At 44.6% G+C, this 72089-nt stretch overlaps 1 protein-coding gene across 4 annotated transcripts; it reads right to left on the reverse strand.

The window, feature by feature from the left end:
* Nucleotides 1–12509: 12509 nt before the first annotated feature.
* Nucleotides 12510–57664, reverse strand: MUSK (muscle associated receptor tyrosine kinase). Of its 4 annotated transcripts, XM_048932454.1 has the most exons (17): nucleotides 57586–57664; nucleotides 54069–54195; nucleotides 51174–51325; nucleotides 50265–50392; nucleotides 49619–49760; nucleotides 35792–35916; nucleotides 32604–32763; nucleotides 32002–32008; nucleotides 30166–30432; nucleotides 25423–25598; nucleotides 25182–25205; nucleotides 22594–22682; nucleotides 22119–22278; nucleotides 20699–20888; nucleotides 20206–20397; nucleotides 15392–15540; nucleotides 12510–13542 (listed from the first exon to the last, which is right to left on the reverse strand). In XM_048932454.1, the coding sequence occupies exons 1-17, from the start codon at nucleotides 57662–57664 to the stop codon at nucleotides 12872–12874; spliced, it is 2838 nt and encodes a 945-aa protein (XP_048788411.1). In that variant the 3' UTR covers nucleotides 12510–12871. The 4 variants fall into 4 exon arrangements, with proteins under 4 accessions (XP_048788411.1, XP_048788408.1, XP_048788409.1 ...); XM_048932451.1 differs by lacking the exons at nucleotides 22119–22278; nucleotides 22594–22682; nucleotides 25182–25205; nucleotides 30166–30432 and adding an exon at nucleotides 37013–37021 and having other exon boundaries at nucleotides 35792–35937; XM_048932452.1 differs by lacking the exons at nucleotides 22119–22278; nucleotides 22594–22682; nucleotides 25182–25205; nucleotides 30166–30432.
* Between the last annotated feature and the right edge of the window lie 14425 nt (nucleotides 57665–72089).

Raw genomic sequence — 72089 nt, forward strand, 5'->3', positions numbered from 1 at the left:
GGAAAAAGCACTTGCTGAGAAATACCATTGCTGGTGCTTTACAAATATCAGTATAGCCAAGGCTGCAGGAAGAAAGTGTTTTGGTCTCAAAATGTCTGTACACCAGACAGTTTCATACAGCGGCTGCTTTACGGACAGAACCAGACTCCAGAAATGAGTGACAGCCCATCCAGACAGCTCTGACCAGAGGTGTCCCTATTGCTCAGTTTTGGTGTGCAATCCCAGCTGGTACTACAGGACTGCTGCTGCCAGTAGGGGCAGCAAATGAGCAGTTGTGTTGCTTTAGCCCTCGTTCTTCATGCCAGATGAACTCAGCTCCTTCTGTGATTCTATCCAGCTATTAAAAAGCATTCTAGACATTAAAAAAGAGCTAGCAAGATACTGTAGAGCATTGGTCACAGTTATGTCTCTCAGGGATAAATACTGGAACCAAAGTTCTTTAATAACTTCATAAATGGCACTGACAGTGGGATCGAGTTCACCCTCAGCAAGTTTAAGGATGACACCAATCTGTGGGGTGCAGCCAACATGCCCAAAGGATGAGATGCCATTCAGACAGACCTAGACAGGCTCAAGGTGTGAGCCCAAGTGAACCTCATGATGTTCAACAAATCCAGGTGCAAAACCTTGCTCCTGGGTCATGGCAACCCCTGCTATCAAGACAAGCTGGGGGATGAAAAGATGGAGAACAACTCTGGAAATGACTCCTTTCCTAGGATTTGTGTAACCACTCCTCATCACCAGATAGATGGATTAGATTGCCAAGGGCCCATCCAACCTGGTCTTAAAAACCTCCAACATCAGGGGCTCCACAGCCATTCTGGGCAATGTGTTCCGCTACTTGACTGCATGGTAGCTGTCCAAAGAAAACATTTGTACAAGCCTTGCTGAGTCAGTGTGTGTTTCTACACACACTGCTCCCCTGCAATGACAGGCTGAGAGAGCTGGGGCTCTTCAGCCCAGAGAAGCAAATGCTCCAAGGGGACCTCATAGCAGCATTCTGGGGAGGGACTTTCTAGAAGAGCATGTAGCGACAGGATGAAAGGAACTGGCTTTAAACAGGAAGAGAGTCGATTTAGACTAGATATTAAGAAGAAATTCTTTACTGTGAGGGTGGTGAGACACTGGAACAGGTTGCCCAGTGAGGTTGCAGATGCCCCCTCCCTGGAAGCACTCAAGGCCAGGCTGGATGGGGCTGTGAGCAACCTGGTCTGGAGGGAGGTGTCCCTGCCTATAGAAGGAGGGTTGGAACTAAATCATCTTAAAGAACCCTTCCAAACCAAATCATTCTATGATTCTATGGACTGTGGGAGTCTCCTGGATCGCTCATAGCCAGTAGATATCCAGGTGGCCGAAATCCCACATCAGGATGACAGCCTGTGAGCATGAAACTTCTGTAGCTGAAACAGGAAGGCCTTGTCAAAAGGTCCTCTTGATCAGGTGGCCTGAAGTAGACCCTGACCACCAGCTGTCCTTTGTTGGTCCCAACCCCAGTTTTAACCCACAGGCTCTCCACCCATTCCTGACTGTTTCTCAGAAGGAGCTCCTTGCAGTCTATCCACTCCATAACACAGAGAGCAACTCCCTTGCCCTCCTACCTTGCTTAACCCTTATAAAAAGCTTACAGCCCTCAATGGTTTGTTCCAGTTATGTGCCATCCCACCACATTTCCATGATGGCAATAAGATTGAAGTTTTCAGAGTGTCCCACTGTTTCCAACTCCCCTCACTTATTTCCCATGCTGCGTGCATAGGTATAGAGGCACTTCAGCTGTCCTTTTAGACACACTGCCTTCCTAGAAGAGCCCTCTCACAAAGCTCTGGGACAAACATGAAGCTTTCCCCCCCTGCTTCCTAGAGTGGCAGCTTTCCCTGTCTCTGTCACTCAGCATACATCTCTTTCCCCCAGCAGCTCTACTTTGAAGTCCTTGCAGTGAGTGCAGCTAGCTTGTTAGTATATTCTTGCCCCTCCTGGTCCCAGTTTGTCAAAGATGCTACCTAGATCATAGGAGACACAGCCTTGGGCATGACACCATTATGCAGTCATTCAACTGCTCATTCCTCCTCCTTCAGCCCAGATCCAAGTCTCCAACTGGGAGGACTGAGGAGAACATCGCCTGTGCTCCTGACCCCTTCTACACCTTCTCAAAGGACACAAACTCCTTTTTGATAATTATTAATTTCCTGGTCACAGCCTTGTGTGACCTGGCTTGAAAGACCAGAAGAGGATAATAGTCATCCAGTTTTAACATATCAGATGTCCTTAAAATGTGGGCTCCTGGCAGGCAGCAAGCCTCTCTAGAGAGGTTATGCAAGTGGCAAATGGGTGCTTCAGTGCCCCTCTGTGAAGAGTCTCCAGTTACTGAGATCCTTCAACTTTTTTAGTGGCACTGATGGTGATTTGGGTCCTCACGGGACTTTCTTATGTCATCACCCTTTTTCAATTCTAAGCTGCTATTTGTAATTTCTTCTTTCTCACAGCGGAGACAGAAATCTAGTAGCTACCAGGACTTCTGGGGCAAGGGTGAGGAGAACTTTTTGACCTGAGCTGACAGGAGGGTCCAGCCCCCTTCACCCTCATGTGTTTATCCCATCTGGGCAGAAGCCTGCTGATCACCCTCCCCTGGCTGGGCCCAAAGACAGGGCTGTCTATCTGTCTGCCCATGCAGTAGCATGACATCAATTGCTGCAGTAGCAGCAGCAATTTCCCTCTCAGATAGCTGAAAGTATCTCAGCCTGGTGACCTCCTCTCTCAGCTTGGTCAGCTGTTCAAAAAGATGATCCACTTGGGCACATCTGCACCCACAAGACCCCTTCACCTACCTCAATCCCATGGCTGACCTCTAGATTCCACAGCTCTGCAGAGCCAAAAGTCTGGGCAGCCTTCTTGTTCCTCGAGAGGTCTCTCTGGGTGCACGTATCAGCCCAGAGAGGTTTTGAACAAAGAGTGAACAAAGAAGGCTGCAGTCAGAGGTATACAGAGCTGCACAACACAGCAAGCAACCACAAGATACACTGTACTGACAGGCAACATTTTGCTGAGCTCTCCCAGTGGCAGTATCCTACTTTGGAACAGAAACCCTCCTCTGCATCTGCGGATGGACATATCTGTGTCCTGAGCCTCAGTTTCACAGCTCAGGCTTTTTGCAGTCAAATCTCAAAATTAATTTCTAAACGAGGCATCAGATATGAGGCACTCGGTATCCTCACTCCAACAGCAGTCAGCAAATATTTTAAGGAAAGAGACATGGTAGGTCACACCTACACCTACCACACTAGTTTTTTGCCCTCTATTTCTTGCACTCCTAGAAATCAGCATTGTAGGGCATTTAGACCAGCAAGTAGCAACTGGCAAGTAACAACCATCAAGTAGCAACTGGCAGGTCACACCTGTATGAATTTTTTGCAGTCTTCATTCTTCCTTTCCTTTTTTTCTTACGTTTAGTTTCTGCAGCCTTCTGTGCATATAATTGTGCTCTGCATAAATTGTTTCCTTGACTGCTCTTAGTGTCACTAGAGGCCTGCTCAACCTAGTGTCAGGAAAAGCCCTGACTAATGGCCAACACCACTAAACTCTGACTAAAATTAGGACTGCCAATGAAGCCAGAGAAGATCTCAGTCTCCCAAGAATGAACTATGTGTTTTTGTCTCAAAGACAGAGATACTTTTATCTCATATGCAAGATTTTGATCAACCATTTTTCTCGAGATAGTATTAAAACTATTTTGCTAACAGATAATCCTTTGTCTAATGTGGCTTAAAAGGGCAAATGTGTAGTAGCAACTACTTGGCTGTATGGTAGCCGTCCAAAGAAAACATTTGTACAAGTCTTGCTGAGTCAGTGTGTGTTTCTAAACAGGCAATGCGTCCCTTCCACTGACAGGATTTATCTCATGCAGACTGACTCCAATACTCCGTTGCCCCGCACACTCAGAGAAGAGTGCACCTGGGCTACAAAGGAGACAGAGACCCGGTTTCTTTGTTCAGCATGGAGCATCGGTTCTCTCTAGTCATCTCTGTGCAGTAAAGTCAATTGGCCAAAATACGGTCCCATCTAGAGAGATGCCACCTGATGCCCAGATAATATTTCACAAATTTTTCATACCTGATTAATGAGAGGACAGACCATTAGCCTGCTTTGCTATTGCCTTGAAGATCTCGAACACAAGCCATGCTGACACCAAGTCATCTCATCCATCCCCTGCCACCCACAAGGCTGTAAATCAGGCCAGCTTCCCTTGAAGTGGAGCCCAGAACTGCCTTGTGGCTTGCACATCCCTTGATCCTTGGGGCAAGCAGCATCACCCAGATACACATAGGCTGGCATTGTTGGAGGCCTTGGCCTGGACAGTGCACCACATCCGATACATGTATCCCGGTTCGTTACCACCTTTGTGAATTTCCTCACCCCAAGTTCCTCCATTCTTCCTTGGAGCTCACAAGCCTGTGAGCAAAACAGTTGGTCTGGACAATGCACTCCATCCCCACCCGCAGTTCCTTCTGAGGCAGGAGCAGCTGCCCAGCCACGGGGAGATGAGATGTGCTTCTGCACCCCTCAGCCGCTGTGCTAGGGCTGGGTGTGCAGCTGCCTCTCCAGCAGGAATACAGGGGGGCTGGAGCCAAAGAATGAGCTATGTATGGTGCTCCGCAACAGGAGGGATGATACTGAAAGCTCTGGGATTCAGTCCGAGCCAAACACAAGTGAATCCAGCACAGGAGCTCCTATTACATCCCCAGGGAAAACAAGGTTTCTCCAGCAAGCAGTGCAGCATTCCCTGTCCTTTCCATGCAGAGACCTTGAGTTGAAGCCTGCCTGTTCTCTCTTGCTGCTGCCACAATGTCAATGCTGCTTTAAATGAGAAGTTAAATTTAGCACAGAGTGAGCTCACCAACGAGGGGAATGAATAACCCCCATTCATTCATTCATGCAGTAATTCACCTTTCAGCACAGCCCTACTTGTCTGTTAAGTTGTTTGTTTACGTGAATGTTTGCTCACCCATATAAACTCCTGAGCTGCAACATCTCTGCTTGAGAACCACAGAAAGATCAGATACACAAGCAGCCCAACACATTTATTCCTGCCCAGCAGAAATAAGTTGTGCAGTTACCTCAGCAACAAAGTAAATGAAATGAGATTTACAGTGTTCCAGCTGATGGAAGAAAACAGTTCTTTTGTAAGCACAACCAGTTAACTGATTGGTAGCCTATTAGTCCAAACCTGTTGTAGAACACCCTATAGATCAGCTCTTGATTAAATTTCCATTGATGTAGGTTGCTCTGAAAGTAGTGTTTCCTATTTATTTCCATGAGAACTACAATAGCTAAAAAAAAAGCACCGTAACAGTTTGATAGCACAAATTCTCAGCTATGAAACACTTTTTTTCAACATTATCACAACCATTTCATATGCATTTTCAACTGCAATGAACAAGAGACTGCATGCCATGTAAAAATCTGCACCAGCAGATTTGTTCCACAGATTCTGAGTATGTCAATGCTGCTAGGACTTGCCCATGCAGTCCAACTCTCATTGGCCCAAACAGATGGAAGTCAGAAGGTTTCAAATCCAGACCATATGGTGGGTATAGTACAACAGTCCAGCCAAGACTGGCACTTTTCTCCAAGGTCTTCAAGCTGGTATGGAGCCTGGTGTTACCATGTTCAATAGCTGTTCAGAAAATGGCTAATCTTTCTTTCATATCACTGAGCATTTGTGGGACTCAGCTGGCACAAACTTTTCAATATTCCAACATAACCACCATCACTTGCAGCCCATGAAGCTCTGTACGCAATTCCCTTGTGTTGTAATCCACTGATTAGTGTGGATAAGCTAATTGGGACACTCTTCATTTCGTTTTGTGACAGCCGTGTGTGACTTTCTGGAAAGTGTCTTTCACACTGTTATCATCATTGCTGAAACACACCACCCACTTCTCTCTGTGCTCACACCACTGGTTGGTCTCCATAAGCATTCAGCAAGTACTGATGAATGTCAGTGGGTGCCATTTTTCCTCATGGAGGAATTCAGTTCTGTCCCTTTTCTTTATGCACTTCCATACAGATGCCACCGTGTCAGACTGCCCCTCTGCTGCCATCTGTCCCACAGCAACAAATGTGACAGGATATGTATGGGAAGGTTCAACCATTACTGTCGTACCCCAAATCTGCCTCTGATGTGATGGGCCAACATCACATAACAGGAGGCATTACTTTCAGAACAGCCCTCATACATACTCCTAAATTGTCAGGACATCAGCAGACAACCATCTTAGCATGGAGACCGGTCAGCAGTACACAGCACCTGTGTCCCAGGCAGCTATTGTCCCTGCAGCACAGGAAGCTGCTGGCACTGCAGTTCCAGCACCTACCTGGAGGTGAGGAGTTTTATATAGGACTGAAAGGAGCAAAGTGAAGAGTTTGGGAGATGCAGTAAGAAATCTGAAAGAAAAAGAACAGAAAGAATGTACTTCACATCCTCCCTGTCTGGTTGTAGTCAGGAAGTTTGGTTTCACTTTCCACTTCTGACAGTCAAATACTTGCAATGAGTTTTAGAATAGGCAAAACATTAGCAGAGTTGATGGGGGACTATTGGACAAATTCATGCTCAAGAATCACGCCAGATACAGGAGCTGTAACTCTTTTTAAGATACACACATCAGCAGCAAGCTATTATCTCAGTTGTATTCTACAGACAGAAAATCCAGTTCCCTTGCAATTTTACACAGCACTTTCGTTTCACTTTTATTATTTTGGTATGGCATAAGCCCAGGCATAAGGACCAGCAGAAATTGAGGGAGGAGCAAATGTCTTTCCCACGTACATTAGATATCCTTGATGTTGCTGCAACAAGGGAAAACATGCAGGAATTCCACCCCACGTTGCTGTGCTGAGGTCTTCCTACTCCTCCTCACACCACTGGCCTCAGGATGGGGACTGTCATGCTGAGTTCAGCGCTCTTCTTTTCCCACCCAAATTCTGCCCTGCAAGAAGCCTTCTCCAGCACAACCTGAACAACTTCTTCGAAGGGCCCTGTTCTGTGTGTAGCGCTTTGATGCATCCCTACAGCATACAATTTAAATCACTGGTACCTTGACCTGAGAGCCTCTGCAAACATCTGACTGTAATCTCCTACAGTACAGCCACCGTGATATTAAAGCAGCACTAGAGCTGTTCTAATAAGATGAAATACATCCATTTTCAGAAATAAATCCAGTACTGGTGAAGGAAGAAAATAGAGAGCTTGGGATCACTGTTAATCCTTTTTTCTTTATTTTATAAAATATTACACACATGAGCTACACAGGTGGGGATAGAAATAGTTATAATCTCTGCCTGAGGCATAGTTCAAAGCTTTCATTCATAAAATGTGTAACAAACAGCCAAAGCAAAGCAGTTATTGTATACCCTTGGAGTACTGAAGCCACTGAGTATTTGAGAGAATCTTCTCCAAAACAAACTTCATCATGTCCAAAACAATTGATTGTATCTCAGGCAAATCAATGAGGGAATTTATGCTTTACCACACAATTAATACAGCTGTTAAGCAATAGTAAAGTATTGCAGTGCTGTTTGTCTTAGGATGCCGCTCACAATAAGTGCAGCAGATGCTCAGCCAGGATACTGGGAGAAAGAGCAGGTATAGCAGCTGTGCTGTAAGTCCTCTTCCACAAGATTCTCATCCAGTGCTGCTGACTGCAAGGCTCCCACTGCCATTGGTGAGAATGGGAAATGAAGTGCCAAAACATTTGGGTTTCGTACAACTTTTCCCTCTGCATGAACTGCAGATCCAGACTTAACACTGCAAAATATTTTTGCTTTCCAACAGTTTTTTTATTTAAGTATTCTTCTTTGTTTTCTCTTCTCTCACACTTGCATTGCTTACGCCCATTCAAAATAATTAGTTATGTGATAGATATACAGAACTGCCTAAAAATCTCTGCAGAAGCACAATTTATAGCACCCACAGAGGAAAGCAGACGTCTCAAACAAAGAGAAAAAAAAAAGAAAGGTGTAAAATAAGCCAAATCCTGGAAGCAATTCAGCCACCAGCTTTCATCAGGCTGGACAACAGGAAGACACCAAGGAGGAAACTCAAGGCAAGATAAAGACACAAGAAGACACAAGCCGGGGCAGCAGAAAACCTGTCAGCACATAATCCTCAAAGGACGTTGCCATTGAGGCACTAAGCCCTCCAGCTGGACTGCACTGCAATTGCCATCTTCCCAGAGCACACTTCGGAGAGCTGCTCGGCGAAATGATCTTGAAAAGATCTTTTCTCTTACAACAGGTGAAGCATTCTCCATCCTAACTTGCTGTTGCTAACCAATGCAGGTTTCAACATACGCTTGCAGTGCAAAGGACAAGCAGGGAAAACCAGATTTTCCACTCCTGTGATGGCAGCCCCACACCAGCTGCAAAGGTTGTCACTGGAGAAAAGTTTGGCCAGGGAACTGCGACAAGAAGGGCTGTCCTTCCATCTGCAAGTGTGTCTGTTCAGACTAGCAGGTGGTAAACACTTCACACCAACAACAATTTCTACCTTTTCTTGGTGTAGGACACCTTCCATGTAGGAAGGAGGTGCTGTTTGCCCTGCCATACTCGTGCAGAATCCACACCACTCTCTAGTACAAGGCCTGATCCTGCTCTCTCTAAAGAGAATGGCCAAACCCATGGAAGGCATGTTTTCCAGTTTTGAACTACATGAACTTTCCAAACTTACCTCTCAGGAAACCAGGCTGCACCACTGCTGTTCACTGAGTGAGCTCAGCCAAGGTATCCCAGTTACAGATGCCACGCCAGCTACTCACTCAGGTGTGCTCATGTTCTGTGGGGAGAATGCTCATCCCCATTGCTGACCCTATTTCTGTTAGCAATGAGGCTGGGATAATTACTCCTCAATGCCCAAAGAAGAAGACAGTAAAATATATCTTCAGAGGAACCTGTTTTTATCTGTCAGTGGTACAGATTGTTATAATTTAGATAATTTTCAGTAGAGAAATGACATATGGTGTTTGCAAGTGGGATGAGGACCATATGTAGAGAGGCAGACTCATTTCTGAACTGTGAATGGGTAGACTGTAACATTTCATTTGTTGAAGACTGAAATCCTCTTTTAGACACATCTTTGGCTGGCAGGGTGTCCATGAAGGCCACTGACAGTGCATATCACCCTGACTTCCTACTGCAGCATAGGAGGTGGTGGCCAACAAAAGCTGCTGAAGAGCTTTCAGGGATAAAGAGATGCTGTCAGAAAAGGAAAATCAGAAACACAGGGGAAAGACCAGAAGGGAAATACTTGACACAAGCTCCTATGTTTCTGCAAGGGAGGAGAATGTTTTCATTTCCAGAGGTACGGCATGATGGCTGCTGATGGGTTTCACCTATCTGAAAGGAGGAAACAGATCCTAGCCCAGGAGCTGGCAGGGTTCAATGAGAGGGCTTAAACTAGGTATATAGGCGAAAGGGGATAAAACCAGGCTCACTAGTGATGACCCTAGGGGAACGATGATGGGTCTGGGGGTGAGGCAGATGGCTCAGCTGAAGTGCATCTATACCAGTGCATGAAGCTTGGGGAACAAACAGGAGGAGCTGGAAGTTATTATGCAACAGGCCAACTATGACTTACTTGCCATTAGGGAAACATGGTGGGATTACTCCCACAGCTGAAGTGCTGTAACAGGTGGCTATAAGCTTTTCAGAGGGATAGCAAGGAAGAAAGGGTCGATCTCTATGTTAGAGAGAGTTTCAGTGTCATAGAGCTGGGGTCTAGGAATGATAGGTTTAGTGTCTGTGAGTAAGGATCAAGGGGAGGGCCAACAAGGTGGACATGCTAGTGGGCATCTGTTACAGATCGCCTAACTAGGATGAAGAGACAGATGAGGCATCCTACAAGAAGCTGGCAGAAGCTGCATGATCACCAGCCCTTGTTCTCATGGGACACTACACCTTCCTTTATCTATGCTGGAAATACAAGGCAGCACAGAAGAAGCATTGTAGGAGGTTTCTAAAATATGTGGAAGACAATTTCCTGTCGCAGCTGGTAAGGGAGCCTACCAGAATAAGAGCCCTGCTAGACCTGCTGTTCACAAACAGACAAGGATTTGTGGGAGATGAAGAGGACAGGAGCTGTCTTAGACACAGTGACCATGAAATGGTAAAGTTCTTGATTCTTGGTGAAGTTAGGAGGGGGCCCTGCAAAACTGCTGCTTCCAGAAGGCAGACTTTGAACTGTTTAGGATGGTAGTGAGGATCCTTTGTTATTCAATCGTGAAGAGTAAAGGGGTCCAGGAACTCTGATTACCCCTCAAGAAGGAAGTCTTAAAGGCACTGGAGCAGGCTGTCCTCCACTGACATAAGATGAGCCGATGGTGAAGAAGACCAATGTGGATGAAGAGGGAATTTTTTCCTGAGGCTCTAGGAGAAAAAGTGAACCTATTTCCTGTGTAAGAAGGGATGGACAGCACAGGGAGAATACAAAGAAGTTGTTAGGGTGTGTAGGGAGAAAATTAGAAAATCAAAAGCCCAACTTGAACTTGGCTGCTGGGCTAGAAGACAACAAAAAAACGTTTTTACAAATACATTAACAGTAAGAGGAGGGATAAGGAGAATCTCCATCTTTTAATGAATGTGGCTGGGAAAATCACCACCAAGGACAAGGAAAAGGCTGAGGTTCTCAATGCTTTCTTTAGTTCTGTCCTTAAAAGTCAGACCAGTTATCCTTGGGATACCCCCTTACCTGGGAGTCTTGGATGGGGAGCAGAATAAACACACTACAGTTCAGGTGGAAAGAGGTAGAGAGACCTTCTACACCATCTAGACTGTAGCAAGTCCATGGGGCCACATGAAATTCACCCAAGAGTGCTGAGGAAACTGGCAGTGGTGACTGCCAAGCAAATTTCCACCATTTATCAACGTTCCTGGTAAATCAGAGAGGTCCCAGAGGATTGAAGGCTTGTCAGTGTGACTGCCATCTACAAGAAGGATTGTAAGGAAGATTTTAGGAACTACAGGCGTGTCAACCTGACTTCAGTGCCAGGAAAGGTTATAGAGCAGATCATTTTGAGTGAGATCACATACCATGTGCAGGACAACATGGGGAACAGGCCCAGACAGCTTTGGTTCACAAAAGGCAGGTCCTGCTTTACCAACCTGATGTCCTTCTATGATAGAGAAACCGAGCTGGTGGATGACAGAAAAGCTGTTGATGCAGTCTACCTAGACTTTATTAAAGCCCTTGACACTGTCTCTTGCAGTATTCTCCTGGGGAAGCTGGCAACCTGTGGCTTGGACAGGTACATTCTTTGCTGGGTAAAGAACTGATTGGAGGGCTGGTCCCAGAAATTAGTGGTGAATGGAGTTAAATCCAGCTGGCAACTAGTCATGAGTGGTGTGCCCCAGTGGTCAGTATTGAGGTCTGTCCTGTTTAACATCCTTACTGATGACCTGGATGAGAGGACTGAGTGCACCCTCAGTAAGTTTGCAGACAAGTTGGAAGGAAGTGACAGTCTGCCTGAGGGTAGGAAGGCCTTACAGGCTGGATTACTAAACTGAGGCCAGGGGGATGATGTTCAACAAGATTAAGTGCCTGGTCCTGGCACTTTGGCCACAATAACCCCAGGCAATGCTACAGGCTTGAGGAAGAGTGGCTGGAAGGCTGTGTGGAAGAAACAGTTGTTCAACACTCACCTGAACGTGAGCCAGCAATGTGCCCAAGTGGCTAAGAAGGCCAACGACATCCTGGCTTGGATCAGAAATGGTGTTGCCAGCAGGAGCAAGGAAGTGATTTGTATTCTGTAGGAGTGGTTAGGTGCTGGTACAGGCTGCCCAGGGAGGTGATTGAGTCACCATCCCTAGATTTGTTCAAGAAATATCTAGATGTTGTACTAAGGGCTATGGCTTAATGGAGAAATATTGGAGTCAGGTGGACTGCATGGTCTTGGAGGTCTTCTCTAACCTTGGTGATGCTACAAGTCTACGAATCTATGTTTCTTCCTGATCTCAGCATGGTGGGCACTGTACTGCAGGCACAGGGAAATAAGCACACTCGAGAGACCAGATGGGTGCAGCACTGGGCCTTTAGGGTGAATTTGTCCATTAACAACCAGTGGCTTTGTTGTAGAACTGGGTGAGAAGACTGGCTACTATATATGAGATTTTTGTGAGATCTTAGCAAAAATCAGATGACCCTCAGTGTGGACTTCCCTCTTTTGAAGATAAATCTTAGGATAGGATTTTGTTTAACATGACATACTGGCTACCACCGGTGGTCCTGTGGGCTGATGATTTGACTATGTGTTGTGTTCATGAGCAACAAACAGAAAAAGGGAGTTTAAAAGTCAGTGGACTATACCTTCAGCAATATCCTTCCTCTACAAAATGAAGTGAGCATGTAAAAATAAAATGACACGCAAAATCCAAAACAGGATTGATATCTGCAATCTTTTTTTCCTTTTTTTTTCTTTTTTTTTTTTGTTACAGATAGTAGTTGAAAACATATAAGGAAGGGAACAGAAAGTTAAAAGCCAGGTGCATAAATGCAGAACAGGGAGAAAACTGCTGGGTAAAGAAGTTGCCCCAGGAAGGGGCTGCTGGGGAACTCTGTGCTCCTGGAAATGACTAAAGCAGGTCCTGAGCTAACGCAGCCAGCTCGCCAACCAACCCAAGGAGCACTGGCTTGGTGGCTGGGAGCTATCCCCATAATTTGGGAGGTACAGTCCACCGCGAGGAGGTATGGTGCACCCTGAAGGGGAGCAGTCCACACTCCTTGCTTGGTAGAGGAACAAGATTTTTCTCCTCCCTCTAAATCAGAGCTTTGAGCTCAGGAGCCTGCAGGCAAGTAGGCGTGACAGCCTCCTCACCACACCCCTCAGACCTATGGGGAGGCCACAGCCCTCTCGTACATGCGCTCCAGGATGCGGTGGATACTTGCAAAGCTTGGCCGGTCAGCTGGCAGCTTGCTCCAGCAGAGACGCATCAGGTTGTAGAGCTCCAGAGGACAGTTGTCTGGGCACGACAGGATGTTCCCATCCCTCACGTAGTAGATGACCTCCTCATGAGCCATCCCATAGTAGGGCTGCATGCCATAGGAGAAGATCTCCCACAGCACCACTCCGTAGGCCCACACATCAGACTCTGTGGTGTACCGGTTATAAAAAATGGATTCGGGGGGCATCCAGCGGATGGGGATGGCATCATTCTCATTGGCTTTGTAGTAATCGGCTGAGTACATGTTCCTTGAGAGGCCAAAGTCAGCAATTTTGACCACCATGTTCTCCCCCACCAGGCAGTTCCTAGTGGCCAAGTCCCGATGAACAAACTTGCGCTCAGAGAGGTAGGCCATGCCTGCAGCCACCTGCTTGGCAATGCAGAGCTGGCTAGTGCAGCATAGTGCCAGCGGACTGGGGAGGCAGGCCCGTGCCTCCAGGCTACCCTGCACCAGGCTGCAGAGGTTGCGGGGCGAGCGGTTGCGCAGGTACTCATTGAGATCACCGTAGGCCATGTACTCAAACAGCAGGCACATGGGTTTCCCAACAGCACACACACCTGGAAAAAGACAGATGCACCATTCAGGTTATTTGTAGAGAAAGAAGTTTCTGCTGTGGCAAGGCCGAAAAATATCCAGAAATACTTAACACAAAAGGGAGATTCCCAGGAATGCATGTGGGGACATAGGAAAATGTGAAGCATGCAAATACCATCAAATTTCATGTTTCTTTATGTCTTTGAAGCTCAGGAATCTGAATCCAAACTTTGTGAGAGACACAAGTCATTAACCCAGCCTGAGTGATGGGCACATGCTTGGTTCTGCACTAGCTTCACCACGGTCCAGTGTGAGCAGTGGACTCTACTCCCACAGTGCAACAGGATTTAATGTGATCCAGCTGCACCATGCCAGCCTGCAGATAAACATTTACCTTGCTTTGTCCAATGATTTCTAATGATCTACTAATGTGATTCAGATCAGACACACCAATTAGATGTACCTAACATACATATTTTACAAGAAAAATTTGAAATAGAAGAGTCTGTACTGCATTAGTATTGTGAATGCATGCAAAGATCATCAGTTTATTATATAAATTCCCAAACCTAACATTTTAACCAGATTTACAGAGCACACAGTTAACTAATAAAGCCAGTTAGAGAGATAGGCAAAAATATTTATGTGCCTGCTATTTAACTTCTCAACTAGCGAAAGCCAGAATTTGAAGGGTACATGTTTTGCTTCCTTTGGGCCGTTTAGCAATTGGTGATCCAGCTTATTGTGAAATCTGAACTTCATGTTGATGACCTAACACATGAATCTTTGAGAAAAAACAGATAGCTGTTTCCAGTGTCATAAAATCAGGATCTGACAAGCATGAGGAGAGTATGTGAGGGTTTTATCGTCTAAGCTGTGCTCAAAAACTTGACTGCTTTCCCCACACCCCCTGAATGTGAGGTTAGTTTGCTCCTGTACCTTTGCCTTTCCCTGACATACAATGTGTTGACAATAAACATAATGTGTACTTGAGACTGGGGCATTTCCTGCTGCTCTCTTCTGTTGCCAAAGTGCTCATGTCAACCCAATTTTTCCAAACCTGCAGTTTACGCATTTCCAGATTGTGTAGAATTTCCTATTGAAATAAATTAAATAATAAATATTTTTTTAAAAATCTCAGCTGCATGTTCACAGGGATCAGGTCTGCCTGCAGTAACCCTGAGTGGGACTGCAAGGTGATGGTGGAGAGCAGAATCTAAAGATTTACAGAAATAAACTCCAGTTGGCAGCTTTCTGTGAAGAGGAATGACCTATTAGCCAAGATGTGGAACCAAGTCTTTCTAAAAAGTCTGAGAAAACATAGTTTTGTTTCAGCTGTGAAGGGAGGGGAAGGAAGAGACTGTCGTTGTGGTTGGCTTTTTTGTTTGTTTGCTTCACTTGTTTTTTTAATGCTGGTGAATGTTCAGACATGACAATAGTAAGTGGGATCCATAAAACTAACAAGACATGTGCTTGTTTTTTTTCTTAAGTACCCGCAAAATAAATCACAGCTCCAGGAAGCCCGTGTCTTCCCTGCAAAACATCTGCTTCAGTGTTACAAAGCTGGAAGCAGATCTAAGCACCAAGATGGTCAGCAGCAGGCTCCACCACAGGATGAGCAGGCTTTGTTACAAGGTGCTGTCCTGCTAAGGCAGCTGCTTAAGACCTACATTTCCAGACTTGTTCTGGTGAAGAATTTAGCAGAGCATGCAGTGACTCATAGCAAAGCTCACCCCTTTTGAACAAGCTATTTTCTCTTGTAGAACAGTCCATCGTCACTCAGCACTGGTCATGCATGCCTGTGCCCCTAGCAAAACGCCAGCAGATTTGCAGGAGGAGGTACCCCCATACATGGGCACCTCGTTCAGATACCTAAGAGCTTGACAATGTTTGGATTGTCAAATTCAGCCATGAGGGCTGCCTCCCTCTGGAAGTCGGCTTGCATGTCCGCAGATGCTTCCTCTTTGAGCATTTTCACTGCCACCATTGTGAATGACTCATATGGCAGTAGTCCTGGGGCCCTGGAAGAGAGGGAAGCATTGACGAGAGTTGCAAGCACATAAAACACAGGCTTTTTTTGGAATAAAATGATGAAGCACTGACTCAAAAATAAACATATTTTATATGAAAATGTTGAAAGAGCCTCCTTGCACTCAATTTTGCTTCCCCCCTGCACACTTGTGGCACTGGAACATCTAGCTACTATCGGAGAATAAGTACCAATTAGAGTAAGCATGTTCTCCAGGATTTTATATGAAAATAACCCTTTGGCACAGTTCAGAGGATAGGTGGAGTTGTACACCTCTAATTTAACAAATTTAAAGCCCATTAGCTACTTTTGGTTGCATTTAATGCAGTGGAGCTGAGGTCCAGCAAAGAGTAATGCTCCTGCAAGCGCTGTGGAAATAGGTGCCAAGTAAGAAGGAAAAATGCACAAATAAACCCTGTTAAGCTCATGCACTAATACGCTGTGTTAAAAGCTGAATCTTCATGTTTTAGACAATCTGTAGGAAATGGAGCTTTTGACTTCAAGCAACCACAAGCTCATTCTGTTTCACTATCCACATGTCATTCCACCCTCAGCAAGTTTAATTAAGCACACTTACCAAAGATCCAGGAGTAGCGCTCAAGCATGGCAACTTTCCATGCTTCAGATGTGGGTCAACCTTCAGATACGCATTTTGTTCCCCATGCCTGCTCTTCCCAGGGTCCTGCAGTTAAGGCACGCTCCTTAAAGGCAGCTAGAGCCCATGAACAGTGGCACCCATTTACAATTTATGCTCCTGCCTGACTGCCCTCCCATTGCTCAAATGCCGGGTTACTTTACTGCTCAGTAGTCACAAGAGGAGGTTCAGATTTCCAAAGCAAACTTCCAGTTTCCTTGTCACCTACTCCAGACATATGGTAGTTGCAACAGATGCACTCAGATGCTGTAAATGTCAAATGTCAGAAGATGGCAAGATGCCCATCTAGAGAGGGATATCACAGGCAGCTGGACCGCAGCTGAAGGGCTTGGACAAGGAGATCCAGCATGCCAGAATGGAGGAGCTGGCTCAACATTTGTCTACTACTGCCTTTGCTATAGCAAAATGTCCTACTTTATTACCCTGTGCTGGCAGCAGGGTTCCAGTACAGCAGGAGAGGAGCCCTCTTTTAAAGCACCCACTGCTGCCTAATTGGAGCACTTGAGAAAGTCAGCAGCAATACTCTGAAGATATCAGCAGAACAATTAAAATGAGAAACAGAAGGGCATTTATATCTTTCAAGCAGCCTCATTGTAGATTACCTCTCATGACTGGCTAGCAGACTAGCACAGCAATAACAGCTTCATATTGCATGCTTTGCAGAAGGAAGCTCACCTGGGCCAAAGCCTAAAGTGCACGTATCCACCTGCTCTCCACTGAAATCCTGTAGTGTACACTAACCTAAATGTGACTTAAGTAAGATAAAGCTACATAGAGCTTTTGCTAGGCCTTCTTTAGCCCAGTTCTTGCAGATCCACAGAAACTGCACTGAACAGGGAGAAAGGCTCTGTGTGCAGTCCTGGCAGGCAACTGCCAAAGTTGAGCCCCTCAGTGCCCAAAAAACTTTGTGAGCAGGAAGAGATGGAGGCACACATGCAGAGAAGCTCCTGCTTCTGAAATCAAACAGGAGAATTCAAGTTCTAGGCTGGAGTGTGCTTTCTACAAAACAGCTCGTTTTCTTCAAGATACAGGAAACATCAAGGAATTAGCCTGGATTTCCTCTCTAGTGACTCCCTACACGCTTTAGGTGAAACACCTCACTGTTTGTGCACAGGGCAACAGCAGCTCTCCTCACTTTCTCTACTATCATTGGATCTCCACAACACTGGCAGAACTTTAGGTACCACCTGTGCAAGAAGAGATTTTGTCCCCATTCTGCATTTAGAGGACACTTGAATTTAGGTTTCCAGTCAGACCTTCTTTCCAGAGCAGCGACTGTGGGGGAAAAAAAAATGTGGAGCTGCTTGAATCTGTATTTGAGGTTGTGACCTGTGACAGATCTTCCCCAAGCACCATAGCCGGGCAGCTTCTGTAAGGCCATTAAGTGGTGTCATTAACTGAGGGGTGTGGAGACCCACCTCTACACTCCCTGTTGGAGAAAAACTTCTGTGGGAGCAGAAGAGTGTTTTGAATGAGTATTGTATGTAAGGTATTGTTTCTTAAACTAACATCTATGCTGTCTTTCATCTACAGTGAGACAGCGGATCAAATACTCCTTGAACAAGAAAGAACATGAAGAGATCTTTGAAAGAAGAAATCTTGCCACTCTGACCTCTGATCACCTGCCCATGGCCCAACCCTGGCCCTTGGGGCAGCCTTGTCTCCAAACGAGGCCTAGTCAGGATGAACCTGTGCTGAGTCCGACATTTTGTTTTAAAGACATCTGCTAAGGAAACTGGTTACTTCCTCAACCCCTTCAGTGTGTACGAGCCCTTAGCGGACACTGCAGCCTTTCAGGAGGAGCAGGTAAACGATAGCCAGACACTTCCTGTCCTAACATGTTGCTTGACCCAGGAGTGAGTAAACACTAAATCAGGTCTCATGGCAAGCCAACTGGCAAAGGCATCACTGGCACTGTGTGCAGAGCTGTGTTTACAAGAGCAGAAGAAATATGAGACCAGGAGAAGTAAGAGGGCTGCTAAACTTAGCTTAAGATGTCCAGTTAACACATGCAGACAAGTACATTTTATTCATCTACGACGGCAAGGTAAAAGTTTGAGTCATCTTGGAGCTTGTGACCTGAAAGGATGTGCTGCTGGTGCTGCTGGATGTCAGCGTATCAGCCTCTGCTGGCCTGAGAGCTGTGCATAGAAACACCATGAGCTGAAATCTACCCTGAGAATATAATGCTTCAGAAGGGCTTCTGATGGAGAAGTAGTATTTCTTCAGCTCCTGAGAGAAAGTGTTTCTGAGAGTGTAGCATGCTGCGCATTGCAAAATCTGCCTAAGAAGACTGTGTTTCTTGCTTTTTTCTTTTGACATTGTGCACTGACAATAGCAAAAAGGTTTTTCTAAAAGGAATTCCAGCACTGGGGTGGATGAAATGCACATGGAAGCTCCCTGCACCACTTTAACACTTGCTTCCTTCAGCACTTCAGTGAAGTTCAGGCTCCCTTTGAGAGGTCCTGCTCAAGGTGGATGAGAGTCACCTCTCAGCAGGGCCTGGGCAGCACAGCACCAAGGCTACACTGAAGCTCCAGTGCAGGGTGACGCTTGGCAGGGGACTGCCTGCCCTGCTGTCACATCCAGGAGAAGGCTCAAATGATGGGACATTCTCAACACTGTGCCGTGGCCAGAACAGAGACTGCTCTGCACCCAGGCAGCAGCTGCGACGCAGTCCACACTGCATTGTTCTCGGCTCCAGTTCAGATGCATTTGGTTCAACCATCCAGGCTAACAATCAATCACAGCTAAGCATCTGCAGTTTTCCCACTGCCTGCCCTTTAAACTTCTGTTATTTTTAGCTTGCTCTATATTAAAGAAAAGTATGCCTGCGTTTCTTCCATATCTCTTCACTTGGAAAAAAATTCATCTATTGAAATTGTTTTCTCTGCTCTAACAATGATTTAACTTGTCCATAACTCATTTCCTAGTGGATACATCCACAGCATAACTATAAACATTGAAAGTATCTGCACCAATGGCTGCTTTCTGCACAGAGTCCTTCAGCTTAGAAGTTACTTTCACCAAACTGGTTATGGATCTGATAGTCCCTGGTGGCTTTGGTCATACACTGCTCTAGACAGTGCAGTGACAGAGCCAGCTACGTCCCAGAGTTATTACCTCTGGAGGACAAAGAATACTCACCCTAAGCAAAAATGGGACTGGGCAGTCTGTCTCTCTTTTTTCAGGAATTTGGAGGGGGATTTTCTAGGAGCAGATCAGCCAAAGGCTGTCCTGCAGGCATTACAGAACCTGTTAAGCATAACAAGATGCCTTCCATTCACTTCAATTCTGGGTTTTCAATGAAACATGTTTCACATATGAAGAAATATATGACCTCACCTCCCATGAGGTTTAACAGAACTGGGACCTCATCTAATGCCTTAAATTTAAAACAGGCAACAATGATCGTGAATTCCAAGAATGAAGACTGAGTAAGTAGGATGCACATGCACACAAAAAGGATGTTGGATCAAGTCGGCTGAGGTTTCAGGGGATTTTTGGTTTAGTTTAGTTTTGCCACTGAATCAAATGGAAACTGGATCAGGATCTAACTGCATCATGACATATCTCTGTGGTAAGTACTGGCCAATGTTGACTTTGTAAAGGAGCACACCAGTACACACTGTCAATTTGCAAACACTGGGATATACAAGCATTTCACAATAGGTCATATGTCACAGGCAATACTCTTGGAAAAAATATAAGGATTATAAATTTAGCTAAGCTTTTGTACCAGGCTTTGGCATGTGAGTATGACACAGTATTTACTAGAGAGAACAGGAGGTTCATTAGTGGGAGTATTTTAACAAATATCAGGGGGAAGAAGTAGCCACGATAAACAATTACTCAAGCTTGAGTTTAGCTGTTTGAATCTTCTACTAATTTTGGTTTGGGTAAATGAACAAAGGATTTCAGGTGTCCAGACAAACAGATGTCCAACTGCTTATCTTTTCCAGGTACCTCCATATAGAGAGGATTCACACATGGATGTCTTACCTTGCTTGGAAAACTCTCCCAAATGCTCCTTCCCCAATATCTCTCACATATTCAATATTGTTCCTGGGATACTCCAAGCTGAGTAGTTTGGGATTGAGGAGAAGAGGCATCCGCTGGTACATGGGGTTAGGGTGCAGCCGGTCCAGGAGGAGTTCAGAGGGCAGAGTGGTGAGTGTTGGTGTTTCTGACTCTCTGAAACAACAGAGCAGTTGTTGGTCAATGTGCATGGCTCATGATCTACATCTGTACCACGGGGTTGGATTCTTCAAGGCGGGAAAGAGAGGTGTGGCAGGGCTGCTGAAAAAACCTTGCAGCAGTCTCTCACCATTTCCCCAAAATAGCCACCAGGCCACTTTCCACAGAGGTACACCTCAGAACTTACACTGGCGCTGCCATGGGATTCTCCCTCCTGCAGGAGTTTGCAGGACTCAGAAACGGGCAAGTTCTGTTTCAAAGCAGCATCTGTTGCCTTCAGCTGAGGCCTGGGCTTTACCTTTTCTTGTTTTTCCACTGCTTTCGGCGACGGCAGCAAACAAGGGTGATAATGCCAAGGATCACGATTAGAGCAAAGCTGGAGATGATCGAGATGATAACATTCATGGAGTATGTGGGGGAATAAGATGGAGGAGGGGGGAGGTTTGGTGTCTCTCCATTTGGTTTTCTTGTTCCTAGTGATAACGATGCTGTAATGCAAACAAAATCAGAAGATGATATCTATTCTATAGGGATGTGTCTTTCTCTCAAGATGTATTTGTGTACAACTGACTAGCCTGTTTTCCTGGTAATTACTAACATGACAGATACAACAGTAAGACTGTTTGAAAGGACCGTACTAAAGAACTTTTGTATACACGAAGAAAAACCTATTTCTGCTTAATAATTGTGGAAGTGCAGGACCTAGTAAAGACACAGTTCCTGTAGAACTAGGAACTTAGTTTTGATAAGCAGTCAGATAACTTGCAAGAATTACAGGTGAAAGATTATATCCAATGGCCTCAAAGTGTTCAAATAAGCTGAAGGCCTATAGTGGGATTGAACTAGACTCCACAATGTGGACCACAGTGAATCACATATCCTAGAAGGATTCTGCAGGTACAAGTGTCCACCCACAGCAGGTATATGCTGATATTTTCCTGGACCATCCTTTTCCCTCCAACAGTTTCACATCTCAGTGACTTTATGGGTTAAATATGGTAAACTACTGTAAAATTTCACTTTTTTTTTTAGGGGAAAAAGAAATCAGGTATACCTCTGCTGATTGTTTTCTGAGCTATTCTAAAAAATGATTGAGAATGGAAATAAATTTACACTATATTTTTAAGGCCAGCTAAATTGACACTGATTTGAGTTCCATTGACTATACAGCATCTCTATTCTCTGTGCAAACAGAATTGTCTTGTTTTCAAGCCCTGAGATTCTAAAACTTGGTGAAATATTAAAACCTTGTATCATTGATGAAATATGTTTCAAAAATTGTTCTTTGAACAAAAAAAGAGTGAAAACGTTTCCATCTTTTTCAGATTTATTTTTAGATATATATCCTTTTAATGTTGAAAAAAAAAAACACTAGAAGCAAAATAACTTTGGAAAATTTGCTATAAGCTCTCCTTTTCCTTTAGAGCACACTGTAGCCAACCTATAACTCATAATACCACAGGAAATCTGATTTCATCTTTTAGCCTTATTATAATCTCAGACAAGGAGCTCTATTTGTCTGTCTTCATTTGCCCATCTTTAAAGTATGTATTACACCTTCAAACTGAAGATGATGAGTGCATTTGTGCAAGGAACCAGTGCTGGATGAGTCTAGAACACAGAATTAATCAATGGGGCCGTGAGACCCATGGTGTGATGGGCAGCAAGTCAACACTTTCCATGGTCCCAAAACAAGTACAATGACAGAAATGGCCTACCGTCTCCACAGGGAGACACGCTGCAGTACTCCCAAGTGACAGATGGGTCTTTTGTGTAGCACCAGGGACGCTCATTTTCACCGCCTGGGTTGCGGCAGTAATTCTCAGCGTCAGACAGCTCGGGGAAAACCTGAGGAGTCCTTCTGTGTAAGTGGGGAGCCTTGGAGTAGGAAACCATTTGGATTAGTGTTTGAGTACAATTTTTCCTGCTGGTGTTAAAAAAACAAAAGGGGAAAAAAACAAAACAAAACAAAAAAACAGAGAAAGGCAGAGGTAAAACAGACTTGCAGAAGCTTGCAAGAATCACCAAGAAAGCATCTGGCAATAGAAAGGGGGAACTTGCAGACTGAAATATGAAGCAATCAAGAATGAAGGAGAGCTGCCATCTGCCCAGCCCTTCTGTGGGACAGGGCTGCCCAGATCTGGGAAACTCACAGAAGAAGACCCCATTTGGTTATCTCACACTGATGCACACCTGGTCACTCCACTTCTGGCAGGGGATGCCGGAGGCAGTAACATTGGCCCAGCCCTGGTAAAACTGGCCATTGCCACTGTAGCAAGTCCCTGGGCAGGAAAAAAAAAGAAAAAAAAAGGAACAAAGTGGGGACAAGTGCCATAGACCATGCCCTGCAGTGAGGAGTGACAAGTCATGTCCTTACACAAGAGCCAAAACAATTAGCAGCAGATTTGAAGCACACAAAAGAACCAGTGACAGTCACGGAAGAGCTTAGCTTTATGTTCATGCTGAAACAGATTTTGAGCTCTGTACATAGGACTACATCTGGTAACATCCCAAGAAAAGGAGAAAAGCTTTCCAGACTGAGGAACAGACCATGAGGCTGTGGCTGTCACTCTGCCCCAAAACCAAACAAAGCAGCACGGGCCCACAGGGATGCTCCAGAGCCAAACCGTGGCAGAAGGCAAACTGCAGCACTGGTTGTGTGGCTCACAGCCTGCACAGTGTCAGGGGCAGCTGGGGTGCGAGAAGCAAGGTCTTGCAAGGAGTGCTGTCCTGCTGGCCTCTGTACAGTGCTTGTCATCTCAGACTGGATGCTTGGGACTGTGGCTCCCAGCATGCATGGAAACCACAAGCTAAAGGGAGCTACAAATCTGAAGTAATGGTATCAGCACAAAGCACTTATTCATAATAAAGAATGTGCCATTGATCTCACATATGCAAAGCTTACTATGGCTGCAGAAAAAGCCAGCAGGAAATCTAGAGAAGATTTTCACTCTGAGAATAAGTTCCCAAAACATAAATGTGGGCATCACTTATCCTTGGAGGAGAATTTAATGCATGCTGGCATAATCCAGGAAGTAAGATGGACAGCAGAGGAGAAGCAGTCTTACACATGTGGCATTTGCTAGCTAATTGTGTGGAAACTGCTGACCATGGATTAACATTCTGGTTGCATTAGGCATGCATTAGGGTCCTCTTGTTAGGTGCTGCATTATTAACCTTATTAAATAAATTAGTATGTCAGCAAACAGTGCTGTCACAGTTTTATTTTCAACTATATTGAAGTTGCAGCTCATAAAAGCTAACACAGGAGGAAACCCATCTCATTCTAAAACAGAGATTTTTTTAAGCAAATGTTTTTCCTCTTCAATAAAGATTTGCATAAGGTTTGATCCAGTTTCAGACACAGGCTACACATTCTAATTCACTCAAGCAGATTGTCCTGTTTCTCCTGTAGGAGAAACATCGATGATTGATTAATTTTTACAGTGCTGTAGTTCTAACTGTTGTTCAGAGCACCTGAGCACTTCAGTAAAGACCAGTGTAAACAGCAATTCTTGAGCACATCACAGTAGCTGCCTGCTCTTTTCCTCTTGCATCACCCACTCCACATATACTTGCTGCTACAGAACCTCAGCTTTCTGTACACCCATTGGTGCCACGCTGTACTCGTGGGTAGCAGAGCAACACCAGGTTTATTGTAGGCAGGTGACTTCAAGCACAAGGTTGAGCCCCTGTAGCCCAAGGGGTGAAAATACCTCAGTTTGGAAATGGCTTCAGACCCCATGAGAATACTTGGCTCATCACAGTCCAAGGCAAAATGCTGTAATTTGAGCTTCTTTGACTGGTACATAAGCTATCTGCAGTGTGTGTAGCACTGCAGAAGTGTAAAACTTCTGGCCTAAAACACAGCTCAATTTGTTGAGCTGCCCTAAAACACAGCTGTGTCAACCATTGAAAGGCAAGGAGAGCAATACCTGAAATCCATCTGAGCAAGTAGGTGACATGAAAAGAAGCCTTTTTGCACTAAATGTGACATCAATGTGACACCTTTGAGGAGCAAGGCGGAGAGGCTTGGGGGGCAAAGTAAAGCATCACTGTGCCCTTAAGGCGCTGAAAAATACCAAAGTCTTATAGGTGGACATGCTGAAGAAGGAGAGGCTGAAACTGCCATATGCTCCTGCCACCCACCTCGTGTTCTGTCCCCCACTGAGAGTATGGGGCTGGCAGAAGTCTCAGCAAGAGATGGCTGGGATTTACGGGTAGTTTTGGAGGGGCATTAGAGAAATGGCATCAGGGACAGATGGAGCATGCCCCATCCCTGCAGGCGCTGCAGGCCAGGTTGAATGGGCCCTGTTCTAACCTGACCTGCTGGGTGGTGGCAGTGCTGCCCACAGCAGGAGCTCAGAGCTGGGTGGGCTTTGAGGTCCCCTCCAACCCAACCACTCTGTGGTTCTGTGATTCTATGTTGGTAACCACATCAATGACAGCATGTAAGGGTGGGACTACCCTGACAGCAGACTCCAAAGTACCAGACACAGCAAAAAAGAAAGAATGGGTGGAAAGGCAGGGTAACAACTGGAGGAGATCTAAAAGCACCATCACTCTCTAATCACCTTCAACAACTACCAGCCTCTGCTCTCCCTAAAAACTGTGCAGATGGAAATATGTTTTCTTATGCCTTAGACGTGAGAGTTTAGTCATTCTTTGGCAACAGCCTGAATCGAGCCAGCAAAGTCTAAAAAATGCCATGCAAGCTGCATCTTCCACAAAAATGTTGTGCCCACACTCTTGAAAAACAGATCCTGGAGAAGTCTACTTACTGGTTATATTCTCCTTCTTAAAATCTGTGAAAAGACAAGACAAGGTGTAAGGAGGGGTTGTGACACAGCCAGGCGCTAGCTGCAGAGCCACAGGCAGGCTGGTTCCCACTTCACACACCACATCTGACCACAGAACAGCTACTGAGAGGCTGTCAGGCATTCACTTTCGCTGCAAGTCATGGGTGTCACCATGCCCTCCTCACCAAGAAAGCAGCAGATGATGGGCAGCACAGCCCCTTACCAAAGAAAGGGATATGGGTGCAGGCACTGGGGTCCTGGTGCAGGCTGGGCAGCCTGTTGCACTCGGGAAGAGCGAGCAGCATCAGCCCCGGCTTGTAAATCCCTCGCTGAGAGTTTTCCTCCATTGAGAGCCATTCCTTAAAGCAGTAGAGATCCTTTACAGCAAGGCAATTCTCTCTACATTATTTTGCAAAAAACAGTGAAATACAGCGGTCAATGGCTTGATAACAGCTGCTGCACCTAGCGGTGGTGTGCAGGGGTTATACTGGCTGGCAGAAAACCATTAGTGGGGCTGTGCTTCTTTAAGCCAGTCTGTCTGGCTCATAAACCATAAAGGAAACTGCATAAAATGTAATAGCTTCCTTTAGGAAACCCGCAAAGCTACATTTTTAATGAAGCAGGGTTATTCTCAAGTCGCAACAGACATCACAGACTGTGAGGAGTTCATTTCCATCATTTCCCAGACATTTACTGCCATCTTCTAATAATAAACAGCATGCCTGGGAGTTATCTTAGCATTTTTGATACATCCTGAAAATCTCACCTGTTGTTCATAAATTTTGTACAAACATGCCCTCTGTTCAAAACAAGAGGTGAGCTGCAAATCTTAATCTTTTCTAAGATGAATATTAGCCTACATTTTTAATCTCACAGAACTAGCCACACAATTACCTTCTTTTCTCTGCCTTTCACTCCCCTTTTTCATCTGCTTGCTATCTGCAGCAAAATCTTTGCAATGCCAGGTGAAATAAGAGACCAAATTACCTCTTACCTAATTTATTGCCTCCCTAACAGTGTGAAATACTCACTGGCAAGCCATACTGTGTATGTTTAAATGTTCCTTAGATCTGAAGCTGTTTTGTAAAGAAGGCCAAGGCAGTAATATCTGCACTAGAAAAATAAATAAATAAATAAATAAATAAATAAATGAAACTGTGCCATACTGGAAAATTTGACTGTTGTATTAGTTAATTTGTCAGTGATTCATTTATTTATTCACTCATTCTTGAGAGCCCGAGTTGCACAACCAGCTTTGAGGTAATGTACAGAGATGATTTTTGCTGAACTCAGCCACTGTCCTTTGAGGATGCATGTCCTTCCTGACCAACACAGAATGACACAGTCATGCAGGAATATACTGCTGGCGCCCATGCTGAAGGCTTCAGCCAAATTCACCACCTGGATGGCTGATGCAATTTCATGACTACCAACAGTTCTGGCAAGAGTAGAAGGTCATGAGCTTCAACGACAAACACCACCACTGCAAATCTTCTGCTGCACCAGAATGATGGAGGCCTCTGGAAATTCTTCCAGGGTGGCAGATCTTTTGCAGTGGAGCTGGATGCTCTTCACATCTGCAGGCTGATGCTATTGAAGACCTAGCTGCCTTGCTCTTGGTCAATCCATGTCTGGTTGATTCCTTCCTCACCTCCATGAGAACCAGTATGCAGACAGATGGTGCAACATATAGATGCAGTTTTTTATGTTAAACAACAATGGGAACAGGAAAGACTTTCTGAAGTGGAAAAAAAAAAAAAAAACACTAATGTTTTGCACTGGAAATGGGAAAACCTAGCATCTGAGGCACTGTCTGACACAGAGAGACCTGGATTGCATTAGCTGCCTTCACTCTGAAAGACGGAGCATCCTTGAACAATCCTTGTATGCGAAGTGCAGCTGCAAAAAGCCAAAGACCTGCAAGACAAAGACCTCTGCAAATCTTTCCACTGCTTCTTTTGAGGGAGGTGATCCTCAGCCCCCGTGCCCCTTGGCTGCTTCTAGGGGAGTAGAACAAGGCAGCCAGAGGGAGGGGCAGTCAGCCTCCTGCAGCTGAGATCATGCCATTGTTACAGCACTTTATCCCCAGCAGCAAGAGCTTGATGAGATCATATGCAAAGATTACTTCAGAGTATTATTAGAAGTTTTATGTAACATGACAGAGAGACAAAGACCAGGAGCAGCTGAGGAGGACAAGTGGGCCAGCAGCCCACAGTGGGCTGTTGAAGAGGAGGAGAGGACATATGGACCTGACAAAAGTGAAGGATTTCCCAACATGAGATTTGTGCCTATCACTTCATATCAGCAGTCATTGAAATGGAAATGGAGGGGCTTTCTTCAACTAGTATCTAGTATTCTAGTATCACAGAACAGCCCATGATAAAAGCCAGAAGTAATCAAGAATTATGAGATGAAGTATCACTTTCCTTTCAAGTACGAAAACTCTTATTCTAATCAATTTGTATCTGAATATATGGAAAGTAAAGTTTTTCCCATGTTGTTTTCTTCTGTTTCACTTCATCTTGTTTTGCCAGCATTTATTTTCATAAAAGTCTTGCTCAGTTTGTTCTAGCTAACTAGCTTCCAGACCAGAATGAACAACAAAAATTACATAGGAGGGAAGAAGTGGTACAAAGAATAAGTAAAAAAAGACAAAAGCACATGAAAACATACCAAGGGAAATCTGTCCCACAAAAACGAGGTGATTTCTACAGCCTCTGGGACAATTAAATTTTTACTCTTGATGCAGTTCAGCTGAAAGCTGGTGTTGTCTAGACAGTTTGAGCAGAGAGGTATAAAGCTGTCAGTAGAAAGCAGATAAGATAACTGGAAAGCAACCAAGACTGCACAAAATGCTTTCAGGAGACCTCTGAGGTCTCAACCATTCAGAAGGACAGATGATGTCTGAGCTATCAGAGCGTGGGGCAAGGGCTTTGGGGAAACTTGTCCAGCCAATGGGCTCTGGGAACAGGAAACCAGAGGAACACTGTCCCAGGGCTCTGGTCATGAAGAAAGCCGCTTCTAAATTCACAATAAAATCACTGAGAAAAATTCTTAAAGGAAGAGAATAAATAGATGTATCTGCAAATTGTCTGGATTTGAAGAATGATGATGCCAGACAGATCTGTTAGTATTCAGACATGTTTGCATAGGCTTTGCCTGCTAGTTGAAGGCCCTTCTATGACTTGCACCTCCCAGCAGCGCCCCAGGAGGGCAAGTCTTCATACGCACCAGTTCTGATCCCTGCTGGGCCACGCACGAGCAAGGTGAAATGAAGCCAGTGCCTTAGCCACCCTCACTGGCATGTCCTTTGGAACACCATGCACAGTCCTTCACAGACAAATGTGCCACGCTTGTGTGGCTCAGATATAAATACTGTCACACATCTTGAAAACAGGCAGAGAGATGGTGTACTAAAGGGCACAATGACAACGAGCAGCACATCAAGGCAGAGGGGAGGAGTCTGAAAACAAAAAGCAACTTCAGCACTTGTCTGCAGGATTATTTGTGGATATTTGCAAATACACTTCTTTCTTAGGATACATGCTGCAAGTGCTCTGAGTGAGGAACACCAAGCAGCTCATGCAACGAATGGAGAACATGTGTCAGGCTCCACATTGGTGTTTTCCTCCGTGCCTTTGTTTCGGAGTTGTGGAAGAAGAGATCAGAAAGACCCTGAATGCAAAGACAGCATACCGTTCACTGTTTTAAAAAGCCCCTGCATAACTGGAGAAATAATTGCCACTAGACTACACCTGGCCCATGTCCAGCTGTTGGAGCACTGCCTCTGTTCCTGCCACATCTGCAGACAAGACATGCATTTTGGTCAAGGCACCAGAGCTGGGGCCACTCTCCTGATAAATACTGATCTATATAATCTGTTTTAGGACATAGTTCATGAGGGACAAGAGCTGAAGGCTGCTTTTAGGCAGGAGTGTCAGCTGCCCAAACACAGAGCAAAGGGCAACCATACAGCAGGCCTTCACAGATTTGTCATGCAAGACAGCAGTGCTAGGGAAAAGGAGAGTATCAGCCCAAAATGTCTATAGGGACTGTTCCCTGCAGCACATCAAGCAGTCCTTGTGCCATCATGGGGAGCCAGAGCATGTCCACAACTAGGCTACATACACAGTTACTGCTCACTGAAAAATAAGCTGCAAGAGATACAGAGGGTTGAAAAGCAAGACCTATGGAGAGAACTTCGAGAAAGCTGGTGTATTCTAGGCTGGGGAAGGCTTCTTAAAATCTTGCTGCAGAAAGGAAGGAGAAAGCTCTTCTCAGTGGCTGCAGGAGTGGACAGAGTGCAGTGGGGAGGGCTGCCCAGTGGGCTGTACAGCCTCTGAGCCTGGGACGTGCCACACAAGCACCTGTCAGCAGGGGATTAGCTGCTGCGTGAGATGCTTTGGACTCCACGGGTCCTTGCCAGGTCTGTTTGACTGCACATTCCTCTGGCCATGAGAGGATACTTGTGCCAGGGGGGAGGTTTGGTTCAGCAGGTGCAGTTACACTGACAGTGTCTCCAGCGTGGTTTTTTTCAGTTCCATCACTGTGGGGATGGGAAGTGCTGAATGATCAGTGTCCTGCCCTGGCCACATCTGCTGCATGTCCATATTTAGTCAGAATTCTGAACATGCACATTTCTGATAACAGTAATGACTATACATTGACCTAGCAAGATCTAACTGATGGCTGTATGTTAATTACTTACATCAACAATGTCATTCAAAGGGATGTATCTTTTCAACAGCTGCCACCAAAACACCTGATTTAGCACAGATCTCTGGGGCCTGGAATTCATTCTGAACCCCACCACTGAACACTGCATGCAACAGGCCCTCTCTGTGCATGCAGAAGGGAGAAGAAAGGAAAAACACAGCAATCCAGAGAGCACAGTGCTACTGGGCAGTCTAACCAGCCACATGCCTACAGAACAAAAGTGAAAGAGGAGCACGCTGTGATTTTTTACCTGCATATGGGTTTTGGGGTGGGCCCCACTCCCGAGGGCTTGCACTCCTGGAAGATGTAGTTACACAGCAGTGACTCGGCGGCTGGCTGGCAGAATGAACTCACCATTTTCAGCTCCGTCCAGGCAGTGTGAACAAGCAGCTCTTGGGTCTCCTCAGGGTCAGCATAGGAGGAGTTGAAGAAAACAAGAGCGTTTCTTGACAGGATGGCACTGCACACCTCACCTCTGTAGGTGCTGCAGTAGCCTGCTTCACCCTTATACAGCCTGCTGTCAAGGAACAAGATCAAACACACAGGGTAAGCCCACAGCGCTGCACCAGAAGGGAATGGAGAGGAGAGTGCAGGGGTTTGTGGATGCACTCAGGTCAGAGGACACTGTCCCTAGGGCACACCTGGGGAAATGAACCCTCCTGCTCTCAAACTGGGCAGGGGGAGCTGCGAGTGCAGCTGTTCCCATTGCTCACCCTGCCAGTGTAACTGGGGTCAGAGAGGTCAATTCTCAACATGCCAACCATTTGGAGCATCCAGCAGAGCTATTTGTAACCTTGCCTTTTACTTCTCTGTCCAAATAATCCCCCATTGTCAATGTTCTGGGGGTGTTCTTGCTGTTTTTCTTAGGAAAACAGGATTTACATGGGCAACAAAGTACACAGGATGTCCAAAATTCTGCTTTGCACATCTTGCGATCAGTAGGTGATGCTCCCTGGCCCCAGTTTAGCCACATGGGTTTGGGGTCAATGTTAATCTCTTTATTTATTTATTTATTTATTTTCCTGCTAAGCAGCTTCCTCACAACAATCCTCACTATGGCAGAGGGCACACCACACCCGCTGTCCTGGTGACACCCCATATGCCTCCCATGCAAGATGCATCCTTCCTAGGCCTGAGAGACAAGAGGGGGTACAGGCATGCATAGAACAGCTGTGCTGCTAGCTTTGGTGGGCTGTAGCCTGGAAAGGTCCCATTTTTATCAGCACACCAGTGTCAGTATTATGTTTCCTTGCTTTTTCACCATCTGCAGAGACACAGTCTGCAGAGGCAGCAATGTTTCTTGCAGTCCTTATCACAGAAAAGGGTGCAGCAAGAACAGTTGCGAGAGATAAAGGCTGAGGATTAGATCACAGTTCTTGTGCCTGTCACACCTACACAGATGAAGGTGCAGGGCATAAGTCTGCCATCATTGCTGGAGTCTCCAAATGTTTTGCAAAAGCCTTGAAGCAGATGTGCTAACAGCTTAGCTGAGACATTTCCTTACACTTCCTCAGGCTCTGCTCTTTGTTCTGAGAGCCTCCAGGTTCTAGCCCTTGCATTTGCCTTTCATACTTATTTATTCATGCCACTAGGGTTCTAAAAATAAAAAGTCAGACTAATCATTCAGCACTTCAGAAAGTAATTGGCAAAAGAGCACCTCTGATCACATACAAGTGGCTTTACTCATCTAACACTTTGCTTCCAACAAATATCTAAATGTTTTCTGCCTTACTCTAGTGACCACTGAACAAAAATACATTCATTGGCTCTATGTAGGCAGGAGCCTATCATGCAGCTAGACTTTTGTCTGTAAATTTATAATGTCGGTCAAGTCATGGGCACATAACTGTGATGTGAGCTCCATTAGTGGCTCAGTGCAAAGGCACCAGTAATCTGATGGGTCCCAGGCTCTGTTCATGCTTTTATAAAGGATCCCAGTGTGCCCTCCAGAGCGCCTCACCCATATGCTTAGCATCCAGAAACCCACCCCTTTCATTTAAGCAAAATTCACCAAATCCCTTTGGTTCATCACTGTTACCCTCCCTGACCCACAGGATCCCCAGGCAGCCATAAAACCCATCCTTACCTCCACTCTGCCAGGGAGGCACCAGGCCCAGCGATGGCGACGAGTCAGAAGAAAGAAGAAATGGAAAAGACGTCACTGATCTGTCATTGTCACATCTGTGGTAGCTAAGAGTTACACAGTAGGAAATCTGCCTTAATCTTTGGGCCCTACATAACCACCAGACTGCGTCGTGCATTCACAGGGCGGGTGGCTGCAGCTGCTCCCCCGGCTCATCCTTTCTTTCTCCCATCAAGAGACGGGGCGGTAGGAAAGCCCAAGAAGCTCATGATCTGAGGAAAGCTATTTTCACCTTGCTGTTAGGTGACACCAAAGTTGGGCTGCAGCCACAACTTCCTCCGCATGGATGGTCTTTCCAAGTGCTTCTGGGACACAACGTACAAGACAGCACCAAGCATGCAGGAAGCGACAGCTGTGCCAGTCTCCCGGGTGTAAGAATATATGGGGAAATAGCCCGGCAGGGCAGGCATTGGTACTCAAATTTAGCTCCCTGCAAACTATGAGCTCTTCAAGGCCTTCCTTCCTCCTCCATCACATTTCCCAGTAGGAAAGCTGGGCCTGCAGGGAAGAGTGAGTTGTTAACGACCCCTTTCTTCCCAGCATACCTGAAACACTGATGGTTGCGGCAGCTTTGGCAGCACCGAAGGTTTTGCTGTGTTTGTTGGTAGCAAGGCAAGTGAATAGGCCGGGTCGGGTGACATACACCTGCAGCCTGGAGTCAACCACTCTGTCCTTCACACTTTCTGCTATAGATCCTGCAGAAACCTAAGGGAACGAAAAGCCCACTGCAATGACATTTCCAAAAAGGCAAACAAGCAAACCAAGAAAAAAGGAAAAAAAACAAAACAAAACAAAAACACAAGAGATTCATTACTTTGCAATAAGCTTGGCAGAGAAAGATGAAGCAAGCAGATGAAAGTAGCAGAGAGCTGGAGCCGCTGGCATTATTTTGCTGTTTTCATAGCTTTCACAGACAAAAGCAAATGTTCAAGACTTCTCCTAGTCCACACTTCAACAGTACTTTTGGAATTAATTTTCCGTTCTAGAGATCTCAGTTTTTCATGGCTAACTGCTCCAAGGACTTAACCAGAAGATTTCATGTACTCAGTGGAGCACAAAATGGCTTTGTGCACCCAAACCTGGGTATAAGCAAAATAGCTGTGACCTGACTGATTAAGGCAGCCTCTGCCACAACTTCAAACCAGCAGTGAGCCAAGCAAATGCTCTGTCTCCAATGCTCTAGTAGATACACACATTTTCTTCCCTCCTGCCTGGAAATGTGGAAGCGGCAGCAGATGTGGTGATATTGGTCAGGTCTTTCCCCAGTGAAGAAATTCTGAGGTGAATGAACTTGGAGCCTGCTGATTTTGGCAAGTCAGAATTGTTTTTATCTTAAAGCCTTTCCTGCAACTTTGGCCCTTGTTAAAATCAAACAGAGCACATCAGGACTGTGCTTCGCAAGGAAGCAGCATACAGCAGCATTGCCTGCTCTGTTCTTCATACCACTAGGAAGTATCAAAGGGAAAAGTGGCCATCTGTAGGTTCCTCTGGTATGTCTTGGCCCTAAGGACAGTGAAAGCTGTGTGTGTCTGGATCTATCCAAGCAAAGTGCTCTATCTACACATCTAGCAGAGAGGTAAGACAGATTAATCTGATCACTGTGGAAGCTAGTGGAAGCATGTTTCAATGAGATGTCTGTCTGCTTCCAAAGTTGTTACTGGTAATAACTAAAAAGCAAGAAGGAATACATCAGTGTGGTATCTTTCTTCAGGAAGCACATTGTTTCCTCTCCAAAAAGAAAATACAAAAAGTTTTTGTACATTTGTTCTGTCCCACTCCAGCTCAACTCAAATGTATGGAAAGGAGACTTGCAGGAGAAGAAGTAACTAAATCACAGGACTAACACAAGTACTGTAAATACTGCATCAGAAATGCATGGCAGGCTGGTCACAGTGCAAAAGCAGGGAGCAGGGATATTTTTTGGCGTTATGCTGTCAAATCAATTCAGATGAATGAGAACTCAGGATATTTTCGCACAATTGAAGAGTTTCTCTTTAACTGTATCACTGGTCAGATTTATTTTTACAAGTTTTTCCTCACAGAACCTAGCCAGCACTGAGCATTATCTGCTGCAATCTGAAACAATTCCCCTGCATTCAACACATTTGTTGCTCTTCTACAGTGCCCCAGGTCCAGCCTGGGACCTTCTATAGGATTTTGCACAGCAGAGGCCTCTCATGCCAGGAACCCTGACCATGGAGATCTGAGATCATTCTTCTCAGCTTGGTCCAAAAAGTACAGAATGCTCCATGTCAGCTGATGGAGTGAACAAAACAGGAACTATGCTTTCACCAGCAGTGACAAATCAACCAGCATGCAGCTCTCTACAGGAGTCATGCACCAATGGGAGCTTGGCATAGCAGGGTCCTTCCACTCCTGCAAGAAACAACTGAAAGCAAGGAAGGTGAAGAGCTGGCTGTCCTAAAATATAGGTCCTTGAAGCTCTGAGGCCCCTTGCTCTTCAACAGCCTTCTGAAATGATACCGGTGAGTTCCTCATCTTTCTTGTTTCCTCAGCTACTCTGAAAACTATGGGCAGGAGCACGACCTTGCAGTCACTGGCAGGAGTGGATAAAAAGGGTTTGGACAATGTGCATGGTTAATCCAGAGTCTATGGCAGAAGCCAGTATGGAAATCTGGAGGATGAACACAAGGAGAGGGACTACCTACCAGTCTGAGCACAGAATATAGCATAGAATATAATATAGCTATATTACAATAGCTTTAATTTGGAAAATAACCATGTAAGACTGGAGAATACAAAAAGTGTTGTCGGAGATAAAGAACGTGAGACAGCCTGCAGAATAGCCCAAGCTCCTTAATGACATATTTTAATAGACGGAGAGAAGAGGTATGGGGCAGGGCAGGAGTAGCCTCCTGAAGTAAGAAATTTCTGCAAGAGCATCCTTTGGTCCTGTTGGACAAGCAAGCCAACAGGAATGCCCATGGCCAGCCATTGGCCAGAAGAATCAGTGAGAAAAAGAAGAGGCAAATCACTGGTATGCACATAGTTGCCTCTGTGGCACTGTGCTCCAGGCCACACAACTTTATGAAAGCTTTTGGAAGACCATGGAGAATGTATAGCATGGCCATTAACAAACACGAGCAGGCTGGAGGAAATCCATGTCAGAAAGGCGTAGGACAGAATCCAGCGTTGCAACTACTGGAGAGCTGCTGCTGTTCTGGCATACAGGGTATGCTGGGAGTCAGGGGGCTCTTCAGTCCAACTGAGGAGCACTGCAATGTCTTATAGGTGGGCATTAAATTGGGTAAACGAAAAGGAGGCATCCACATTAAATGGCCAGGATGATTAATCCACAGATTACTTTCCTGTGAGCACCAGATGGTTTTCAAGTTTCAAGTTGCAGCATATTCTGCCTCAAAACAATTTTGCTCTATTTAACTGCCTCAGCTTTTCTTATTTTGTCAGATAAGCCATTTTGTCATGTTACTGTCATCATATTAGGACAAAGGCCAGGAAAGCTGGCTGTAGAAATATTTAAACTCATCATTAAGTCCTCCTAGACACTCTGGCCCGGGAGGAGCTTGCAAGCATCTCAAACATCCTTCAACTCTGGCATTCCAGATCCTACCCATGCGACACCTGGAGACAAGGCAGAGCATTCCATAGAACTGAGCACTGAAGTGGGGAGACGAGAATGTCTCAGAGTGATTGAACAGCAGGCACTACAAAGGGCAGGAACGGGAACTGGGGACAGAAAAGCAACACTTACAGCTTTTCCATTTTCCAGCCAGGTGACAGTGGGGACTGGAGCACCTGCTGCTGTGCACCGCAGTGTCACCATGGAGCCAAAGGTGATGTTTTGGGATTCAGGAGCCTTCAGGATTCTGGCAAAAACTGTGGGAGAAGACAAAGGCACTGTGTTAAATGGGTGCTTACAGCTGAGGCTGGTCTGATGCAGGGGTGTCTCCTCCCAGTACATCTCCAAACAGGCCACAACCCCTCAAAGAAAGCTGAGCAAAGTCCTGAGGAACAACAGTCTTATGAGAGGGACAAAGAGAAGAAATAAAGTAGGCAGTGTGGTTGTATTCCACACATTACAAACCAAGATTTTAGCTCTGGAAATCTATACACAGCCCTTGTTCACAGGAAGTAACGTGCAAAAACCACCCAGATGGCTTGCAGTGAATAGAAGGCATATTACAATTTGAAAACACCAAGGGACCCACCATGGTGGTAGAGGTTGGGGGTCAGGTAGGTTCATCAGTGTGACTGCAGCAATTAGGACTCACCACAGAGCACCACAAGCCCCATTATTTTCCATGCCATGACACGCCTGGGTAGTAAGCTTCTATCACTTAACTATGGGGGCAAGGCCAGCAAAAGCTTTGGGAAACTGAGACTGCACAGGACAAGAAGGTCACTTTTCACCTCCACTGCTTCTTCCATGGCAGTCAAGTTACAGGACAGTCTGAAGCCAAGGCCTTCCCCTCTCCAAAAGGATTGCTTTACTTTTTTTGGTGAAAAGAACATCTTACAAATTTTTTGCTGAGCAGGTGTTTTAATCCAGAAACATGGACCTGACAAGCCTCCACAAGCTGTATTTCAGCTGCAGCATTTGGACGGCACAGAGGAAAACAAAGAAGAGAATCATTTCCTATGTGGAACATCTGAGTTCTGACCCAAAAATTTCAGTGGAGATGCCCGAATGTGTGTACAGAAGCAGGATGGATAACTCTGTGCCATTTCTTACTCTAGTTTCCCATGCTGGAGACTGAGTAATGCTTACTTTCTACCTTCTAGGCAGCACAGCAATGACTTAAAATCTCCATCAAAAATTTTAGAAAGTAAAAGAGTTTATTTTGGCATTCTTCTGCAAGGATTATATTCTGTTTTCCACTTCAGCTATCCATGCAGCTCCCCTTATCAAAATATCAGGCTACATTACAGTCTTTTGCTTTCCTGTTTCCCCATTGCACCTCTTGTCATTGACCACTGTTTTCTCCCATTTTCCAGATGCCTACATCCCAAGCAGAGAAATTAAGCAAACAATAATGGTCCTGACACACACTGAATGTTTCTCCTGATAGAGACTTCTTCAACAGCAGAAAAGCCTTCATCTGCAAAATTTCAGTGGGACAAAAAAAAAAAAAATACTTTCCACATAGTCTTTCCATTCCTATTTGGACATGTGAAGGCTGAACTTTGTGTCAACAGAGCACCCAAAGTCAGTTTTGTTCACAGATGTATAGGCAACAAGGGGAGTGCATTTCCTAGAAACTTTGCCACTCTGGGAGCACATCCATTCAGTGGATTCCTGGGCAGGAATTTTTAGGAGGATTAAATTCAGCACTGGTTGAGTGATGGGGCAGGAGGACACTTGCTGGACTCCTGGCTCCCTTACACTCGCTGAGCAGCACCCCATGGATGCTGCTCAAAGGGGCTGGCGTGGGACAGAGCCCCACTGCAGGTGAGCAGAGCTGCGGTGCCTGGCCAGGGACTTCTCTGAAGATTAAGAAGTGAAATTAGGCTTTTGCCCAAGGTTTTGCTCCAGGTCATTAGCATTGGATGGTTGTGAATTCCACCCTGAACACCATAAGCCAAGCTCATGATTACTTTCGTACTTCTTTTGGAAAAATACTAAACTTGTTGGGCCGGTCCTCTGGCAGCAGCTCCATGCACATGGCTCCTGCTGAAGCCAGCACTTGAAATCCCAAAGCCAGAATACAGCCCTTCAGGCTTTTCTCATGCTGCCATTACCTGTGCAGTGTGCCACAGGGAGCCTGCCCACACAACAACCTTGTTATTCTGATCCAGCCTTGTTGATGCCAGAGCAGCAAATTAACAGCACTGCATTTGCCACTGTCAGACACAGACATTTGTGCCATCCCCTCTACCCACTGATCTCTCAAAATCTGCATGGAACCTTCAGACAGGAGAAAGAAAAAAAAAATCCTTCAACAGTGGCAGCAGGTTCACGGTTAGGGAGCAAAGCTCTATTATGCACAGGGAGCAAGATTAAGTGCCCCAAGTGGGAAGGCCAAGAATCTGAAATTGGCTCCTCTGGTTCCCCAGTGTGTATGGAGCACAATACCTGCTGCAGCAGCTATAGCTCTGTTGGCTTAAGCACAGCAAAGGCAACATATCAGGCTACTCCAGCCTAAACTACCAAATATGAGGGGAGAAAACAAAGTGACAGTTATGTATTCCTGTATTTCTGGTGTTGGCTGCTCACCAGGTCAGGCTGTGTGCTAGTATCTATGGTCACCTTCCATCAGTGCAAGCAGGGGCAAGGCCACCAGGGCAAAATTGAGGTCTGTGCTGGCATTAGTGATGAAATCTATCATGGAGCTAAAGGGAGAAACCCAGCCCTCAAAAATATGATTTTTTTTTCCACTGTCCTACATGACGAAATGGAAGAAGTAAACAGGAGAAAGAATCAAAGACCCCAGTGGTGCCAAGCTAAGCAACCAGGAGGCATAGAGAGATGAAAAGCAGGAAGAGGAAGGAACAAGAAATGGCAATAAGTGTTTGTAATATTCACATTATTTGCTGAATTTAGGACATGGTTTTGTTTTCATTTTACCTCAGAATGAAAATCCCTAGCAGTCAGATGATTTCTGACACTTCCACTACAAGTCCTCCTTGTCCAAATCCTCCCAAACGTGGTTTTTACCAGGACTTTCCCTCATTTGGCAGTATCATCACAAGCTATCAGCAACCACACAGTGTCCTTAGAGGGGTGAGCAGGGTAAGAGAAGAGGGCTCTGTTTATTTACTTTTGTATTTCAGCAGAAAATGAAACAGAGTGCCTCACTCAGAGGAGCTGGAAATGAAATCTTGCCAGCTCAAAGTCCAGCCAGCATGCTCAGTTTCACTCTCAAGCCCCCTAATAAATGTCCTTTCTTTTACAGTCCTGCTAAATGATGTGCTGCAAGCCACGGGGCTTGCTAGGAGGCATCTGTACCACGGCCAGCTGCTCTCATTTCTGAGAATTAGGTAACATCATCCAGTCCAAACAGTAGGGCTTTAACCCAGTCACAAAATTTTTTGAGCTATAAAAAGATTAAAGCAGTGTCCCCCTGGTTTGAGCAGCTAACTCTTTCCAGGTGACTTCACCCTCCCTCTGCCTTTGGCTGAGCTGTCTGTCATTTCCACGAGATTTTGGCCTGCTCAGGCCTGTTTTTCCATGAAAGCTGGCTGGATTGGGTTGCTGGCATCCAGCTGCAGCTCTGGTGGGCTGTGGCATTCAGGGGAGGGCCAAGCCATGCTCAGAGCCCAGCAACCCACAGAAACCATCAGCTTCAGCCCCATCATGTCAGGACACCCGTAGTGGGTGAGTTTTGCAAGTCCTATTGCTTGCTCTGCTGCATTAAACCCTGTCAAGCATGGGTATGTGGTGCAGCTCTCTTCACACCTCCACTGGTGTTGGTTGAGCCTTGGCTTCCAAAAGAACGCAGCCAGTGCTTGCCAGTGCATGTGAATTCAGCCAGCTGGTGAATGTGGACACAAGTTCACTCTTCAGGAGCTTGCTGCTGGTGCTGGTATACTGTAAAGCATGCCTGATAGTCCAAACTGAGACAGGGCCACAGAGAACTCAGCTCTGTCAGAAACCACAAAGCACCAGTGGGTGCTGGCTCCCTCCCCGTCTCAGCCTGGCTGAACACATGAGCAAGACCTTCTCCGTGCTGCAGGATCTGATATCCCAGCCTTCCCCGCTTCCCAGGTAGTTCTGCTTTTATCATAAAAAGTAGCCTTTGGATCAATATTACAGTTACATGCTGGATGTTTTTACCTGCTAACTTGCACAGTGCAGTGAGTGAAGGTCACCTCTGTGTGTTGGGAAGTGGTGCTCTGTGCTGCTGGAAGAACTGGCACAGTACACATTGCCTCAGGAACTTCCCCCAATAGAAACACCTTGCCAAAGCCTTTGCTCTCTGCAGTAGTCATGTATAGGCAGTCAGTAACTAGCCTGTAAGCATTTCTTAATTCATGTTTCACAGTGTTTTGGTAGCTCTTTGGTACCTGAAGCATGACAGATTTATATGACTCCTTCTCAACAGAGCTGTTCTCCAGGCTGGGACTTCACTTGCAAATCTGCATGAAATCATTTATGCTTGCCACCTATATGCTCTGAAGGACCATAAACTTCTGCCAGTGTGTTTGCAGGCTTTGCCAATAAGAAGTCCAGCCATGCAAATCCCCATCCAGATTTATTCCTTTCACATCCATTCATTCATCTTGACAAACCTAAACCAGGCAGCCAAGAAGAAGTACTAAGCAGAGGGGCTGTGGTTTCTGTCCCATCAGTGAGAGATGAGCGGAGTTCTGAAAATACATTCATAAATACACAGAAAGCTGAAGCACTTGTATTTTCTGACATTTCAAATGAATCCCTGTAAAATCCCAATAGTTTCTGAATACCAACCCTCAAAATCCACCACACATCTGGCTCAGTGACGAGTATGTATGCACAGCTAGCAGCACATTGAGACCCAGGCTGAACAAGCCTGGCACAGACCTGGCAGTTGGCATGGTGGGCCTGGATCAGAGCTCAGAGAACAGATTCTTTAGCAAGCACTACCAGCAGATCAAAGGCAGGTTCTGTGCACAGCTCAATGCATACCTCCATACAGGAACAGCTCATGATGTACCTTGGCTGTTGCTCACACCCTTCCAGACCCTCCCGAAGTTTATTGGGCAATGATTAAACCCTGAGATAACTGTGAGGTCAGTCTTACTTTGATCTTTGAGTAACTCTCATCAAAACTGCAAATTTAACTTTTGACAAGCCTAGCAAGTAATCACAAAGAGGAGTAAATTGCCACAGGCAAAGTTAGTATGAGACACTTCCACTTATCTCTATCAAATTTTTACCTATTTCTATTTAATCCTCATCCAAACATGCTTATTGCCAGAGAACAATGGACATATAAGTTATCCAAAAGAGAAAAAAAAAAAAAAAAAAAAAAAGATAAAATGTTGTAGAGAGTGAAGAGCGTACATAAACTACGTATTATTTGTAAAAGAACAGGGCTACTAAGCATTGGCCCCAGACGCGGTTTGCACAGGGCCATAGGCAAGTGTTGCTTCATCAGCCTGTCCCCTTGGTACCGCTGCCCCTCTGCTGATTATCATGCTAATCTGCAAGGAGAACCAGATTTGAATTCTCAGCACTTTCTATGAATCTCACAATCTCCAAAGCCCTTCTGCCTCCTGATACATGATTTGAGAGGTTTGGGACTTTCATTAGGTCTGAGACCCTCTGTCTAGAAATGCACAGCACAGCAATATATATTTACAACCGGGGTCCTGAGGCTGTACAACAACCCTGTGAGATGACAGCCAGGACAGTCCAAGGTTTGCACGGGAGGGAGGTGGAAGAAATCACATCATCTTCATCCTGAAGCATATGCCTTCAGATTCTCAGCTCTGGTGTCTAATATCAAAGCAAGTTTTTCTTATCCAGGAAATAGCCTTCCAAGGTAGCCTTATTCTAGGGTGAGCTCCAAGATTAATGGATAGCAGGAAAATCTGCTTCAGCAGAAGGCCTCCCTGAAAGCTAAATGCACAGGTCAGCACAGGAACTTCTCATCTGTGAAAGGCTTTGCATGGCTTGTAGATGGAATCCTAAAGCAGATCCTGCAAATATGCAAGGCTATAATAATCAGGAGTAAAATGTAAATAGATAGCTTATATCCTGTGTAACTATATAAAACCTGTTCTGTATGACTGTCCATTTCTATATACAGAGCAAACACCAGATTCAAGGACAAGTGAGGATAACACGTTCAAATTACTTCCCAAGGAAATGAATAAGGAAATTCTTTTCATGTCAGTGCTAGCCTTATAGATGTGCAGTACTTCCTTTTGTCTGTTTCAAAGTGCTGCCTGCAGTGGCAACTGGTTCTTCTTGCACATGGGTAATTGCAAATGGTGTTTCCCAGTCACAGTATCTATGATATCCATGATCATTCCTTCTTCTGATTGCTTGGTTTTCAGTTCTGAAAACTCTGTCAGCCCATCATAATGTAAGTTAATCTCATGACCTTATTCTCAACTTCTAATATGAGATTTCCTTTTCAGTTTTGGAGCTGTGCAAGGACTGGTCTTATGCAGCGGCACAACGCAGGCACTTTCATTGGGTAGGCATCCTAGAAATATTGTGTGACAACAGAACTGGTGCTACCGCTAGGACAAGATCTAGCACCTTACCATTTGGGAGAGTAGTTGCAAGTGGTAAAAAAAAAATCATCTCCCACAAGGCTCCATGAATAAGAAAGGTGGGAGAAGTCACTGGGAGATGACCTGGGGGAACAGCCTTGAGAAAAAAGGATATTGGCCCAAATGTACCATACCAAAAGTGCACATTCAAAGAGATTGTATAAAATCTCTTTACTGCTTGGAAAACCTAACTTTCTATATGTTCAGACGTATATCAGTTTCTCGTATTGAAAAGGCAGTCACTTGGGACAGCCATCTCAGCTTGCTCTGGCTCCCTTAGCCTCACAGCTACAGATATTCTCTGTCCTTTACTCCCTTCATTGTTGCACACAAAAGACATGCTTCCCAGCTACCAAACATAGGGTAGAGAATGACAATTCTTGCGATTACATGAGAAATTCATATGTTTCATGTGCCTTTCCAAGCTCCTTGTTGGAAGAGAGAGGGTTTTTTTTTTTTCAGAAAGAAGAAGCAAGCTCAAAAGTCCATTAAAGAAGAATTGCTGCTAGGAGCCTTGTGCTTCTAGGTGCCTGTCTTCCATTTCATCAGCACAGGAAGTCATCAGCTAGAGGCACAGGGAGGAACTGGGAGGCACTTGAAGGCACAGAGAGGCACCTTGTGCCCATACCACACTGCTGCATGACACACTGAATGCCTGTGCATTGCTCCCCAGGAGGTCTGAGACTGTTTTCTTTCTCCTGTGGCCTGCCCCATTGCCCTGTAATTAGGGCTATACACATATCTGCACCATCTGATAACCTCAGGATGACGATGGTTACTTCAGTAGGCAGGAGGAGATTTAATGAGATATTCTGGAATTTCAGTTCTGCCCATTGCCACCCTGCTGAGAACAGTCAATTACACTGTGTAATTACAGGCAAGCTCAGCTCTGTTTTCCTTCCCTTTAGTGCTCTCTGCCCCCACACCCTATGCAATTTTTCACAGCAACCTTCAGTGTACTCTGCTTATTGCCATAGGACACTGCCTGCAGGCTCATGCAGCTGCCCCACTGCCAGGAGGCAGGAATTATTCTCCTTGGAATGTCCAAATAATGCTCACTGTTGGTATCTAAGCTTCCCCATGGAAACTGAGGCTGATGCTTAAGTGCGAAAAAGCAGGCTTATGCTGTCAGTATGCTTCTTGGCCATGGATCCATTTCCATCTTGCTCAAAATGCTCTACCCTGGGAGACTGCATAGACAAAAAGTCAGATTTCATGGCAATAGCCAACCTGTAGGCATGGCCACAAGAGTCAGGATAACAGTGCTGATTATCAGTGTGATCCCTTGGTACCTCCCTTTCTATGCAAAGAAGCGTCAACATCTAAATGTAGAGCACTTACTGGATGGTACATTTGGAGGCAGGTTTCATTTGAAATCAAACTTTTCTCTGAAACATGGTCCATCTAAATTGACAGATACACTAAAATGCATCGTTTCTTTCTTGCGATTATGGTGTGACTTTCTTCTGATTTATCTGTGATACAGATTTGTCCCAAGGCTTCAGAATCATAGAATCTCAATAGAAATAGAAATAGAAAACCCAATGGCATGGGTGGAAAAGGACCATAATGATCATCAGAAGAGGCTCTTAAAACAGATAGTGCTTACTGTCATTAGCCAGTAGTAGCTAATCAAACAGCTAAGGCACTGTTTTCTGATGTCCTCTAGCCTGCTGTCTCCAATTGTACAGAACAATCTAAGAATGTTAAACATCTGGACTGAATCTACTCATACACTGGTAGATCCTATTCTTTGAAGGATGATTCTCCAAGGAAGATTTTCCTATTTTTGAGACTGAGGCAGTTCTCACAAGTGGCTTATAGGGGAACATTTTTGTGGCCTGTGGCAGAGTATTATTTTAGTAGCTAGTAATAAGCGGTAATAAGCTAGTAATAAACTGCGGGCAAGAAAAGACTTCTATCTACCAGGACTGGAACGCAAAAACAAACATCTCAGTCAGAGTAGCATGAGGAGCATTGTCTCTACTCTTGTTATGATTCGTTTCATTTCTGTGCCGTCCACATAGTGTGGCAGAGGAAGAAGCCAAGTAGGAGCATTTCAAGAGAAGGATGAACCAAACTGTCTGGATAAAGGATCAGCAGCTCGCAATCAATACCTGTGTGTAGCCAACAGGAAACTGCAAGGAAGATTTGACCCAAACACGTTATGAAATCCCTGGAGGATCCTGTCAGCATCTTGATGAGAGCACTGCATCTTCCAGCACTTGTCCTAGCTAATTCTTTTGTTTGTTTCTTTCTTTCCCAGTGGATTTACGATTGCTGATTTCCAAACTTGCCCTTGTACAGTGATGACTTCAAAACCAAAGCTTATCACACAATATGCTCCAAAAATCCTGAATTCTACAACTCTCTGTTGCCACAGGCTGGAGATCAAGTTCAGCTTCATGTAAATCACAAAATGGAGGTGCATCTAACTGAATACACAGTCGTCCATCCACATATTCTTTCTGTTTAATTTACACCTTTATTTAAATTACACCTTACTTATCACCTTTTTCTTTGTTATTTGGGATATTAAGCTAAAAATGTGTTACTGGGCAAACTGGGAATGGTGGGAGTTTCAGTAACTGGGTGCAATGCTTAGACACAAGGTGAATGTTGCTCACCTTCAGGAGAAGAAAATCTTTTTTTTTAAAGCTAAAAAACACATTGAACAACAAACATCATCTTCCTACAGCACAGAACCTACACATGCTGCTGTTGAAGTGGAAGGGAACATCTCTGAAGGGATTTGACCTTGAATTCTGTTAGTAAATGATTTACCTCAACCCTTTGTACATGTTAACAGCAGTTACACCATTCATTTACAGAAAATGGTTTTTCTGCAGTTGGTGCTATAGAAATAAATTATACTGTTTCGGAAGCATATGGTTTTCACTTTCACACCTCTTTTATAAACATCTGTTGCTTCTAAGCTCTACATAATTTGTGGCCAGTTTTCAATTTTTTTTTCTGAGACCTTTTTGTTTTGAAGAATGGAGACTGTATGGGACAGAAGTTCACTCTGCCTATTCATGAGGTGGCACTTTGCTTCTCCCAAGGGGAGCAGGAAGCATTCTGCAAAACAGAAATAAAAGCTCTGCCAAAACACAAAGCCCAGATCAGGTGATGAGACCTGAAGTCACCAGGAGATAAATTGTTTTACTGCTGATTTGCAATACGAGCTTCTTACTTGATTCAGAAATTTGGTATACTTTGTATATTGGTTATAAGAATCACATCTGAAAAAGACAGCAAGAAGGTAAAGAAAAACCATTCTGAGGAATTTTTTCCATGTTAAAAGAGAAGGAAAAAAAGAAAGGGCAACAGGACATCTTCTCTCTCAGTCTCTCAGAGCTCTCAAAGAACAACAAGTGTGCCCAAAGTGTAAATATTCTCACTCCTCTTACTAGGCAAGGGTTTGTAGCTTCACATTTATCCTTTAAATGTCATACAATTTATACATAAAGAGTATGGAGAATGTCATTGTTACACATGTCAAGCCATGGGGACTGCCAAGGGCAGTAAACCCAGAAGCTGAGCCTGATCAGCCTACGTACAGCCTTTGTTGGATTGGTCCTATTAATGGGCTGGGTCAGTGCTACAACAAATACCAATGAAAACTGAATATTCCTCCTGTTCTGCAGTTTGTGTTACACAAAGAGCTGTGTACTGCATGAAGGGAAAAGCCTTGGACAACTCACTAATACTGCCTAGCGTGCAAACCCCACAGATTTCAGATGTGCAGATGGGGGGCCAAGAAGTACATTCTTGGCACAGCCCAAGAGCTCGTACCTGGCCTGCAGTTTCCATTGCCACCACTGGGAATATCTGCACTTCAAGGCACCTCTCTGTGTTACTGAAGACAATAGCCCTTCTCCTATTTATTTCCAAAGCAGTGATCTTCAGGTAAAACCAGGTGCAACTCCTTAGCCAACATCTTGTCAATAAGGTTTACCCTCTGAATATATGCAGGAACTACAAATCACATAAGCAAGTGAAAACTTCTCCCAAAGCCCTGAATCTAGCATTCATCCCGGAGTCTTTGAGCCACAGATTCACTTTGTGCATTGTTATAACAATCAGTAGGAAATTTGTATAGATGCTGACTAACGCCTTGGCAAGCTACTACTTCACAGTGTACATAAACACTCTTCTCTTTTAGGGTTAGCAGAATATTCAAAATTGACCATGTAGTGGTTAAACTGCTAGTTAGCAAAATTATTAAGATAGAAAATGAATACAAAACTACTGTTCAGCTATCACCAGGAAATTTAAACCACATTTCCTGACAAGCAGAAAAGATGGTAACATTGTTCCTTTGTCTCAGTGGACAAGTACCTTCCTGTAGCCACAACTGAATATATATGAGTAACTGGAAGCGATCCTCACTTGCTAAATTTAACAGGGCTGGCAAAGGGGCCACTGTTCAATTCTTCGTCTTTGCAGAGCAGAAGGCTTCCCCGTTCTCCCTCTCCTGCCTGCTCCCTGCTGTCAGCAGCCAGCTCCATGGTGATCATGTTTCTGTCCCTAGTGGATTATGCTTTTCTAAGGGGACAAAATATTTCACAGAATCATGGAATCATTAAGATTGGAAAAGACCACTAAGACCATCAAGTCCAACCCGATCCCATCCTCACCATGCCCACTAACCATATCCTTTAGTACCACATCCACAAATTTCTTGAACACTCCAGAGACAGTGATTCCAGTACCTCCATGGGCAGCCTGCTCCAGTGCCCAAATACTCTTTTGGAAAAGAAATTCTATGTAATATCCAGCCATCCACCATCACTTATACAAACATGGGTTTGCCTTGAACTTGGAGCAAAGGAGGAAAAAGGCATAGTCTGGATGGACAGGCTTTTTCAACCCTTTTGATTAAAATCCTGACCCAATTCTGTGTATCAAGGTTCATTAACTGATTAGAGTTCACAAGTTCGTAACATTTTGCAGCAAATGAAAATAGCAGCCTTTTTTTTTTTTTTTTTGAGGTACCTATGTAAAGGAGCATGTCTGCATGCAATCCTGCAAAAGCTGGATGCCTCCATGCTTTGAACTAATTGCAGGACCAGCATCAAAGCCATTAAAATCAGACAGAAAATTAGAAACCTCATTCAGAAATCAGGACCCGCCTGATCTCAATTTAGCTAGGCATAAATATTTGCACTGCCCTTTGAATGAACATCTGCTTCAGGATTAAATATTCATGGCCATACCTAGTCATTTCATTTTATTAAGCCACACTATGCTTGATAGTAACTTCAGCAAGTGGTAGCACCAAGTTTTAAGGAAAAATATTGTTGTATTATTGCAGAAAAGCAGCAAACAGCATGTTTGCATGAATTTTCTGAACACAGAGCTCAAATTAATGCTTAGAGAAGGCAGTCTAAAGTGCAGTTTTCTCACTTTAGATTATTACTGACTTGGATCTATCTTAACTTGTTAGCATTGAGGGGGTAGGAACACTAAAAATAACAATAACTTGAGTGAGCTAGGCTATAGAAGCACGAACATGCATGCATATACAGCTACATGCACACATCTGTATGTATCTGTAAATATTCATGAGAGCTGATCTAAAATACTGGGAGGGGAAGTGATCTGTGTACACAGCAAGCTGCAGTCAGGATTATTACCTTTGGATTTTGGGAGCCAAAAAAGTAAAACAAACATTCACCAGACTAGTTTGGGTGGCAGCCTGAAACAAGGTCTATTATACGGGTGCCCTACCAGAAAAACCAAGGCGAGCCTAGAGAACAACATTGCTTTGTTCACAGAACACATGCAGGGAACATGAAGGGATAGGTTGTGCAGGAGCACTGAGCTCCCACTGATTAATTAAGAGCTAATCTTTCTGCTTTTAAAAAGAGCATACACAGACTCTCCTTTGCAAGCAGTGTATTTGTAGATAAATTTGCTATTCCCTGAATTAACATTAGCTGTATAATTCTGGAGACAGGGACAAAGGAAGGTATCAGCCTTAACGGCCCAGATGTTGGCGCAGTTCTAGACCATTTTTAGGTTCCCAAATGCTCCGGTAGGCCTGAGAAATAAGACCCCAGTGACTGAGGCTGTTTGCATGGACCAGGGCAATCTCCAAGCACTGCACTGAGCGTCTGCCTCAGTCAATTCTTGGTGAGCCTTGAGCTGCTCCATCAGCATCAGGGACAAAGCAGAACCCAGACCCAGACTGTTCAGCCACATAGTTCACCTTGCCTCATCAGGAGCTGCACAGCTCTGAATCTAGATTAGAAATAGCTGCCTTTCTATTTTCAAGCTATTTAAGGAATTTCTAACATCCTTCAGTCTGCACATGTAAATATTATTTAAAAAACAAAAAAAAAGGAAGAAAGAAAATGATTGCATTTTTTAAGAAAACAGCAATCCTACAGTGATTTGTAGCTGAATCTAATACATCTGACCTCCTTCCAGGAGACAGTCAATGGTTCTTTTAGAAACATGACTGTACCCTGAATAACCTCTAATAGACTAAATGTAACCTCTACAATCTTTTGAGAATTGGACAGATGCCCTTCTCTACATTTTGCTGTACACATTGTTCAGTTCTGAGTACAAAACAAATGTAAGCTCTTCTGCTGTGTCATCCATCCCTCTTCTGGCTTTGCAAAACCTTGCTTAACCCGGACTCTCCTTTAGGATCCAGGAACACTGAGTGCTTCATTGCCTACATTTGAGTGCCCCTGCAGCCCACTGTTCTCAGCACTGGGAAACTGAATATGATTTATACCAGAAAGCAAACACCTTCTGTAAATAAAAGAAGGACAGAACACATAAAGACCAGAAACTGAAAAATCAAATTGGTATTGGGTTTAGTGGGCACAAAATGTGCAAGTCCTCAAAGAAAACATCTTTGTTTAGCTGAAGAATCAACCAACTCAGACGAGAAATCAAAGGGAAAAGGGAAGGATGTACACATAATGCTGCAAAATAATGTGCTGCAGCTGTCTCCAACCAGTCTCTTTACAGCAGTTTTCCAAAGCCATAAGCTTCCTACTTGTCCATCTCCACAAGTCAAACAGTGTGCTGGCGGCACCTTCCAAACAAGAAACAAGCTGATTTCTTGGAACATGTCAGTCAGAAGGGAGAATCAGTTCCTATTCAGACCAATTTCCACCAGACCCACAGCAGCTGTGGACAATGACCCCTTCCCCATGAAAAAGCACTGAGCATTAGTGAGGTCAAAAATCCTGTTTCTTACCCTCATTTCCCTTCCTTTCCCTTCCCCTGCCTCTTTGGCCACCCTAGGATATTTTTGTCAATATCAAACTGATACTTCAGGTTAACCCAACTTAGCTCTGTAGTCCCATCAGGTCAGCAGATAGAGCTGGACCCCGACGCAAGGGTTACTCACCTTCCACAACCACTGTTGCAGGTTTTGAATAGGCACTGCCCAGGCTGTTTCTGGCTACACATCGATACTGTCCTGCATCTTCTCTCTGAACATTGTGGATCCTCAAATTCCCTGAATCAAGAACAGCAATGCGTGCATTCTCCTGCCAGAGAAAGGAGGGCCTAAGGTGAGAACTTTGTGTACACCCTGCATACAAGCAGCACCAAACGTCCTCTTGCAAAACTTGGGCTTACATGCATAAAACTGATTTCTGCTGCCCTGTAACTAAAGAATCTGAGCTCAGACCTTCCTGTTCAGCACTGTCACAACACACTAATCCATCTTTATTTCTGCAGATCAGTGAATTACAGCTTCAAAAGGGCCCTCAGTATTAGCCAAGTGGTTCACCTGAGTGCTATTTATGAAACACTGACAAGTGTAATTTGTAGCATTTAGCCATGCTTAGTAGTAATAAATGAAATGTAAAACTTCAACAAACAGAAATTATTGTGAGTGTAAGCATCTATAAGATCAGCCAAGGTTTTTCTAAACGATTTCCTCCTAGAAAGAACTTGGAAGAGCTGTAAGTGATGTTAATATTTAGTCACAGTAACTTCAGCAAATAGCAATAGCTAATAGCAATAGCAAAATTTCATTCTCTGTTCACCTTTACCACTGTTTCTCCTTTGATCCATGAAACAGAAGGTTTTGGATTCCCCATTGTAGTGCATGGAAGAACGGCCTTTAAACCTTCTATGATTTCCACATTTACAGGCGGTCGGGTTATTTTGGGTCCTAAAATTTGAAAAAGCAAAACTTGAACTGAAGGTAAGAGATAAAAGAACAGGACAAGTTCAGAGTCATCCAACAAAATCCCCTGCTGCTTTCTCTTTGCGTTGCTGTAGCCGAAAGATAGATCCTTGGTAGGGTGTGAGCTGCTTTGGAAAGTAAAACCCTTCCTTAGTGCAGCAATCAAAGTTGCAGTTTTTGGACACAAAAACAGCTACCTTGCATGCATCCTTTGTTTTCATGAGTGGGGTTTGACAGCCATTTGAAGTAGGACCTAGGCTGAAGTCCAGATCCAGATAAGAGCATTTCCAATATTGAAGAATGTTTGCATTCCAGGTTTTGACATTATTTTTTTTGCATAAACAATGCCTTGTGTGAAAGTTCAGATCTGGAGTGAATTGTTTTTAAGTGATTCAGCCTTGTCTGTAGCTCAGCAAGAAGGGCATGTAACCACAATTAATGGCCCTCCATGAAAGATTTGTGACCATGTCAGTAAAAATGATGAAGGATTCTTAAAGAAAAATTTTTAAAAATAATAAAAAAAAAATTAAATTATTCAAACTCCATTAAAGGTAATGTGCGGAAAATTTGAACTCTTTTTGCCCAAAGGCAAAACATAACTTAGTCTGCACTCGCTGGCAGGAAGAAGAATCCCCCGCTCACCATTTTGGGGGAACTAAGTTTCCTTCCATGGTGTATCACCGAGCCAGCAGAGAAGCATCACCACGTGCTGGCTCCAACCTGAGGGCAACTGTGGGGCTGAGAGCTCCTCTGCTTTCCCACTTACGCATTTTGACTTGCAGAGCCCCGCAGCTCTGGGCAGCTGCACCAACCCCATTGTCCGCCGTGCAGCAGTACACCCCGTCATCACTGTCCTCCACGCTCAGGATGGTCAGGAGCTGCCCGTTCCTCTGTATGCTGTACCGGGTGTCAAACAGCCTGTGGAGCAGAGCGCAGGTGGTGAGGAGACTATGTGCATATAGCCTGGAGACTGCACCATGAAAGTCAATTGGTTCTACTTCTTATTTTCAACATCTGCAGACAAGGAAAGGGACTGAAAACATCAAGATGGGACTTAAGATTCAGTTTAGGCCTCACTAAACCAAAGAACTATTAATCACAGAATTGATAGGGTTGGAAAAGACCACTGAGATCATCTAGTACAACTACAGATCATCCAGACTACGTATAGATGGCCACTGGCATGGTGGCAATGCTACATCCAACAGGTGCTGGCATCTGCCATTCTGTCCTTTCAAGGACAGGCATGAGCACCAGTAGCCTTAATGCAGCTGGGTCCTGTTTTTTGGGGGGGGAGGGTGGCTGGAAAAGAAACATCGGGGAAAAAAGAAACATTCAAAGACTAGAGGATGAAAGGTTAGCTATAGTTTAATGACAGCAGGATTTAACCTGGAGACCTCAGATAAATGCAGAAAAGCTATGAAGTCAGAGCAACAAAGGGATGGGATTTTGCAGAGAAGCCCGTGGAGCAGAGACGACTTGTAAACAAGAGAATATTGTGCATGCATGTACACGTTAGAGAGACAGGGAGGAGTACACACAGTGAGAAAGCAAGAGGGCTGCTCTCTGATTTTCCTTGCAAAGCTGGAAAGATATGGTAAAACTTTGAAGGATGATTTGCATAACGTTTCATAATTCTCTCCCTCTTTGACTTTCACACTACCGTGCAACTCACTCCAACAAGTGGTAGCAAAATGGATCTGACCGGAGCACTGTCTCCCAGTCTGCCACAAATCCCTGAAGCCTGAGGGGGCTGCTGAAATACGTACTGCAGCTACTGCATAATGTCTGTGCCATTGCTGGTGTTACAAGTTCAGCTCAGTTCAGAACACACCACTCTACTTGCACAGGTTTTTGACACCAAAAGGAACACACAGAGGATCTTCCAGAAGATTAATGCTGACAGTAGCCTCCGTCTTGGCACTTTTCCCATTGAAGCCGCATGTTTACATACTGCTTTGTTTTGGAGGTTAGCTTAGCTGTCTGTTCATGGTACTTTGACCTTGGCAAGAGAAGAAAATTTCGTAAATAAAACAACCAATATTTATTGCTTGCTGTAGTTAGCCCCTTTGAAGTCTGCTACACACACACATAAATATACTTTTCTTCAGAAAAGAAGCCCATGATCTGATCCATTTCTATTGTGCAAATACGTTAATCCACGTTCTTGGAAAGTAACAGATATTTTCAGCTCGCCTATTTCCCTGCCACTGGTCCCAGCTTTTGTATCCACCAGCACCAATTGTGAACACCAGCACGGATTGGTGTGTTTATCTTCTGAAAGAGAAAACTGAGAGAAAACTGTGATTTTTCTTACGACTTTATGACAAAAAAAGCATGTAATCTCCCATGGTCCCACGTGAATGACTTCCTCTGCCAGATTTGACTCTCAAGCATGGTGTCATGAGTGGGAAAGGACTTAGGAGAAAGTTGACCTGATCTGGAAATAACATCCGTGGAAAATGAAACCTTCACCTCACATTAAGGGCAGTAAGAGTTAGGAGAGGACAAGAGAGTTAGAAGGAGGGTTTTGATCAGGTTCTTCTGCAGGTGGTAAATGTGATTTCTGAAGGCAAGCATGCTTAAATGTAGATATCTATTTTTTCTCATTCTAAAATTGATTTCCTGGCAGTAAGAACTCTTCCTGCTGTTGATTTGTCTGAGTCTTCTGAGTCAGCAGATCACAGGTGTCTTCAGTCTCCAATCCTAGCAGCAGAAACCACACTGAAGAAGACTATCTGCTTAACATGGAGATCACTCATGAGGAGCAGATCCCAACTGTGCTATATAGAGAACATTCTGTAGCTTTCCATTAGTCATTAAGAGCAAACAAGAGAGAGAAACCAATGTGAAGATATCCAGTAGATATGATGTGATTTCAGAGTTGGATGACTGAATAGAGTTTACTTTGCAAGAGCCTGTCCAGATCAATGGGGTTATAATAATGGTAGTCACTTTCATAACATGGTCTCAGTATTGCATTTTCAGAGGCATCTTGATGCTTCATCTTTAATATATGACAGAGTAAAGCACAAATAATTCATCTAACATCAAGTGCAGAAGTGAACAAGAATTGCTTGTTGCAGCCCCCTCCTCGCAAGGTTTTAAGCATAGTGTAGATGTTTAGGCAGCCAGATCTGAAGTTCTGTTCAAATACACAACATCATACTCCTCTGTCAAGGAGTGAACTGAGGCACAGAAAGAGAATTGCATATTTGTAACTGGAGAGCAAATTCCTTGCATTATTCATAGCAGAAACCAGCCATCTCCAAACTCAACATGTGAAGTTGTAAAGGATAGATTGTCCTAATGTAACAGAATGAGATTCAAAGAAAATTCAAGGCCACAGACTACCATTACCAATAAAGACAGACTGAAAACAAGACAATGTCCAAGAAAATGGCTTCCCAGAATTACTTAATAAAGCACATAACACAGCAAGAGGTTGGACTCCCTGTCCTGAGTATTGATAGCAGATTTCTGTTTTTGTTGTGGCTGACCACATATCCAGGCAGCCCCTGGAGTGCTCCTACCACTCCTTAAGGAGTATAATTACAGCCACACTCCTGTTCCTCACCGCAGACCCTTTTGATGCTTCCAATGTCACACCTTTGTTGTGGAGGAGAGCCCTGGCCCTGGGCAGTCTAAGGAGGCTCCCTACCTGATGGGAATGCTGTTGCGTGTCCATGTGATCTCCGGCTCTGGGTATGACTCCACCACACACACGAATTTGGCAACATCCTCCACCAGCGCATCCACGGTTTCCAGAGGAGTGCTGATAAAGGGGGCTGCACAGAGAGAGAGAAAGCATGAAAACCTCCCAGTGCTCGCTGGAGAGACGCGGCCAAGGAATTCATGCCCCTGTAATTTGCCCTGTGACTCTTTGCTATCACAAACTCTCCCCTCTGCTCTCTCTCCTGGGCACTAGTCAGATCAATCTTATACAAGGCTAATTTTTACCAAAATGAGGCTCTTAAAGGCCCATCAGCTCTTCCAGACTTGTGGTGTGACTGATGCACATCCTCTCTTTTTCTCACCTATTCTAACCAAGTAGCACTAGGGTTAAAAACGCAGTGCCTGTGTCTGACACTTTTATCGCAGACTTGTGATCACAAATCATTTCTAAATTTCTAAAGAGAAACATTTTCCTTCACCCTGGTGAAAGTCTCTAAGAAGTGTTTGAAGGGATATGCCTTGTGAATTGATGGCAGCCTTTGCACCCCAGTGCACATGAATGACTTTAATTGAATGGCTGTGTGGAACACGCATCCAATATTTGCCGGGCTGTATTTCATTGACAGCTGTGCTGAGGTGAGTAAGCTTCATGCCATGTTCCTGAAACACTTCCTTGCAAATGTTCAGCAAATGCAACAATCTTCCTGTTCCTTGCTTCCTGAAGCAGTGTATGGCAAACTGTTTTCTCATGGGAAAACCCTTCCCATACTTTGTCTGCTAACTCTCCTCAGTACAATGAGATTTAGCCAAAAAACACCACCAAATTCTCGCCTCCTGCTAAGAAACTAAAAGGTACTCCAGCATAAGAGACTGATAATAATAGAAAGCATTAATAGAAAGCATTTAGCCTAGTGCTTTTTTTAATTTACATAAGCGTAAAAACTAGAATGTCTTAGATTTCGGTTGGAATGAAAGTAAGGCAAGAAAGAATGGACTTCCACCACCAGTTTTACAAAGGTACCCTGACACTTTATAAACGTCGTTAGCACAAACTTGCCTCAGTATCATTTCTGGACTATATGGCTTCCTATTGCATAGAAAGAAAAACTTAAAAATACAGTGAAGGTGGTGCTAAACATTATATTATTAAATGTTAATTAAAACACATCTGCATCAGATTTATTCTTGAGATCACCACTTCAAAGTGTATCAGGTTTCCGTTTATTGGGTCACTCTAGGTCATACTGAATAGAAGTAATCATCCACATGGCATCCCCAGATGAATTGCATCTCAGTGAAACCAAGTGGAAAATTTTCAGAAAGCCTAAACTTCCCTGCAACTAGCAGCTGCCCTAGGAGAATGACTTCTACTGATGGTTATCCTGTCTGCCTCAAAGGAGATGCTGTTCTTTCGTGACTGAGTTTATGAGGTTTTGATGGAATTAAGACTCACTGAAATAGAGTTTTATTATCCAATTTTATACTGTACATTTTTACTGCTGTTGTCCACATGCCTTGATCTCTGGGATGATGCTTTTTTAACCCTTAGAAACGTAATGTTTGCAGTAAAAAAAATTCAAAGCAGCCAGTTTTGTAATTGCATTGCCACAATGAAAATGGCAACGTGATAAATAATAAAGATAAATTTGCTGTATGTACATGACTGTTCTGCTCTTTCAGCCAAGTGAGTCTATTTGTTTTATGTAGTGAATAAATTAATTAGCAACGGATAAGTACTTTCACTGTTTCTCCTTAATTTTACATATGACACAATTATTCTTAGTGATGTTGTCCACCTGGCATCTCCTGACAGCGAAGATACAACTCTTGCAATAGAATCTTCATGGAGAATGTTGTCCGAGCTGGCCATACATCAACTACAGTTAGAACAGAGAGGGGATTTTTTACACCTAACTTCCTAAATTCTACAGCCTCAGGGAACGACCGTGACAACAACACTGTGTAATTCTCTTGTTTGTTCTTTTATTTCCCATACTAAAATCAAATGCATGGCCAGCAGGGAGGATGAAGGCAGTACTTCTTTCACTGAGGTCAGAGGAAAGGGGACGCAAGCCTAGAAGTCATATGGCCTATCTTCAGGATGTAGGAAGCAGTGGAGCACACCACCATTTTGTCAGTGTGTGGTGAGAGAGCCCCAAAATGGTTGAGATGGTGCCTCCTCACAAAGGCCATCCAAAAAGCCTAGATATCAGCATCATTCTAACCTTTTCAGGAAAGCAGTCAAAACTTATGATGCCTTAATGAGCAGATTTTAATGAAGAAAAATAAAGCATTAAAATATGTATTTATCAGTATAAAGAAATAGCATTATGTGCATGCATGGGGGCTCTCTGACATTTTTAGTTAACCCTAGGGGATTAGGTAACACTGAAAATCAATTAAGCAGCACATCTGCAAAGCCACTCTGGTACCATTTTTCTGGATGTCAGCTGTAGTTTCCCAAGATAGCAAAATGATCCAACGGCAGTCACGGGGCCCATGGGAAAGCCAAACCCCATGCTGCACCAACCCACCAGAAGCTACTGGGCCATTTGGATGTGGGTAATGCAGCTACCCACCATGTTTTAAGAGCAGATGCCTATCTCCTCACTGCACTGTGCCACCAGGCTAGGAGGCAATCACACTCCTTACTGATTCTCTTGCCCACCTGATCCCATCCTATGATCACTTTGAAACAGAGTGAGGTTCACCAACTTACACTACTGCCATATTAATAAGTTGACATTTTGACTTCAAAAATTTTCATAAAAAGCAGGTATTTTTCCCCCTTTTGAAGCCAACCTGATTTCCATTTGTAATGGGTGAGAGCAGAAATGCTGGCCTATCTGCTAACCCCTGGACTCCTTTTTGAGGTTTACCTTGCTTTTTTTTACCCTGAAGCTTACCCTGAAGCTGCATAGCCCTGAATGCCTCCTGATTACCACTGTGGAATAAGTCCACCAGTTTACTGGATGGTAAATCCTGAACACAAGTGTTTATGTTGGCACCTAAGGGACTTTAATGAATAGATAATTTTTCAGTTCATGCATTGGCTGAATGTATGCATGTATGCAAGAGAGCAGGTCAAGGCAGTAACTCTCTGCTTCACGTAGTGGACATGTTGGACATCTGTAGCCACGTACACATGCTATGCAGATCTCAGAGGGCTGTCTTTAAGCTGTGTATCCCCACAGGTAAACAACAGTGCTGGCCCTGTGCTCGGCAGCAAGCTTTGTGACAGGACATATCCATCCCACCCAGGCTGAACCCAAAGCTTTCCTCTTCCCATTGCAGCCAGACTCACTGCTACCCCTCCTCCTAGACGCAAGCTATTCTCACCACCCCTCACAACAGCAACCAAGCAACTACTCAACAGACAAGCCCAAAACCAGTAGACTTTCACACATTTTTGGTAATGCCAGTCAAGCTGTCCTCCCCACTGTTGGTGGAAATGCCTTCCCCTTACTGAAACCCCCCATTGGAGCAGAGCCCTTCCAGCAAACCTTTCTGAAGCGTCTCGGCCAGGCTGAGGGCAGCAAGGGTGAGGACGTGCCCCAGGGGCACCACCAGCAGATCTCTCATCTCTGGTCCGGACAGTGTCTGGCAGCATCGGGCCAGGCCAGCACGGCCCCGGTCCCACTGCTGCACGTCGAGCTGCCCTGCTAATGACGGAGCAGGCTCTGCAGCTCTAAGTATAATCAGGAATTCCACATCCCAGCAGCAATGATGGACACGGCCAGCTGGTGCGTATCCACTTCGGGCAGTGTGGAAACGTGGGGCTTGTGAAACAAGAGAAAGCAAATCCCTCCTGAATTCCTTCTAAGCAAACAGTGGGGAGGACAATGGGTGAGAGCGTGGCAGGGCCATACCCGATCCCAGAGCTGGGAAAGCAGCAAAACATTTCGCTCTGTGATGTGTATAAGCAGTGGAGGAAAAAGTGCTTTCCACAGGGCTTTCCTTCAGCTTTGCTCTGCTCTTTTTCATTTTTTCCTCCCCTGCCTCTCATGTGTTCTGCCTCTGTCTTATTACAACCTTTCATGATTCACTGCAATGTACCACCTGCTCCCTGCTGGTGGCATTACTTTTGTTAACAGATATCTTTGCTGCAGCAGGAGGCTGGCACAGGGGAGCTGAAAGAGCTCTGTCAAGGCTGTCATTGGTGTTTGGAAACTGCTGCAGCACAAACAGGGCAGAGTCTTGTCCTGAAACAGACAGAAATGAGTAGGCATGTTCACAGCAGGAGGGAAGAAGGAGTGCTTCACTTCATCAGCAGCAGCTGGCCCAGGGGATTTGGGCACAGATGAAATATACACATTGGGTGCTAGCATTGCTAATCCCTCAGAAATACCTTAGAATCCAAGTGGTTTCTGCTTAAAGCAACAGATGGACAGTCAGAGCTTTCTTCTGAGCTCTAGAGGAGCCGTGGGCTTGAGGGCATCTCCTCACTCAGTCTGCCGCCTCCTATCTCACCAGCCTGCATCATACGATCTTTCGCAAAAATGTCAAGTCCTTTTTGGTTCATGCTTTTCCTCTGTAAATATTTATATGAACAGCTTTTGCAATCAGCCTTCCCTGTGTGGGGCAACATCTGTGTGAGGAGAAGGGGAAACAATGAATACTTAGCTCGGGAGAATTGGATTGATGGTGATGCCCCGGGAACATGACTCCAGCTACTTTTCATCATGTTATCAGCAAAGCGGATGTGAGCTTGGCTCTGCAGAGCACTAAAAGTCCTCATTTGAGGAAAGGGAATGTGCGGTCATAACATATCACAACACAAGGTACTTGGAGATCTCTGGAATTTCCTTTATTTTGCTGAGCCTCTGCATCTCAGCCACCTATTAGCAGTCGTTTCTGCAAAGAATGTGCACATCCCTGTGGTGGTCTCTCTGAGCAGCCAGTGGAGCAACACTGGACATGGCTGTGTCACATTCCCAGAGGTTCAGCACAACATAATAATGGCAATGTGAGTTTGGGCTGGTGGAGAGTGAAGGCCCCCAGACAAGTATTCTCTGTGCATGGATAAAAGCAGAAACAGTCAGTGAACATATGTTAAAGATCTTCCAGGAATTCTGGAGCTAGCAACAACAAAGTGAAACAACAAGGCAACAACAAAACAACAAAAGTCCTACCAGGGAACAGAGAAATCCTGACTTACGGATGAACTTACAAATATTTATTTTGCTTTGTTTAAATCCAATCACATCCAATTAATCTATTCCATAGAAATGCAACCTGGTCTTTTAGGGTAAAATTCTCTCCAAGGAGCAAACTGACCAAACACTTCTACATCACTGGGTTCCTGTCTGGGCCATGTCACAACGGCCTTTCCCTTTTATTGGCTGATTAGAGCATTTAAGTATGACATTGGCTGCAATGGCAGTTAAATATAAACAGCACTTCGGCATTTTCAGGACGATCAGATTGCTGGTAACCTCTCAATTCCTCTGCATTCTAAGATTTTATAAATGACTGTAGTAAGCTAAGCTGCTCCAAACTGGAAAAAAAAAATGCATATTTACACAGTAAACATGAGCAGAGACGTGCAAGGTAGGGTTACTTTGTTCTCCAGCTGTGCATGCGCAATAGCTGATGGGCAACACATATTGCAAGCTGCTGACCATCTTTGTCCATCATGGAAAGAAGCCTCATCTTTCTACACGGGGAAATGAGTCTAACATGGGACTGTATAGACTGAAATCAGAAGAATGAGAACAATGAGAACACCAAATTTCCTTTGATTCCTAGATGTTTTCAGGCTTATCTTCCCAAAGTAAATGTTCCTTAACTTTTTACATCTAGCAGTTATCCATGTGATATTTTGTTGTCATTTTTTTCCCAATAAAACTGAGATTCATAGAGTCACACAATCATTCAGACTGGAAAACACCTCTAAGATCACCAAGTTCAACCACAAACCAACCCCCACCATGGCCACAAACCACTTTCCTCAGTGCCACATCTATGTGTTTTTTGAACACCTCCAGAGACAGTCACTCCACCACCTCCCTGAGTAGACCATTCTGATGCCTCACCAATTTCACTGAGATTCACAGAGTTTAAAGCTAATTATTGTTGCTGTTTGTAGCCGTGCCTCCAGGTCTCTACTAAAATGAGGCTCTCAACAGCTCATACTGAGAAGCAATCCTTGGCTTGCAGGAATTGCAATTCAAGCTGTGTTTTCATCAGCCAAGCTTTCTGCACTGCAAAGGGATGCACAGGAAGTCCATGCATGAAATCCAGTGTGCAAAGATAAGGTGCATTGGTGTATGAATTCATTTTTCTCTTTGCTAAATGTTTTCAGGGTTATTTTTAATAACACATGGTACTAAGTCATAGAACCACCAAGGTTGGAAAATGCCTACAAGATCATCAAGCCCAATCACCCACCTATCACCAACAGTTCTCACTAAACAATGTCCCTCAAGACATCTAACTGTTCCTAGGGTCGGTGACTCCACCACCTCCCTGTGCAGCCCATTCCAGTGCCTGACCATTCTTTCAGAAAAGCAGTATTTCCTAACATCCAGCCTGAATCTCCCCTGGCGCAGCTTGAAGCCATTCCCTCTGGTCCTATCACCAGTTACACAAGAGAAGAGGCCGACCCCCAGCTCACTACAGCCTCCCTCCAGGTAGTTATGGAGAGCAATAAGGTCTCCCCTGAGCCTCCTCTTCTGCAGGCTGAACATTCCCAGCTCCTTCAGCCGCTCCTCACAAGGCCTGTGCTCCAGACCCCTCACCAGCTTTGTTGCCCTTCTCTGAATCTGCTCCAGGGCCTCAATGTCTTGCAGTGAGGGTCCCAAAACTGAGCACAGCCCTGGAGGTGTGGCCTCACCATTGATGAGGCCAGATGGACAATTATTTTCCTGCTAGCAACAACAGTTCTGATACAAACTAGGATGCCACTGGCCTTGGCAACCTGGGCGCACTGCTGGCTCATGTTTGGCTGATCATTGACCAATACTCCCAGGTCATTTTCCTCTACACTGTCTTACAGGCACTCTGCCCCAAGCCTGTAATGTTGCCTGGGGTTTATGTGACCAAAATGCAAGACCCAACACTATCCAGTCTTCATTTCAGTGCAAAGTCATGAATTACACTGGTGGCCACCTGAATGAATAAACACAGGGGCCATTGGTGTATGTGATGAAGAAACAAGTAACTCTTTGATAGTCTGGTATATAAGCACTAAGCAGTACAGTGCAGAGAAATATGCCTGAAAGCAGGAGTTCACTTCATTGAAACAGGGGCAACAAATGGGTAATGGGTTTGTCTCTAGCATGAATTACTGTATATATCTGTGTAAGAATGCAAGCTTATCTGTGTACAAACGCAAGCTTCTCTGCTGTGGACTCTGTTTTTCCTCTGCTGCTCACTATAAAAAATACACTGAGTTCTGGAGTATGTCCAGAGAAGGATAACAAGGCAATGAAGGGTCTGGAGCACAAGTCTTACGAGAAGCAGCTGAGGGAAGTGGGATTGTTCATTCTGGAGAAGAGAAGGCTCGTGGGTGACCTTATCACTCTCTACAAATTCCTGCAAAGAGGCTGTGGCAAGATGGAGGTAGCTCTCTTCTACAGGGTAACAGTGATAGGACAGGAGGGAATGGCTTCAAGTTGCAATAGGGGAGAATCAGGTTGGATATTGGGAAAAATTGGTGGTCAAGCACTGCAACAGGAGACCAAAGGAGGTGACTGAATCACCATTCCTGGAGGTGTTTGAGAAACATGTAGATGTAGTACTTAAACAGGCACAGTTTAGCAGGCATTATGGGAATGGACTGATGGTAGGACTTAGAGGTCTTTTGTAACCTTAAAGATTCTATGACCCTATGATCCTATGATCCTATGATTCCATGATTCTATGATTCTGTGCTCTGGCAGTAAATGAATAGTGCCAGTCTGTGATCAGCAGAATGAACCATCACCACATTGTCACCACAAGGCAAGATAGAGCCTTGGTCTTGATGGAAAACCGGAATAAACAAGAGCAGAGGCTATCACAGGCAGAGCTGCCATCAGACTATATCAAAAACAACTGCGGGGATACATAGAGTGGCTGGGGTTGAAGCCTGGTACCAGTGTTTTTTTCTGAACAGTGAAGGTGTGTTCTTCATGGGGAGTACACAAAGTACTGCTTCTTTGAAGGCACTCCCTTGTAAATTGGGCCTGCAGGGTAGGTCATGATTGGAGGCCTCTCTGGTTAGATACAGATTTTGCAGCATAACATCAAAGCCTATTTTGGAAGCAAATAAACAGGTGTACTTCTGCCACCTGCAGTATTGTAGCCTACAAGTAAGGTACACAGATCAGTTTTTCATTCCTGCACCATTTCTTTTTTTCCTCTGAATAGTCAGAATAAATGACTGCTTTTTAAAAGACCTCTAAGAAGCACAGTCTTAACCAAACCTCTCTCATGTCAGTTGCAGGTTTTCAGGAGCACTTGGCTTGGACATTACTCCCAGCCATCTGGGAGAAGAAGAAGTCTCTGATCTCCTCCCAGTATTTCTACATTTACTGAGTTCTGATGCCTGACTCCAAAGTATTCCTCCTTCCTTCTCTTCATATTTTGGGGATACTGGGAAATCTAAGATACCCATTCATTTCTTGCTGTAGTCATACTACAATTTTTTTCTGAAATATTTCATCTCCAAGGATCTGCTCACACTGACCAAGGCTGATGTAATCTGGTCTCCTGTCTTGCAGCAGGGTGAAATTATATAGCATAATGCAGTGTGATTACTGCAGTGACGTAGTGTAAATACGGTGATAAAAGGGGAAGACCCATTGTGATGCAGGTAGCTAACTGTGCACCAGTGCGTATGGCATAGAGGGTGAGGAAATTCTTTCTCAGCCATTGTAACTGGTGAGCAGAGCAAAATAATGAAATTTTACAGGAATAATTAACTATAAAGAACATAAGATTATTCCACCACTGTCTGTCTTACTTGTTATCATAATCTGCAGTGTCACTTCTGTAGTAATGCTATCACTCATCAGTCATGATGGCCTCTTGCAGTGTTGGGGTTCTTCCTCTGCAGAGAGGAAAAGGACCTCCTTGGTAGCTGTCTATGTCACCTTCATGACATAAGTAACTACTTTTCATCAACTTATTCAGGTATTTCCTTATTCTTTATTCCCATGGATTAAGGTAAAAGAGAGAAATTCACTCATTATTCTTGGGCCATTCATGGTGCAGAACAACTCACTCATCATCTCACCCAGTGAGACTCTATATGCAGTGTCTCATTCACCATCACAACACTAAGTGTTTGATGATGTTCCCCAGCCCCTAGCATCAGCCTTGGAGACTCAGAACACCATCAGAGGAGTGCAGACTGCAGGGTCAGTGCTTGATTTCCACCTCTTTAAAGCAACTAAAACCAAGGAAGAGCACAATTATGCCTTGTGTGTCTGATTGAAAAAGGGTTTCCACTGTTGGGCTGTTATGACTTCTTGTTCTTGCATGTTATTTTGGACTGCAGAGAAGCCAAAGACAGGAAGCAGGATCTTACAGACATGCTGTGAGGAAAATCCAGTGTGGTGTCAAACATACAGCATCAAGTGCTTTGAGTGGAAGGCTCCAGGGCATGGTGGAGATAAGTTTATCCGCATGACTTGTACTCAGAGCTCTGCAGATTCCTTCTCACCATTCCTGTAGCATCTCAGAAAGGCAATAGCATGTTTCTGGAGCAGGATAGGATCTAGGAGGTGCTATGAGACGCAGGTGTTACATGAGGAAGCATTCAGGTGTCAGAAGAATCTGTCCCCATGCAGCAGCTTGTGTACAATATGCAGCATTTTGGGGCATTATATACAAGGCTCTAAATTCTGTTCCAAGTTAACCCCAGGCAACCCCACTGACGTCAATGGAGTGTAACTGAGAGCAGAAGGTTGCCTGTGATCTTCATTTCTCAGGAGTTCACCTGCTGCTTATTTGAAGCAGTAATCCTTGGTGACATCCCATTCATTGCTATGGGAAAGAGGCTTGAAATGTGGAGACGAGGTCTCGCTGTGAACTCTACCCAACACGGCATTTATGGCTGCAGTGGTTTGTGTTAGCGCCATGTCTATCTGTGACCACGGTCTCAATATTGTCATTTAAGAGCTGATATTTATCACCACAATCATCAGGACAGCATGTTTGGGTATGTCCCATTGGGCAAATGTCAGGTTTTTAGCTGAAATTCACATCCAACATATTCAGCTTATTGAACAGCAGTCACCGCCATTGTGATATCCACCTGAATGACTGGCGTGAGACAGGAAGCAGGAGTAGAACCAAAGGCACATGCCCCAGGAAAATGTCCTTAACAATGCACTGCTTCTCTCAGATGATGGGTACTCCTGCTTCCTGGAAGAACCACAGGGATTTGCCATGCCCCAGCAGCAGAACCATGCTTGCACTGTTACCTAAAGCTTTTGCAGCCCTGTAGCCCTGACTGTGGGGCACAGAGAGTGTTCATAGAAGGGATAGCCCAGGGAAGATAGACAGGAGGATTAAGTATGTGATTTGGCTCATGCCTGGCAAGCCTAGGGAAGACTAGACGCTCAGAGGAAATTTCTGCGGGCTCTGCATTGCAGGTGATATTTACAATCATCTGTGCGATGTCATGCTGTCCTGCACCACATTTACAAATATTGGCCAGTATTTTTCCACAGGAATTGGTTTGTTCCTAAAAAAGACAAAGGGCATATAAAGCTGGGCAGAGAATGGACTGAGAGCAGCTCTGTGGAGAAGGACTTGAGGGTGCTGGTTGATGAGAAGTTCAACATGAGCCAGCAGTGTGCACTTGCCACCTGTAAGGCCAACAGTATCCTGTTGTTGCCCTCTACTATGCTCTGGTGAGGTCCCAGCTAGAGTACTCTATCCAAGACTGGAGATCCCAGCACAAGGAACATGTGGACAAGGACCAGAGTGGGTGCAGAGAAAGGCCATGAGGATGATCAAAGAACTGGAGCACCTCTACTAGGAAGACAGGCTGAGGGAGCCGAGCTTGTTCAGCCTGAAGAAGAGAAGGGTCTAGGGAGGCTTTATTATGGTCTTTCAGTATCAAAAGGGGCCTACAAGAAAACTGTGGTGGGATTCTATATCAGGGACTGTAGTGACAAGACAAGGGGGTATGGCTTTGAACTAAAAGAAGGGAGTTATAGAGTAGATAAAAGAAAAGAAATCTTCACTCAGAGAGTGATGAGGCCCTGGCACAAGTTGTCTATGGAAGCTATGGTTATCTCATTGGACGTGCACAAGGCCAGGCTGAATAGGGCCCTGTGCAGCCTTTTCTGGTGGCAACTCTGCCCATGACAGGGTGTTGGAACCAGATGATCTTTAAGGTCATTTCCAATCCAAGCCATTCTATCATTCGTTGGTAAGATCTGGTTCAAAGCATTGACAAAAAGTGAATTAGTCATTTTAACTTATGAATTTGGCCCAAGGCTTTCTTTCCTTCCTGTTGTCAACATATCACCATTAACCCTGCTTGAGCAGGGGTTTTGTGGTCTGTAGATCTGGTCTTGCAGCCTAAGAGCTTTGTCAGCATGTTTTCCTTCTGATGTTGAAGATCAGAACAACTAATGAATGGTGGATCAGCAGTGCAGCTGGACTGGAGATAATGCAGATGGGGGGGCAAGAGGTTGCACCAAAATCTAACATGAGATTGTTTTGTTTCTAATTGTTTCACACACGACATTCAATCTATTGGTGAAAGTGCATCAAAGAAGGGACTTCATGTTGTGAAAGGACAATCAAAAAATACTTCAGCTCACAAACTGTTGAGCAACGAAGCCACCCTGGGTAATACCACAATATGAAGAAGATGGCCTCGGAACTATCGTGAGAGCCATGGCAGATGCTCTGGTGCATCACTGATATGTCCTTCCTCCCCTCTGTCTCCTCTATCCCTCCCAGCTAGAGAGGAGCTTTCTGGATACCACTTCAGCAGCAGATCTGCTGAAGACAGGTGGTCACAAGGAGATAGGTGGAAACTCACACAGATTTTGCTAAATAGATGTTCCAAGAATGCTAGGATGCTTGAGCATCTCTACAGCAGCAAGCAAAGCTCCACTCTGTTATAGCCATTACACCTGATATGTGCTACCAAGCTCTAAACCACAAAACAGATTGAGCTCAGTCATTTGTAAATGTCAGCTTCCACAGCAAGCTATGACTGGAGAGTTTTCATAACAGTTGCCTTTTCTTCCATAATAGTGATAGCTCATGTGTGTCTGGATTAATAAGAAGAGCACTGGGCCAAAGTCATCTCCAAGGTGTCTCCTCTGACTGCAGCAGGCACACATCAGGGATTTCCCCTCCCCACTGGAAATCCCACTTTTCCCAACAGTGGGAGACAAATTCCTACCGGTGTCAAGAAGACTGTTGAGGATGCAAAGCAGAAAAGGAAGGATGAGCTCAGATTTCCACAGAATGTCTGCAGACTTCCAGCTGGTGTAAATTGTTATGATTCCCTTGGCAATAGTGGAGCTGTGCCAGTTTGCCCTTGCTGTAGAACTGTGGAACTGTCTGTGTTTCAGACTCAAATAGCATCACTGAGACTTCAGCTGCTTGTCTTATCTGCACATCAGAAGCCCACCACGCAGCTGCTATGGTCTGTATGCCATTTGGCTCTCCCATGCTTTATCTGCAGCTGAACAAGAGGTATTTTACTCCATAGAGGCATTTTAAATTAAACCTCTGTGAGACTCATGTCACAGAAGTGGTGTAGCAACTAAAGTGGTGTAGGCAGCTCTAGTGGATACATCTGCTTGGATGTATAACCAAATCATACCAGGAACCAGATTCTGCAATTTGAATGTGAAGTTTCTACTGAAAGTCTGAATCTTTTGTACCAACTTATTCTCCCAGATGTGGCAAGATGTGATTTCTATTCACCGGTATGTAATAGCAAACATCACTGAAGTATAAAGGTAGGAACCAGTCCACATCCCCACTACTGAACCTGCCCCCCAGACAAGGCAGTCACTTCTCAACCATGGCAAAGACCACGATGAACCCCAAAACACTATCCCAAAGGGAGAAAGAAGGGGGCAAACTCTAAAGCAGGTTCTGTTGTGGATGGTTTCAAACTAAAAGTGGGGAAATTTAGATTGGATATAAAGAGGAGGTTTCTTACACTAAGGATGGTGAGGCACTGGCACAGGCTGCCCAGAAAATTGGTATATGCCACATCCATGGAGACACTCAAGGCCAGGTTGGACCCAGCTCTGAGCACCTGATGGAACTGTAGGCGTCCCTGTTCATTGCAGGGGAGTTGGACTAGATTACCTGTAAGGGTCCCTCCTAACTCAAATGATTCTTTGATTCCATGCCCAGCTAGGACTGGCAATTATTAGGCAACCATCCACAGTGCTTTGCATCCCAGCCCACCCTAGCTCCAGGGACTGTGGCTGCCAGTGCCAGCAGAGGGGCATGTTAACTCCATGCTATGTGCTGGTCACAGCAAACATCCCAGCATTGGTAGCCTGGAGCTTAGGGTGTCACACTTCTGTTGTCATCATTTTGTCCAGCTCTCCCCTGTGCAGGGAGAAGCACTGCACAGTCCACTGCAGCATCACCTGCCAATACTGCTCATGAGTCAGACAACAGGGCACATTTTTCTCCCAGGAGCCACTGAGTGAGCAGAACACACTCCCAGCACGATAAGAGAACTTCCTGCACCAGCCAAAGGATGATTTGGCTGTGCATTTAGAAGAGTACACGAGATGGCTGCACAGAGTCAAGGTGTGCACATGAGTGCTCCACAGTCCATATGTCTGTGCTTTCAGATGCTGGAATAAGAAATGTCCTTCCCTTTGCTGTGGAATTTGTATCTGAAACAAAGTTTCATCAAGCAAATGGTGCCAGAAGTGACATATTTCTCTCTTTCTTTCCTTCTTTTTTTCTGTATGCAGATGAGAATGATTTTGAAACTGTAAACGTGCTGTGGGACATTTGTTACAGCACCTCCAACAGCAGATACACGACAGAGCTCCATGGGGCTCGCTTCTGGAATGTGAGAAAGTCATGACAGAGCTGCAGCATTCAAAACATGCAGGGAAAGAAAAATCCCTGAATTAGGCAATGCTGTCAGAGTAAGGAAATAAAAAATCAAGCTCAAAAGTTGAACAAGAGTTGCACTTTTGAAAATACACTACAGTGTCCCTCAGGCATTCAAAAATCATGAGTCAGGTCTTTAAAAAGTTATAGCTGGCTTAAATATGATGGCTGGGGGGAGGAGCTAGCAATTTCATATTGACTGCATTGTTGAGGGTCACATTTCTGAGTTGTTCTGGAAAAACTGGAAAACAAACTTTATTTTGTAATTAAAAAAAAAGATTTTAACATAACTGTGTTGCCCTAGGGACTGAAGCATTAAGCGGAACTTCAGATTATGTGATAAATTCCCAATGGCTGGAAATACTGGAGCAGAATCTAGCTTGTGTGTTGCTGGCAGTAGGTCTGGGACCTGCCTAAGTAGCCCACATCCAAGATTAGACTGCTCCAGTGGAGGGATTTGCAGCCATCCTTGTTCCAAGCTGCAGTCTTGGGCTGATGCTGACCATCAAAAATGCCTGGCACATTATAGCCCAGTTCTAGTCAATGGAAAAAGTCTCTCTGAATGGGAAAAAAAAAAACTCAGAGAAGTTGGATTTCACAGTGACAAATTAACCAAAACATCAAAGCAAGTGCTTCAAAGGGCCTTCTGAAGTTTTTTCAAGCGTTACTTGGGAAAGGAGTCCCACTGTACTTCAAGAAAGTTCTGGTTCCTCTCACTGTTGTCCCCCATGTTTCACATTCTAGTGAAACTCATATGTAAGATGAGGCTTGAGATTTATTAATTTTCTAACAATTTTGCTTTTAGGAGTGACATAAAAAGGTGTGGTTCAAAAACAATAAAAAGTCTCTGCTTCTGACCCTTTCACTCCCCCCTGCCGCAGCCCTGGCCTCCCAGCACAGATGGGAGCTCATCTCACCAGTCTGCTTGTGGGGTTGGGAAACAGCATGGGTGCCTTGGGAGTACCAGGGTGCCCACCAAGACAGGAGGCAGCCGACACAGGACCAGTTCCCAGTTCTCTAAGATGTCACTGTGCTTTTTGCATAGGGAGAAGAAAATCCTGCATTTGGCTGGGGATGATTCCATATTTGACAACACTTGTATTTGAGAAGCACTGACTTACCCTGAGTACCCACATCTTTTTTTCTGCAACACAAGTAACTGTAATCATCTGACAGACCTTTCATTCAGTAATTCTTAGTTAATTACCATATGTTACATCTTTTTTTTCTTGAAAACTCACAGCATGTTTTTCAGAATGTGTACATCAACATATCCAGCAAGCGCATTTTATCACAATTCCTTTGCCAAGCTATGCTGCATCTGGCCATGGCTCTGTTACAGTAGATACCATATTCGTTTGCTAAGAAAAGGAACTCAGTTATTCATCACACTTTGCCTTCAAAAGCAAAGGTGCTGCCAATACAGCACACTGTGCTAAAGCCATCCCTGTCTGCTGCTATCTGCCTGTTGAAACACAAATTTACACAATCTCTCCTGTGTGGCTGGTATCTGAGCAATTTGTAATGTGTAGACTGTCCTCACTCTTATGTGAGCTCCAAGGACACAGGTTTTGCCTAATCCAAGCTCCGTGAAGCCTGATAAAAGATTTGTGGCCCTTCAACTGTTCCAGACAAGACCTTATGTCTCTCAGCCCTTTCTTCAGCTACAGGAAACAGGGAGGGGAAGTAAGGAGTCCTAAAAGACCTGCAGTTGGCCAGCAGTGTGAGGAGAAGCAGAAATGTGCACCAGAAGAGGAAGGCATTTAGCAGACTAGAAACATGTCTCATAGATCATAAAATATCCCAAGCTGGAAAGGAGTCATAAGGATCATCCAGTGCAACTCACAGACCAAGGAGGGCCATGCTAATGGATGGGTCAGTGGTAGGGAATGTCTGGCTGAGCAAGACTTGATCGGGCCTCCTGACCACAACAGTTGCAACTTGCAACTTGCGTGTTGTGTGACAAAATAGCCTCCCTACCATGCAAGCAGTCTTACCTAGGCCTTCCCACCAGCTGGTTTCACACCTCACATTTCCAGTGCTGCCTCCTACACAGGGAAAGGTCAGAAGTTCATGTTGAACACTACTGTCAAAAGAGCAGCTTAGTCTCTTTTCAGCAAAAATTCAGCAAGAGATGAAGAGACTTCCTTTGTTTGACAGAACCACAGAATCATTAAAGTTGGAAAAGACACTAAGATCACCAAAAATGCCCAAACTCATTTACCTCAGTGCCACCTCCACACACTTCTCAAACACCTCCAGGGAGCATGACTCCACCACTTCCCTACATACAAGGCATTCCCTTGTATTCCCTACATAACACAGGCATCTCAGGATGAGAAAGCAAGGGCCAATGAAGGCCATCTGAAGTCAATGGAAAGTCCATTAGTTCAAATGCAACAATGTTCATAGTGCCTTTCTAGCCATCCTTCTGCTGGCAGTCTGATGCTGCTCTTCTACTGCAGCCAATGAGCATAATAATGCTCTATAAACCCTTGTTCAGATATAGAGTCATTTATCTATAAGTGTTATATCAGCCATTTGGCACTGGCAGCAAAGTTCCTGTGCAGCCAAAGAGGCTGTGACTAAGTTTTGCCAAAATAATGGCTTATCCACACATTATCCAAAGCTTACCTACATTTTAGTGCTGGACGGAGAGGAGGGAACTAGAAATCACTCCAGAATCCCCTGGCTGCTGCTCTCCAAGGTGTGAGAGCATCTCTCCCAGTATCTGTGAGACAGCAGAGCCAAAGGTGATAGTGAGTGCCCATCACATGATGGAGCAGCACTGAGTACTGAGATTTTAACCCTGCTAGAGCTAGTTGGTAACCTGGAAGCCAACATGGGTGGGTTGTTGTGCTGTTGGATTTTCTGGGGGCCAGCCTTCCCACAAGAAGTGTGGCCACAAGAGCACGAAGACCTGCAGTGTTTCCAGGTGTTTCCAGGTGTTTCCAGGATTAGAAGATCTGTACTGCATTCAAAGTAAGCAAACCCTGGCACTTGGGCTACTGGATATATTTGTGGATAGTTCTAAAACAAATGCCAAGATGCATCTTACTTTTAATGTAGTCATTCATTATCGGCATATTCAAAAAGTTAAGAAGTGAGTGTTATTAAAAAAATGCTGTTTGTAAGTGGATTATGAAGATCTGCTCCACTTCTTTTGCAGAGATATACATTAATGTCTAAAGGCTTTGAATTACAACAGAAAGTAATTTAGAGAAGCTTTTCCTGCATATGTATTTCTATACACTGAATATTGGTCCTGTACACCCTCACACATGGAATTAGCAGTAAAGAAAAACTTAAGGAAAGTCTCCTCATTTGATTGCCTCCTCAGTTGGATTCTAGTCAAGTCTTCAGATAATATTTCCTTAATACTGTGTGAAGTGTGTGATCTGATCTAAAAGCTATTACTTTTTGCAAGTCAGATAATAGGGATCATTGAGCACTGCCAAGTTAAACTCTCCCAAACACCAGGAAAAATAAGTAAGGCCTTAAAAAGAAAAATGCAGTCTGGAACTAATTCCCAGGGGATTTTTGGCACACTAAGCCTCTGTTAGATTCAATGTACTGATAATTCTTAGGAGTCGGCCATGGATAATGGTCCTTTGATTTAATTATAGTTTGATTCATGGTAGTTCAAATCTAGCTGAAATTGAACTACTCAGACATCTGCAGTGGGGTTTTGGTTTGAAGAAATGCAACAAGAATGGGATTCTGTGGTGTGGTGTCCATTTGCTTGTATGAATAATACCCTTACTCGGTACAAAATGCAACATGCCTTGTGGTTTGGTTTCAAAACTTAACCCCCGGCAGCAGCAAGTGTGAACTGAAGTTCAGCACTGAAGTGACTCACTCTGAGCACCACAATAAGGCAGCACTTCAGGCACACATCTGAAATGGTGCATCCTGCCTCGTTCAACAGAACATTTTTATGGTTGATGGTATCTGC

This window comes from Lagopus muta, chromosome Z, assembly GCF_023343835.1.
Source record: "Lagopus muta isolate bLagMut1 chromosome Z, bLagMut1 primary, whole genome shotgun sequence".
NCBI classification, from domain to species: domain Eukaryota; kingdom Metazoa; phylum Chordata; class Aves; order Galliformes; family Phasianidae; genus Lagopus; species Lagopus muta.

Bases quoted from the DNA above. Each gene is read 5' to 3' on its own strand.
- MUSK (XM_048932454.1), bottom strand. From the start codon at position 57,664: ATGAGAGATCTGCTGGTGGTGCCCCTGGGGCACGTCCTCACCCTTGCT. The intron at 50,393-51,173 runs GTAAGTGGGAAA...TTCAAATTTTAG, and splicing joins GGCTCTGCAAGTCAAAATGC to GACCCAAAATAACCCGACCG. The intron at 20,398-20,698 runs GTAAAGCCCAGG...CTGTTGTTTCAG, and splicing joins CAGTGGAAAAACAAGAAAAG to AGAGTCAGAAACACCAACAC.